The 50,830-nt window shown below is 31.3% G+C and overlaps 4 protein-coding genes and 1 long non-coding RNA gene across 16 annotated transcripts; 3 read left to right on the top strand and 2 right to left on the bottom strand.

Annotated features, from left to right (window-relative positions):
- Positions 1-2,832: 2,832 nt before the first annotated feature.
- On the bottom strand, positions 2,833-4,551 carry LOC108480382 (pathogen-related protein-like). Of its 3 annotated transcripts, XM_053030987.1 has the most exons (5): positions 4,340-4,551; positions 4,068-4,200; positions 3,667-3,965; positions 3,399-3,448; positions 2,833-3,099 (listed from the first exon to the last, which is right to left on the bottom strand). In XM_053030987.1, exons 1-5 carry the CDS (start codon positions 4,472-4,474, stop codon positions 3,084-3,086), a joined length of 633 nt encoding a protein of 210 aa, XP_052886947.1. In that variant the 5' UTR covers positions 4,475-4,551; the 3' UTR covers positions 2,833-3,083. The 3 variants fall into 3 exon arrangements, with proteins under 3 accessions (XP_052886947.1, XP_017638854.1, XP_052886945.1); XM_017783365.2 differs by lacking the exon at positions 3,399-3,448; XM_053030985.1 differs by lacking the exon at positions 3,399-3,448 and having other exon boundaries at positions 4,068-4,216; positions 4,340-4,457.
- Positions 4,552-9,230: 4,679 nt separating this feature from the next.
- LOC108480381 (uncharacterized) lies at positions 9,231-12,005 on the bottom strand. 3 transcript variants are annotated; one of them, XM_017783363.2, is made up of 9 exons: positions 11,888-12,005; positions 11,713-11,811; positions 11,283-11,399; positions 10,785-10,978; positions 10,598-10,703; positions 10,348-10,495; positions 10,059-10,198; positions 9,788-9,954; positions 9,231-9,708 (listed from the first exon to the last, which is right to left on the bottom strand). In XM_017783363.2, the coding sequence occupies exons 2-9, from the start codon at positions 11,789-11,791 to the stop codon at positions 9,415-9,417; spliced, it is 1,245 nt and encodes a 414-aa protein (XP_017638852.1). In that variant the 5' UTR covers positions 11,792-11,811; positions 11,888-12,005; the 3' UTR covers positions 9,231-9,414. The 3 variants fall into 3 exon arrangements, with proteins under 3 accessions (XP_017638852.1, XP_017638851.1, XP_017638850.1); XM_017783362.2 differs by having other exon boundaries at positions 11,713-11,820; positions 11,888-12,002; XM_017783361.2 differs by having other exon boundaries at positions 11,713-12,005.
- Positions 12,006-12,181: 176 nt separating this feature from the next.
- Positions 12,182-14,676, top strand: LOC108482105 (uncharacterized). 5 transcript variants are annotated; one of them, XR_001870827.2, is made up of 4 exons: positions 12,310-12,534; positions 12,609-12,742; positions 14,077-14,186; positions 14,275-14,676. It is a non-coding gene; the product is annotated as an uncharacterized LOC108482105 (long non-coding RNA). The 5 variants fall into 5 exon arrangements; XR_001870829.2 differs by lacking the exon at positions 14,077-14,186 and having other exon boundaries at positions 12,312-12,534; positions 14,363-14,676; XR_001870828.2 differs by lacking the exon at positions 14,077-14,186 and having other exon boundaries at positions 12,312-12,534.
- Positions 14,677-32,965: 18,289 nt separating this feature from the next.
- On the top strand, positions 32,966-37,317 carry LOC108482267 (axial regulator YABBY 5-like). 4 transcript variants are annotated; one of them, XM_017785389.2, is made up of 8 exons: positions 32,966-33,056; positions 33,477-33,600; positions 34,663-34,782; positions 35,998-36,121; positions 36,207-36,255; positions 36,347-36,422; positions 36,542-36,610; positions 37,037-37,303. In XM_017785389.2, the coding sequence occupies exons 2-8, from the start codon at positions 33,526-33,528 to the stop codon at positions 37,070-37,072; spliced, it is 549 nt and encodes a 182-aa protein (XP_017640878.1). In that variant the 5' UTR covers positions 32,966-33,056; positions 33,477-33,525; the 3' UTR covers positions 37,073-37,303. The 4 variants fall into 4 exon arrangements, with proteins under 4 accessions (XP_017640878.1, XP_017640879.1, XP_017640877.1 ...); XM_017785390.2 differs by having other exon boundaries at positions 32,972-33,056; positions 33,513-33,600; positions 37,037-37,305; XM_017785388.2 differs by lacking the exon at positions 32,966-33,056 and adding an exon at positions 33,085-33,407 and having other exon boundaries at positions 33,513-33,600; positions 36,502-36,610; positions 37,037-37,317.
- Positions 37,318-38,047: 730 nt separating this feature from the next.
- On the top strand, positions 38,048-41,908 carry LOC108483698 (tubby-like F-box protein 7). Its single transcript, XM_017787242.2, has 4 exons — positions 38,048-38,686; positions 39,465-39,552; positions 40,734-40,863; positions 41,138-41,908. Exons 1-4 carry the CDS (start codon positions 38,309-38,311, stop codon positions 41,709-41,711), a joined length of 1,170 nt encoding a protein of 389 aa, XP_017642731.1. The 5' UTR covers positions 38,048-38,308; the 3' UTR covers positions 41,712-41,908.
- The last annotated feature ends 8,922 nt before the right edge of the window (positions 41,909-50,830 follow it).

Here is a 50,830-nt window from a genome sequence, read left to right as displayed (position 1 = left end):
TTCAAGTCTCTGGAAAAGAATTGTCTTTACTGGAACTACTTGAGTCCAGATTACTTTAGCTGTGTAACAATCTCTGATAACGTGTAGAGCGTCATCAATGTTATGACTACAAATCCCACATGCACTGTTATCTCCTAGACCTCTTTTCATGCTTTCTTCATTGGTGAGTAGACGATCTTTAAGAGTCATCCAGATAAAGAATTCCACTCTTTGTGGTCCTTGAAACTTCCAAGGAATTTGCCATACCCCATCCTTTGAATTCCATGTCGTCTCATAAAGCTTCCAGTGGGCACTTTTGAGAGTGAAAGATCTTGTGGAAAAATTGGCCCATACGACTTTATCAACCCTTGCTACTGGATTTGGAGGAGGGACCCCACGATCCTCTTAACAATGTCATCAACTAACCAAAGCCGAAATAAATTCAGATTCCAACTACCATCTTTCGTAACCATATCTCTAACAAATAAATATAAAATATAAAATTTGATACATACAAGTTACAACTTAATCTATGCATTATAAACTATAAAAAAAAAACTAATATATATATATGAGAAGAGATCCATTTACACCCTTCTATAATTTTTATGTGATTAATATTTTAATAATTTGACCGTCATATTTTATGCTTTATTAATGTAGATCATGCATATCAAGTTTGACATAAATTAAAAATTTATAACTATCCGTTTTACATAGAAAACTTTCAACTGTTAAATATATATTAATATACATATATAATATTTTAGATCATCGATATGGTAAAGATAGTGAATCGATTAAAATTTTACATGCATGAACATACAGATATTTTGATAAATTTAACCATTAAATTGTTAAAATAGTAATCATATAAAAATTATGGAAAAAAATAAAATCACTTAAATTTTATACTGATTTAAGTGGTTACAGTTACTGGGTTCAAACTTCAAACCTTCTAAATACTGCCTTTTAAAGTTAATTACTCGAATCAATTAAATAATCTTCAGACTTAAACAACAATTAGTTAAATTACCTTCACATGAATCATACACTAAACACTAACTTTTTCATAATAATATCAAGGTTACAGTGACAGTTATATATTGACTCATAGGGCTTCTATGGATCCTCGTTTATCATCGGTGAAACGCGATTTTTATTGTTTTTTTGCAATGATAGAAGAAACATTTAACCTATAGTAATTAATTTCATGGCTGTTTTTGTTTTCAATCTCATTGAAATTAATCTGAGAGCTTTAGTTTCATATTCAATTTGTCAGTACTTCAAATATACATTTGAAAATTGGTTTGGTTACCAAAGATATCAAAATTTTCGTATAAAACAAGAAGCTGTCTTAAAGACAGACAGTGAGGTAAAACCGGTGGTGTTGATGTAATAATTGGAACTGTGTTGTTCAAATATACATTTGAAAATTGGTTTGGTTACTAAAGATTAAAAGATTTTCATATAAAACAAGAAGCTGTAGGTGGTGTTGATGTAATAATTGGAACTGTGTTGGTTTGTTTTATTGAAATTGATCTACATGGTCTTAGAAGGCCTGCAAACTCTATTGGATTCATGCTAAATTCCAACCTCTTCTTCTCTCGTTGATTCATCAACCTGAAAAGGACTATAATGTTGGATCAACAAATCCTCATGGTTTTCTTCGTTAATTTTGATTCGATCCATGTAGGGTCATATCTCATACTCTTCAGAAAAGAAATTAATAATCCGATTAACATAACGAAAACAAATTCAATTAGATTTAGTTGTATCGGCTGAGCATCTTAAGTGTATATGTGTATATAGTATCTTAAGTGTGCCTGCAGAATTATGCTGCAAAAGATCATCGTCTATGTCGATTCCCGACTTTTAGTCCCGCTTAGTTCTAACAACATCGAGAAGAAACTGATTGAAACGCTGGCCAAATATCGTCGTAGGATTGATTCATTGACATACTGTCTAGCCTGTTCCCCCTTTCTCTTTGCCATCTCTGGGTCTTGAATGAGTTTAGCCATAGCCAAAGCAAAGTCCTTTGGAGTTGGATCACAAGTGCAACAAAGATGCAGCGAAGGTATGCACATAGAGCATGAAGGTGATAGAAATTATGTCGTGGCTGGCTTTATGGCTGAAACCGGATGACCCATTTTACACTGAAATATTAAATGTGGCTCTTGCTAACGAACGTCGACATGGCATTGATCCCAAAATTGATTTCCACTGAAAAAAGGTTTCAAAGTTTCATATAATTGTTTTTCCTGTAATATTGTTTGTATATTTAAATGTAATATTTATACACCATTGATGCTATATCCATACTGATAAAAGCATGTTTTCTTATACAATGACAGTAAAAAGAACCTGAAAACCGTCTTAAAATACAATTCTAAAAAGCCTCTTTGAAGGGGACTCCATTTTGTGGGGTTTTCGGCTTCTTCTTCTTTGCTCCTTGACCAGATTTCTCCTAATTGAGCTTTGTTGATATCGTGTATCAACAATGTTAATTTTTGTTTTGTTTCTTACTTGCATCTAGAATTATGCAATAGTTATTTTCTACTTGAATAAGCACTTTGAATTCGTATAAAGTTGTTTTTTTACTATATATTATAAAGTTATATTAATTCTGTGTTTTTGTGAATGGTAATCGATCTCTTAGTCATACCACAAAATAAATAAATAAAAAGAAAAGTTCTATGCAATTTATTTGCTTTAATTGTTATAGAAAATATAGATGGGATGAAGGTGACAATTGAGGACATCCATTAAAGAGAAAATGGCCATTAGATGGAGCAAAAGTATATATTTAAGGGGTAGTGATAGTGGGAGGTAAATTATATTTGGAAAAAGAGATAATCACAAATTTTGAAGGATTATATAAAAGATTCATTCATCGTACAAATAAAATAAAATAAAATAAATACAATAAAAAACAAGATTTAAGGTACTGAAATGCAAATAGAGATAGATAAATTAAGAAGGGGAATGGAAAGGGCAGGCAGAAGCATGATGAGTTGGTGAAGAAGAAATGGAGATGGGGGCACCTTTCAATAGGCCACCAAATAGCTGAGCTGGGTCATAGTATACCTCCACTTCTTCTACCTTCAATCCTTCATCAACCTGTTCATTTTATACCTAAAATCATCACCACCACACCTTACCATAACATAATTTACCTTATATATATATACAATAAAAACCATGTTTTTATACCCATATTGCTTTTTTATTTTTTTTATTTTTTGTGATAAGGAAAGGTAACCAAAGCAACAAATTCTATAATCCTTCCAAGCTAGAATAATTTCATATGTGACAACAGAACCCACTTATTTTAAATCATAACCTCTACAATGAATATTTAATGGGGCAATTTTTCAATTTATATGTATATAAAAAAAAATGGGGCACTATATGTGTACCTCAATTCATGTGCTTTTTTCATCATACCTTGTTCACAATCCAATGCCTTCTAAAATTGAAAAAAAAAAAATCTCTAATTTTCACCTCGCTTTTCCATTAATTTCCATTTAAAAATAAGTTAAAAAAACTATCATATTTATTCTAAAGAATCAAACTTCCCCATTGATGTTCATTTCAAATTAACACCAAATATCTTTGAAAATGTTCAATTATGGACCAATTTTTTTTTTTTGTTTGGACCTACTCAAATAAAGACTTGAAACATACCTTAACGGTTGCTATCCCATAAAATTCAACCTTTTCACCAGTAGGGGCATGTCCTTTAAACGGACCCTCAAAAATACCCCAATGCCTGAACTTGAAAGAAATCAAAGGAGGTCCAGAATAAACATGGATGACTTCCCATGCAAATCCACGTGGAAAAGCTGAACGAAATGCTTCATGTGACGATTCAAAGCTCTCTTCATCTGCTTTGTAATATTGAAACTCTTTTGGAAGTGAATTCTTCAATAATGCATTGTAACTCCCCATCTTTAGTGCTTCTTCTCCTTTTAATCCTTCTCTTCCTTCAATCAGCAATGTTTCCCAAGCTTTAGTTCACTTTCACTATCACTAATCATATCAGTAATTATCAAAGATATTATGCAGTGTGTATATAGGTTAGATACCATTAACGATGAGGTTGAATTTTTCATGGTTGATGGACTTGAAATCTTGTAATCGAACCTTGTGGGAGAGTTCCATCTCCCATGTCTTTATAGCATTTTGCACTATTTCTTCAAGTGATCCTTTTTCCCATTCCTGCAAACTTTCTCTTCTAATTATCATACGAACATTTGATTCAATGATTGGTGCGTATTTTCTTTCTCGGATTCTTGAACATTTTTTCAAGAATCAAGAAATAGGAATCGAAGTATGTAAGAGATGAAAATAATAAAACCTTGGTACGGCCTTGTTCGAAGAGCTGATTGACCACATCGTATGTAGGAGGGCCACCATGTCGCCATTGAACATTATCTGATTCATCATCTAGGAATGACCTGTACTTATCTCTTCCTGCTGGAACTGTCGCCATTTTCTACACTCTTTCAGAGCTTTACAAGTTTTGATAATTTGCATTTAAAACTGCTCCAACTGGTCCTTTTTATAGAAAAAAATAAGGCAATAATTACTTCCAAATAAAGGCGAGATACATGTGCGTCTTATAAATTTTTTGAGTTACTTAGTTCAAACGGCTAGCTATTTTTTTATTTTAATATTTTTTTATATTACAAAATTATAATTATAAAAAGAGTTTAAGTACATAAATGAATAAGTTTAATTGAGCTCGTAACTCGATTATGAATTGAGTTTAAACTTAAAGTTTCATAGTTGATTAAATTCAAATCAAATATTGAACTTTAAATTTTAAATCGAGTTCAAACTTACTATTAATTAAATTTAACTCAACTCAATTACACTCCTACTCTCAAAATCGAACCTTAAAAATTATTATAAAATATCAAAGAAAATATATAATTAGAGTAACTATATTTATAAGTATAATTCATTATGTGGATATACTAAAATTTGTAAGATTTAGAAATTACAATAATCCAAAGGGATATAAACAAGTAATTAATAAGAGTTAGACGGTGGAATTCATTGTAAGCCATACGGTTGGTCGTTTGCATTAATATCCTTTATGATTTGCTTGCGTACCTATGACATACATCACTGCTCATCCATGCAGAAAAATCTTATACTCGTTTGCATATATATATCAATCAAAATAAATCAAATATTAAATTTAAAAATTATTTCAATAAAAATAAATAATGAATCAAATTAAATAATAAAGATTCCACAATAAATGAAATTTGTCATTCATCTCACCCACCATACAGAATTAAAATTTAGAGCGTATTTTATCATATTAGCCGCCTTGGTATGTCAGAGAGATATTCCGAAATAAGAATTAATCATAAAAAGGCCTTAGATTATAATGCAGCCACGTGACATATTCTAGGACGGATGTGTACAAATGTTTAAGGTTACAGCGCATATAATGCAAATTAATTAAATATCTCAATTAATGCGGTTGGCTGTATTTGGAATCAATAAAAAGGGTTTTTTCCTAAATTAGGACAAAAAAATAAAAAATTTCAAAATAATACAAATGAAAAACTATGTACCAAAATGGTACATTTGGGGTGGTGCCGCCTATGACAGAGGCATGACCACCCCATGTCCAATCAAAAATTACTGTTGCTGTCTGTTAAATTGCGGCACAGGACTGAAATGTAATAATATAATGTATTTAGGGACTTGTTATGCAATTATTCTATTTAGAATGACAGCTGAAAGAAAGGGATTAGGGTGCCGCCTGACAGTGTGGCGGCACCAAACTTAAAATATGGCTAATTTCTTTGTTAGCCCTCATTATTTATTATTTTCTTTTTATTCCCCTTCAATTCAATATATTATTTTTAAACAAGTCCTTAACCTATTTTTATAGTTAAATAACCCCTTAACTTATAGTTTTTACTCATAAAGCCCTTCATTTTAATATTAAAGTAAATATATTTTACTCAAAGTAAAGTTATTTAAAAATATAAACTAATTCACATTTTATGTTGATGTGAATAGTTTATTAAATAAAAATAAAATTTTAAAATTTCTTGAGAGTGCTTATATACATGATATTCTTAACCTTTGTTTGAAAATTTTGATTACTTTTTTAGATTTTATATTGATGTTAAAGTGTATATAATTTTATTGCATCAATAAAAATTAAGATAAAAGCTTGAAATTTAAAATATATTTACTTTAATATTAAAATAAAGGACTTTTATGAGTAAAATTATAATTTAAGGGTTATTTAACTACAAAAATAGGTTAAGCTTGTCGAATGATGAATGGAACTTTCACCACTCATCAATTATTTGGAGTACTGGACCCACTCTTTAATAGTATTCAAACCCTTTTTCAAGACAAACTTTGAAAATTTTGGTATTTACGTGTTGGAATACTATTGGGTTCTATATATACAGAAATTATTAATAAAATAAGTTTAATAATAAATTTAGTTACTAACGTTTACATATATTATCAAAATGGTCTTAATTGTATTTTTAACTTTTTTTACTATCAGCCTTTGTTTTTTTCAAATTGTTTTTTAATAGATTTGATGAAATCTTGTTAAAAAAGTTAACAGGATGATGTGGAATTTCATATGCGGAATATTTTAATGAGATATAATTTATTACTTAGATAACCCAATAAAATAATTACACGTGGAAAAAATAAAATAAATAATTCATGAAGTTAAAAAATAAATGTAATTATCTAAAAAGGTTTCAAAACGAATGCACTCATTCAAGATTTTCGATTTGATTTATTAATTATTTTTTGAAACCTATCGGTAAACAAATGTATGCATTCATTTTGAAATATTTTTAGATAGTTACGTTTATTTTCTTTAATTAAGAGTTTATTTTAATTTCATGTATGATTTATTTATTTTATTATTTTTCACATGTAATTATCTTATTGGGTTACTTAAGTAATAAATCACATTTTATTAAAATATTCAACATCATCCCCATTAATTTTTTAACAATATTTTCATCAAATCTATTAGAAAAAGAGTTTGCAAAAAAATAAAAAATCAAAAGTTGACGATAAAAAAAAAAGACTACAAAATACAATTAGGACCATTTTGACAAAATATATAAATATTAGTGGCCAAATTTATCATTAAGCCATAAAAATAATACTATATCTTTTAAGCGGAAAAAGTTAATTAAAAAAATTAATTCAGCTAATAACGCCTTGGTTCAATTGATAAAGATAGAGGCTTTAGATTCTGAGTACCCAAGTTCAAGACTTATCATGTGTAATCATATATGTAGGTTTCAGAGTCTCATCATATATAGGTGTTTTAGTTCAATTAGTCACAGTTTGTTGACTTTAGTTTGGTCTACTTGGTGGTTTCTCATACTTGTATTTATAATTGTACAAAAGTTGAAAATTATTAATAAGAAGGCTTAATATATCATTTGGTACCCAAGTTTGCCACTTTTTTTTAATGCGGTATTTGTTTTTTTTTTTTAAGGGGGACCAATTTGATACCTATATTAGACAAAAATTATATATTTTGATGTCTATAGATAACAATGTTAACTTTTAGTGTTTAATTCAAGTTTTAAGGTTGATTTGATAAAAGTTATTTGCTAATTTTATTAGGTATGAATTTTTCGTAATTTTTTAATAGAATAAATTTAGTGTTAATTATAATTTTTAATGTTGCGTTTAATTTGTCAAATACAACCTTATGAATGTGATTTAATTTTGGTCTTAGGGTTTATTTGATGAAAATTGATTGCTAAATTATTAGTTAATTTTGATATTGTATTTTAACTTTAGAAATTTATAATTTCTTTAACTTTTCAAATTTCAAAAACATGTCCAACTATTAACAATGCTAAAGTTATTTTCTTAAATTTAGACTCATTATAACGTTATTTTTAAGTTACATTGCTACCAAGTGAGTATTCTTTTAATTTCATAATGTCAAACTAAAAATTTAACAAAAAATTAACAATGTTAACAACTAGATCCGATTTTTGAAATTTGAAAACTAAATGGATTAAATTTTGAAAATAAAAATATATGGACTAAATACTAAATTTATGAAGAGTAAAGGGACCTATGATAGATTTTAACCTTTTTACAGGGAGATTTAAGGCTACAATCAATGAACCATCGAATTGCTCAAATTTTATTGTGTTTTAATTGGGTTTTCATGGTTGGCAACAGAATCTTTTATTAGGGTAAACTTTTAAAATCCAGTTGAATATGAACTTACACATTGAATTTGGATGTTTATGCATATGATGTCTCTGCAAAGTCATCTTCAAACCTATTCCAAATTCTAAGACGGCTAAGGCTTTTTAATCACATTAACAAAAGCTAAGATCCAATTTTCATGGGGAAAATAAGTCGTTGAATGTATATGACTTGTAGTTGAGCTTGTAATTTTATGATGATAAAAATATAATTTTATCATTTGAATAGTTTATATCTTTATAATTTTTTAAAAATTAAATTAAAATTTTATCATTTTTTATGAAGATTAAAGTGTAATTTTATTTTTTTAATTTAAATTTTTTAAAAGGATTAAATGGTTTTCATTTTAAGAGGCTGAGGCTTCCTCCTAACTACATCCAAGTTTGAGAGACAAGGTTGGAGATATTAATTAAAGGATATTAAAGTGGTAAAAGTATCATGGAGACATTGAGATAAAATTGTATTTTACTTCTTTTATTTAAAAAAAAGTGTAAATTAGTCTTTTTATATTAAATTAAAGAGCAAACTCGTCATTTTTTATTAAAAATTTCATCCATTATTACTGTTGAAAACTGGCATTGCGGACTGAATAACTAAACAGTTACACATGACGTCCATGTCTGCCTCATTCTAACTTTCATGGACCAAATTTTAATATTAAAAATAGATGAAAATTTTAATAGAAAGACTAATTTATTCTTTGATTTAATGTACAAAAACTAATTTACCCATTTTTCAAGTAGATGGAGCAAAATACAATCCAACTCTTAATATAAAAGCTTATACATAGATATCCTACATCCCAAGTTTTATTTACATTTGAAAAATGGTTTGGTTACAAAAAATGTGAAAATTTTCGTACAAAACAGAAGCTGTTTTATAGATATTGAGGTAAGGCCAGTGGTGTTGATGTAATAAACAGAAGCTGTTACATGGTCTCAGAAGGCCTGCAACAACTCTATTGGATCATAGTATATTCCAACCAGAAAAGGACTATTAAGTTAGATCAACAAATCCCCATAGTTTTCTTCATTAATTTTGATTCGATTCGTGATACTCTTCGGAAAAAAATAAATAATCCGAGTAACATAACGAGCATCTTAAGTGTATGTGTGTATATAGTATCTTAAGTGTGTCTGCATAAGCATGCTGCAAAAGATCATTGTCAATGTCGATTCCCTACTTCTAGTCCTGCTTAGTTCTAGCAACATTGAGAAGAAACTGATTCAAACGCTGGCCGAATGTCGTTGTTGAGAATGATTCATTGACATGCTGCCTAGCCTGTTCTCCCATTCTCTTTGCCATCTCTGGGTCTTGCATGAATTTAGTCATAGCCAAAGCAAAGTCCTTCGGAGATGGATCACAAAGAAATCCGGTTTCCCCATTCTTAATTGTTTCCACTGGACCACCGCTGTTGCATGCTATGACAGGTTTGTGTGCTGCCATCGCCTCTAATGGAACGATGCCGAAGTGTTCATCCTGCATCAAATTGAAAATTTTCGTAAGTTATTCTTTCATCGATGTTAACGATTCTTGAAAATGGTAGAAGGCAACATACTGTTGGCGTATAAAGGACACAGAGGCATTCAGAGAGCAGAGAATTCCTTTCAGCTGTCGAGCACGATGTCACAAAATTAACCTGACCCGCCACTCCATTCCTCTCCGCTAAGCTTTTGAGCTCATCCAAGTACTCAACATTTTCCCGTAGGCGTTTATCAAATCCACCTAAAAGAATAACACGATGAAGAAATTCCATCCGCATAAAAAATCCTTATCAGTGTCAGCATAAAATAATGGTAATACTTGTGTTAAAACGGGAAGGAACTTGCCGGCAATTGTCAAGTCTGCATCAGCAAAGTTCGAACCTCGATCAACATTTCCGTCAAGGGTGCGAAGCATTGCAAAAGCAGAAACTGCTAATTCTATGTTCTTTTTCCTTTCAAACCGATTGATGGAGAGAAAATTCAACCTAATCAAAGGAACAAAAATATATCATTCAGAAACGCGCTTATGGCAGGAAGTTTCACCTAATCAAAGAAACGTTAGATAATGGTTTAAACAATTTCCCGGGACAAAAAAAAAAAAGGAGACCAATGGGTGTACAAGCATGTTGGTTACTTAAAAAAATGGGGCTTGTCGAACTGGTTCACATTAACTGCAGGGTGAAGAACGGCTGGCCTAATTCCTCGTGCATGGAGATGCTTAAATGTTTTTGCAAAGGTAGATGCAGTAAATCGGCTATTAACAAGTATCATATCTGCCATTCCTGAATTCCAATTTCCAAAACATAGCAGAAAACCGAATCACGATGAACATTATATTCCATATCCTTATCTGTACAAAGAAACAACCAGTATACAGAACCAACCTGTTGTGAGTTCTTCTATAATATCGATAGGTTTTCGATATATCCTCCGCAACAAAGTTGTATGTTGAGCAAGTAAAAGATCCGGAAAATGACAATAGAATACAACCTGAAAAGAAAACGAACATCGTGTGAGAGAGAACACAACAGATATTCTAGAAAACAATCGACTAAAGTTGATATTATATACCTTGGTTGATCGTTTAAGCTTCAACAACGGGACGACAACGGAGACCTGGTCTGCTAGTATAACATCGAATGAAGGCCACATGAACAGCACACAAAGTGCAACAAAAAGGCAGCGAAGATATGCACATACAGCATGAAGGCGATAGAAAATATGTCGAGGCAGGAAGTTGCCGTACACAGTAACTGGAAAGATACCTGGATTTTCGAGAGGCGGTTTAAATTGATTTCAGTTAGATCAATGAATTACTAAGAACAAACAAATTTCAAACATTTTCCCAGTTTGCAGCATATCATCACATGAGACAAAAACCGAGTAGAATTCAACATTCCGGCTCTGCTATAATCGAGCAGTATACTCACTTTCATTAGTTTTACTAAGCTATATGCACTAAAATTTCCACATTAACTTCAAAAAGTCCTTTTTCTATCTGATTATTCTTAAATTCACCAAATAAGTAGCTAAAATTAATGAAAATAACATATGGAAAATGAAATTTACCGGCACGGGTTTCCTCAAAGCATCGATTTTTATCATGATGAGCTGTGAAAATATGAACATTGTGCCCATGGGATGCCAATTCAACAGCCGCATCAACAATCAATCTCTCAGCTCCACCTTTTAGGTAATAACAGATAAACAGCAAAAAAAAAAAATCCATTTTTTAATTTGTAAATAAATAAATAGATAGAACTTGCTATGTAACCTAATAATCTCAATCCACAAATTCAAATAACAAAGATCAAGCCTTTTCCAGTCAAAAGTTAGAACTTGAAAACCTAATCATCCTCCAAAACAAAACTAAAGAATTATATTTTCTTTTGATATCTAGATTCAAAGTTTTATTTTTTCATAAACACGAAAATCAATAAATAAACTAAAACAAACAACCGAAAATTAAAAAAGAAATAGTAATAGAAAAAGGGATTACCTATGCCAAGATCTGGGTGTATGATGGCTATGTTCAACTTAGAGTTGGAGTTGTAATCGATGGGTTTCTTCCCCTCCATTTCAATTTGCTTTACCCTTCCTTCAATTACTTAAGAAATACCGTTTTAATAAAAATTTAAAAATTGAAAAAGGGGCTGAGAGAGGGGGGTTCATACCTCAAGGGTCAATTTGTATATAACGCCTTCAAACTGTGTTTTTAGCAGAGGCTTAACTACAAATTGGCCCCAAACTATGTCTTTTTTTTTCATTTAATTACCTAAATGTTTTTTTTGGGGGTCAAAAGAAGTATTTACACTATCAATTTTGTCTCATTGTATCAAAAAAGTGTATGATGTCCTATAAGATCATACCATGTGTCATGTTCTTATTGATTGATATAATTTTGAGGGTAAAATGAGATCAAATTAATAGTTTAACTACTACTTTTGACCAAAAAAAAACAAAGTATCTAAGTGAGAAAAATACCAGTTTAAAATAATGAATTTAAAGTAGAAGGATTAAATCTGTTAAAGACGTATAGTACAAGGACTTTGTACAGAATTTGACCAATCGCAATGATTATATGTAATTCCCGCTATGCCCTTGCCTCTCTTCACTATTTGCTCATAAACCCATCAATTTTTTCTCTCAATCAGATATCGAAGTTCTCTGCTAAGCTGACCAGTGACCACTGAATCAGTTACCAAAGCAGCTGAAATCTCAGCGCCTCGGCAAAGGAAAGAGAGTGAAATGACGGGAGAAGAAGCGGCGGGTCCGCCCGGACCTAAGGTCCTGCGCCTCCTCATTTTCGTCGGCGCCGGATGTAAATAACTTCATTCAATCTCTTTTTAATTTTTTACCTAAATTTACTATATAATTTATTTGCTTTTGCAACAGTTCTTTTTACCATCGGAATTAACAAATGGCGAGAGATAGAGCAAAAACAGGCTCAACAACAACAACGAATTCATCAGCAACCGAAAATTTTAAGCTCCGCCGATGCGGCTAATAAACCCATCGAATAATCTCAGGTTTTTTTTATTTTGATATAAAAAAAAAAGTAAATTCTGTAGCAAATGGTGATGATAATGTTATCCACTTCATTACATTAATACTGGATTTTTTCCCCTTATTCTAATTATAATATGGAGAAATAAGGGGCAAATTTTGTACTCATGATAATAGGTGCTTTTGGGTAATAAGAATTTTTGGTTTGGCATATACTAAGGATAATTTGACTATGGTTTGCCCTAAATATTGTATTTTTTAAAATTTAAACTGTATATACTTGCAATATTCGATCCCTTATGCATAGGAATAGTGTTAAGAGCCAAAAATTGGTGAAATTTTGAGTCTTGGAACGGATTTGTGACCAAAGGTAAGGGAATTTTCTCTTGTAATTTGTAAATATCCATATAGGTGGATATTGGCTTAGGATTAAGAGCCGATCCGCAACAGAAATGCTAATTGAAGTTATATTAAGGGATGAGGAATGCTCATAGAGGATATTGGTACCTGTTGATTGCGGATGTCGATGAAGACAACGAATCATTTTGGGTGAGAACCAGGAGATTTAGTGACTTATAGTACTATATATAGAGCCTAGCAAAGAGATGGAATGGCAGATATCTTTAGGAAGTATAATTTATAGATCCATTTTTGGATACTAATTCTCTATTTTCATCTGTCTCAGTTCCATACATTATTGTGACATAGATTGTTAACTGAATCTAACGACTCTGATTGGATGGCAACCTTTGTTGAAAGTTGAAATAGATTAGACTTTGAACAAGCTGCATAGAAGTAAATAAAAGAACAACATAAAAATATCCAGTACCATTACTTTCTCTGATATTTGGCCTCTTTTAAACACTAAATTTACAATTACAAGTGACATATGTGATTAATGTTTTTTCTAATACTGCACCTTAGAGGTAGATGCATGGCTATTTCTCTTTCATGGCTCCTCTCCAAGTGAACATATCCTCGTTTGCACCATTTCCCTACCCTTTGCAATGGCTGGCGTTTGAGATTCATTATAGACACTTTTATTGTTTTCTCTAACCTGTGGGCTTATCTGGAAGTCCCTCTTAATTTTTCCCTTTCTCCAATTTTTCATGTAGAAGGTTCATGTTCAGCCTAATATGCTTGCAGTTATCTCCAGTTTCCCTTCTAGCTTTTGGCTCATTCTTTTATCTGTTGCAAACCTGCCTTTGTCTTAGGCTCATTCTTTGTCTACTTATTATTTTCTTAGGCTCCAATAACCTCCAGAGATGCATGCCAGGAAGCTTTTACGGTTTAACGACTATTTTGCTTAGTTCAATTGGAAAATTGCACTTATATTAGGTGATCACTGACAAAACAGGTTCTTTCAAATGTCTACATCTGAAAGCAACGCATGAAAAATGGTATAGACTTTAGATAGCTTGCATTTTGTGGAAACTGTGAATTAGCAGCAGCAAGTTTCAACTAGAGGTGATAATTATGCTCGTTTGGGTTCAAGTTGAATTTAGGCTATTTCAGAGTTCTTTATTTTTCTGGATTGGATTTATTTTGTATTCAGGTTCTTTCGGGGCCGGGTCCTTTCGGGTTCTGTTTCCGAGCGGCAAGTTCTAAGCATCAGAATTAACTAATTACTACATTTGTTGTAGATGGTCAATTCTTCGGATTTGGTTGCAAACTGCCACTGAGATAATGAGCAGTCCATCAAATAACGGGCCTGTTCAGTGAGATGTTGGGTTTGGGTTAGACCTATAACTGGACCAAGTAGCCACCCTAGTCACCAAACCTGGATCATTTCAAACTAGGCTTTGTTAATGATTTCCAAGTCTTGCCTGGCCCAAAAATATATTTTAATTATTTCAATTTATTTGTGTCAAATTTTTATAGATTTAGTTTTTGTCCTTTATGAATTTTGAAATTTTAGTCTTTATCAAGTGGTAATCTTTAAATTCCTTGCGTTAAATTTTGCTATTTCTAGAATTTCATTTGATAAACATATTATTGCACGCAATATTATGTCAACTTACTATTTATCAAAATACACATAAAAATATGTCAATTTAGTTAATAGATTTAATGGCTATCATTTTATCTATTAATGAAATCTTAAATTTTGAAAAATATAGGAGTAAAAAATGATTAAATTGGAACATATAAAAATTTTGATTTAATGAATTGAACTATTACAGATTAGATCAAAGTAAAAAATTAAAATTGATTAAATTAAAGCATGAGGATTAAATCAATAATTTATGGATAGTAAAATTTGATCATATAAATATTATAATTTATTAAATTATATATATATATATATATATATATATGAACTTTTTGGTATTTATCATCTAAATTCATTTTAGATAGTAAATCTGCTACTCAAATTCGCATACTTCAATAAATTGAGATATTTAATAGATATAGATATTGGTCTTTGAATGAAATTCGGTATAATATTCACTTGTTTGGGTAACAAGTGAAAAATAAACTAAAGTTAAAAATCTTTATTATTATTATTATTATTGTTTGTTTGTTTTTCAGTCTATAGTCAAGTTCGTCATTATTTTTCTTAATAATGTTGTTTTTAATGTTTGAAATTTGGTTCTCTCTTTAAGAATGTAACTTATATTATTATTACATTTAATATTTATTGATGAAAATCTCTATCATTCTATTCGTAATTATCTCTAACTTAATTAAAATTTGAACAAATTACAAATATTATTGCTAACGCTACTATTTTCTTTTAAAAAAGTAATACAACGATATAAAGAATAATATATTAATGCTAATATTTCTTTTAAAAAAAGTGGAAATAAAAATTTTCATTAATAAATTAATATTTTGAGTTAGACTTTAGTTTGAAATTTGTATTCGTTAAGCCTAATTCATGAGTATAAATATAGATATGAAGTGTCCTTTTCACTTATATTTCACGTAAATCTCTTTGACAACGTATATAAAACATTTCTTCTTATATATAAAGCAAGAAATGTTGTACGCTTTAATTCAATTGATTAAATGTATTCAATCATTACGAAATAAAAAAATATTAATAATTATAAATAAATAACAATATAAAATAAACCTTTATTTTATAAATTATAACAAAAAATTAAATTTGATTCAAATAATCTTTTATCCAATTCAATTAAATTTTTAAATTTTACTTTGATTCAATCCTTTTTAAGTTTTATTGTACCGATTAACTATCAATCTTCGATTCAATTTCGAAAGTGAATTAAGCAATTAATTAAAGCAGGGTGAAATTGGGTTAATAATTGACCATCAATAATTGAAGCTGAAAATTACATGTAAAAGGAAGAGGAGTGGCACTCACCATTTATAGCGACAAAAGTGAATGTCGTTTTATTACAATTGAGTGTGTTTGTTAGACTTTAGTGAAACATTGCCTCAATCATTGTCATATCCTTTAATGATCTTAACCATCTCCATCTCGATGCTCTTTTCCATTACCTCCCTATTGGGTTTCTCCATTTAGTTTTCCCACTTACAGATTTGTAATCTTTTCAAACAAATTTATATTTACATTCCTATTTTGTTTCACCTTCCATGAATAGAATCGTTTTTATGGTTAGTGTCAACACTTATTGCACCATTGTTTTGTTACAACAATACTAACAACTAACTGTCAACATGTAGAGTTTGTTTTTTTACAGTTTCTGTAACTAGAAAAATATAAGAGTACATCATAAAAAGTCGAAAGTATGATGAAGTGTTGATCAGAATAGATAGTCATGAAGCTTTTCAACTTATTCAAGCATCATTTTCCAAAACATCTTCTTCAGCATTTATCCGGCACATTCAACAAAACTTGTTAGACATTGGTCAATGGAAGCTCGAGTATATTCCTTGTGAAATGAATTTTGAAGCCAATTATATTACTAAGATGACTTTGACAGGAATGAAGGTCTTCATTTAACTGAAGATATTCTTTTAGATTGGATTATAAGTGTGTAATCATTTTGTTTATTTTTTCATATACAAGAGTTCAAGCTTTTTTTTTTCAATGTGCTATATGTATTTTTGGGGGGTCCAATGTTGTTTATTTATTTGGTAAAAATTATACGTTTTGATATTTATGAGTAGCGACATTAATTTTTTAGTGTTTAATTTGGATTTTAAGTGAATTTGATAGAAGTGAATTACTAATTTAATACTTATATTTGGCTTTAATGTCCAATTTGGTATTTAAGTTTGACTTCAATGTATTCTTTGGTACATTTTTTTTTTCAATTTGACACTTGTTTTTTTTTGTCTTAATTTGATACGTGAATTTAGTTTCAATATTCAATTTTGTACCTATATTTTTCTACTAGAGTATATATGTCAAACATTTATTGAGCCACATGATGTTGTTTTGATCTGGATACCAAATTAAACATTGAAAATAAACTCAATTACCAAATGTTACATTAACCTTAATTTTATCTATGTTCTTATTCTAATGACATTTATAATAACCATGTAACGAAATGCACTCTCATTTATAAACAAATAAACAAAAGTTTTGAACTCTGTGTGTTGACATGATGATCAAGATGTTCACCACCCTAATTGTGATCTAGGTTTGAAATTACTATTAGAACTTTACCTTCTTTTCTGTATTTCACCATAAATAAAAAGGAAAATAACTTTTTTCTAACATTGCTTTGGATTTAATGAGAAAAGCTTTCTTGAGAGGAAATCAATCTTTACTTAAAAGGACAGTTCTTTTTTCATTTTGCTTCTCCTGAAATATCTTATCTTCATTAGAAGAGAAGACATTTAATTAAAAGAATATCATGTTTTTTCCTTTAATGAAAAACATTTTCTTGCAAAAGCTAATTTCAATGGGATAACGGAGCCCTCGACAAAACCTGACCAAACTCTTTTATAACTTTTAGCAATGACAGCCACTAGACCCTGTGCTTCTTTGGGGTTTTACTGCTGGATATTAGCTTCCATTCAAATACCAGAAATCTCCACTGTTCTATCACTATCATTACTCCCACATTTTGCTTTTTTTCGACTATCAATTATACCTTCAATCTTGTAATAATTTGTTTGCTATTTTTCTCCAGCTAACACTCAACTATTGTGGTTCATATTCATTTATCCAAAGTGTAATATTTCAATTTTATAATAATTTGTTTGATTTTTGTCCAGACTGTAATATTTCCTCCATTTCATTTGTTTATTTATGCCTCCTGACATTAAAATTGTGTTTTTCATTTGTCAATTTTGTAAAATTATCATGCAGTTCTTATATTAGGAGTTAGATTGTATTTTATCCCCTCTGTTAAAAAAAACCCACTATTAAAAAAAGATAATTTAGTTCATGTCCGTTAAATCAAAGTACAAATTGATCATTTTTGTTGAAAATTTCATTAATTTATACTTATTAAAAAATAACGTGGCTGACGGAATAACTAGAAAATAACACGTGGGATGCTAAATATACATTTTAACAATAAAACTGGATGAAATTTTGTATAAAAAGACCTATTTGCTTTTGAATCTAATTACAATGACTAATTTGTTCATTTTTTAGTAGATGGGATAAAATGTAATCTAACTTTTAATACAGGGAGCCTTCATGATACTTTTACCCTACTAGACTCAAAAACAAAGTTAAAACCAAAGCTAATAAACAATCAATCGGACGGAATAACCGAAACAATCAATCAAATCAAATCGATTCTCATTAAAAACTATGTTTTGATAACAACAATACAGAAAAAAGATGATAGAAACATAGAGATTGTCATAATAATGAGTGGTTAATTAGTTTCGAGTATGAAATTACTTCATCTTTTTGGCCAATAATAGTAATAAGAAAGCTCCCCATGATAAACTTGGTCGTACATGTAATAGGTACAGAAACCAAACAAGATTTGCAATATCAAGTCAAACAAGAAGTACCCAAATATATTTATATATATATATATTTATATATAAGTATATGTATGCATGTATATGTATGTATGTATGTAGGGATTCCATTGGTTTTTGTCTTGTTTTCTCAAAACTGAAGACAACAAATCGATGCATCAACGACATGATCAAATTATGAACCGTGAGGAAGAGAGATGGGAGTTACATAATTGTTGGAGGGGTGTATGAAACATCACTTTTCATCGGTTTATCACTTAAGATCTTATGGTTTGTTGGTTAGGTATCCTTGGGGACCCTTAACTGAAGGAAAGCTATGGCTACCTAAACTTATTTATGTATATTTAGGATATTAAATGTTACAAATTGGACTCAATTAGTTAGTATTGGAGTTTAAGTTCAACACATATTTATATAGTGTAACACCACGATATTTTGAGGTCGGAATTCGGGTTGTGTTAATGATTGAGTAAATACAAAATCAAGTACAAATATTATTTAGTATGGATTATTATTAATTAAATGTGATATCAGACAAAAGTATTTAAATCGAATTTAAAGATCTATAAATAATTTATAAATTATTTTCTAATTTTAAAAAAAATGTTTAAAAGTTTCTTTCTTAATTTAATTGTTGATGAACAATGTTCGAGCTGTTCTAGTAATGTGTTGTCACATCTTGCACTCAGATCCAACGATAGTCGGGTGTGGAGTGTTATATTTAATGGTATTATTGCTAGAGTTTAGTCGATTCTTGGACTAAACCAAACCTTGTATTAAGTTCAGAGGTACATGCCATAAAAGTGTTGTTGGATACTGAGTCTGTTTGTAATTGTTCATATAGATTGAAATACTAGTATAAAAATTACGATGATTGGTCCCTCGAGGACAAGATATGATTGATGATAGGCTTTATGAATATCATTTCTTAGTGCTTTTAGTAAAGATGATAGTAGAGATCCTTAAAGATAATGTAATCTCAGGAAGGGATGTTGTTACCAAATTCTCAACTATATGGTGTCAAAATTTTCATGAATTGCCTTATGAGCAAAGGAAATTATGAGAGTGTGTTTTGTGATGAACTGAACCTCTGAGAATGTTTCTGTCATTACCACACAGTTATGGAATTGGTGATACGTGTACTTGAGGTAATTACTACACAAGAACAACGTGAAAGTATAGATAAATTGATGAGAGAAGTCCAAGATTATAGGATAAGATTGAGTGATTTTGGAACAACCCATTTTTAGTGGCACTAAAAATGGTGGTTTCGAAACCCCTTTTATCGGTGATGGAGTCAATAAATTTTAATATTTAATATCTATGAGCCAATTATAGTGTTATATGAAATTATGGTCTGTTAATTTGAGTAATTGGATAATTTATTTAGTATAGTGACGAAATCGTAATGGTGGCAAAAGTTAACCATTATGGGTTCCTTTTACTAGTGGTAATGTGATAATCGATTAGGGACCAAATTGATAATTCAACCATTTTCATAGTTAATCATTGGACAGGTGTTGATTTAACTTTACCTGTATTGATGCTAATCTTAATTAATAATTAGATTAGACACACGCACACACATATATATATATATACCGTAGCATTGTGGATGGAAAGAGACAGTTCATCATTCTCTTTATCATCCTCTCCATCACCGTTTTTATTCCTTGTTAAGCTAGGAAAACTTGATCAAGCTTTTTGTTCTTGCATCGTAAACTAATTCAAGTCTGTTTTGCTTGAATTTGATGCTTTTGAATTTGTCGTGCTTCAATCTAACTAATGATGTTGTTTATTTCCAAAACTATTAAAGATTTCTTAAGATTACAATTGTTGAATACTTGTAATTTGTGGTATTAAATGTTTAGACTAGATGAAAAGCTATGATAAATGATTACTTGGTATAATTAGAAAATGTTAGTTCCAAATAACAACTAAAATAGAGACATTGCGAAATCAACTTAAAATTTCTATAAAACGTTGTTATAAAGGGCCTGATTGTTTAGGTGGTAGGTTTAAAGGGAAGTTGGAGTGATGGAAATGAATTGACTTATGTGTTTCATAAGCTAATGAATGATGTTGGTTAATAAAAATTGAATTAAAATTATGTTATAAATCGAGATTTGAATATACCAAAAGAAGATCGCAGGAAAGGAAAAGTTGTTGAGTAGACTTTATTGTGGCGAGTGATCATTCTACTAGGTAAGTTCATACAATACGAAAACTATTTAACTTTCTTTCCCTTTTTCTTCTTAAATTGTATAATTGAAAATTTGGTAAGTAGTTTGGTTGCATATATATATATATATATATATATATGGAAAAAAAATATTGAATTGTATTTGAGAGAATGTGAATGAAATTATAGAATGTCAGCATCCCGATAAATTTAGTAAAAGACTCATACACACAGTTACATGTTATTTTCTAATGATTTCAAGATCCAGCATTTGTTGCAGATTTGAAGCTACATGTGGCACAGATTTAGCCTGGACTTGTAATCTGATGTTGTTTTAAATGTTTGACCTAGACTAGTAACCTTATATGTATATATATAGCCCTGGATACACTTTCGTTGTGTCAATAAATGTTTAGCTCAGACGGGTAACCTGACACCTCTGCATGTGATTAGCTCGAATGAGCCTCTGATATGAAGCATTCAATGTGTTTTGAGTTCTTTTACAATGTTTATTGAGTAATATAAATCATGTGAAATATGAAATTTGCAAATTAAGAAATGAGGGAATATGAAAGAATTAATTTCTACAATAGAAGTCTAGGTTTGAGATTGAATTTGGATAAGAAGAAAGTCATTGTATCGTATTGCTTATTTAGTATACTATGTATAATGAAATACATGTTCTCACCTCGTTGGCGAATTATGTTGGCGAATAGGAAAGTTGTATTTGTGTATTAAATTATCATAATATTATTATGCCAGGTAAGTAACCATCGAATTTGTATGAGCTTATTAAGTATTCTAAATACTTACACCCAAATTGCTTTTGTCTTGTAGATTTTGGAACGCTTAGAGCTTATTGATTTGATCTCTTGATTTATTTGAGTCGGTCCAAGTGAAAAGATTTAGTTATTTGGTTAATTGTAAATAATCTTGTTAAACTTTGAAGGTGATTATTTTAAGTTCCGTGATGTATGACAATAAATTTAAGTTCAGTTACGTTACATTTCGCGTTTTAAGTTTTGTGGAACCCATTACTATATGAGGTGTTTGCGGAATAGTCTGTCATTTTTTAGTATCTACAGGAAATGTCCCAAATTAGATGTTTGTTTATTTTTTAAATAATTGTGTCCGCGAAATAATCCACAACTTCTTCATTAGAATTTTTATGCATAGTTGTATGATTCGTCAGAGCGATCCGCCACTTATTAGTCCACAGCATAATCTGCCACGTATGTTTAAAGTATGTAAACGTTTTGAGTTCGCGCGGTAACCTCCTATAGGTCAAGTCTGATGACCAAACCGGGCAAGAGGTATTAAAAATTTCATCATCCAACATCTTATTATAGTGAATAATATGATGCAAAAAGTTATTTGGAAGGGACACAAGCTGATTTGAAAAGATGAAATGTAGTATCTCACCCTAAAAGGTACTTTTGAGGATGCTGAACAACAATTACTATTAGACAAGCTTTGGAAGAAGTTGGCACCATATACATACCGAAATTTAGTTAAATGATTCGTTGCAATTATGTCTTTCTATGGAACGACGAAAGTTGTTACTTCAAGTATAGGGTTACAAAGACTTGGTAAGAAGCATAAAGTTCTTCGAACACCACAGTTAAGCAAATATCATACTAGAAAGCTACCTAGAAGTTTAATAAACTCCATACCTATTTTAAAGGAAGAAGACGACCTAGAAGAGGATCTTAATTGGAACTTGAAAGAGGATTCAGGAGATGAACCGAAACTTTAAATAGGAGGAAATCTTGAGGATTACCTGGACTTATAGCAAATGAGAAGTGGGATTAGAGACTTTACATTATATATATATATATATATATATATATATATATATTCTAAATAGGTAATGTGTAGATAGAATGTATCTAAGGATATGACCCTTTTTTCCAACAAAACTCGAGTAAGTAATAGGAGACATTCTCGCAAGACCTTATTTAATGTTTGAACTGAGAAGTTCAATGATAGGATTACCAAGTACTATGGGTATGTATGTACATATATTGAACTATTCCCTATGTTTTGGAAATCTAGAATGAATGAAAGAATGATAACTCTTTAAGTATGCATTTACAATATCATTGAACTTAATATTGGAAAGGTTATTAATTAGTTTTGTAAATATGTATCTTTGGTGTAACTTGACATTAGATTCTGAGATTAAAAAGCTTGATAGGATGTTGTACATGAATGATTGGTGAATACTTGAGAGTTTCGATTGGATGGAAACTACGGATTTGTAGTGCGTATGTGGTAAAGTTTATGAATGTTAAATGTAGAAAGAAGAGCAAGGTAATAACTCATCGTGAGGTTGACCTAACATTAGGATTGTGGATGTTTAAAGGAAGATGAACTTAGATCGTTAGCGGTTACCTTAGGTTCCACAGGCACTGTAAAGTTAGTCAGACCTCAAAGGAAGGACTAGGAGACATCACTTCAGTCCAAATCGAATAGGGATCTAGGAATTCTTTTGAAATATCCTTTGAACCTAACATTTTCAAGAATTCAACCTTACCCTTGAAAGAGATCGTTGGGACAATGGTACAAAAATGTGTAGGTGACCAAGTTAGTAATTGTGATAAATTTTGAGAACAGTTTCAATCCAAATAGGGAAAAAGGAAATACAATTGAGAAATTGACAATTATTAAGAACCAAATAATGTGAATAAGTTGTGGTAAAAACAATTGATCTAATGATGGGAATATTGTAGATTCTATGTCGCATTTGATCTAATATATTGTATTATTCCCCATGACCTTGGAAATGTGGTACACACATTTAAATTTATATAATTGTGAGTCTGACTTGGATAATTAGGTTCAGATTATGAGATTTTGAAGAGTTATAAAAAGTGAAAAGAACTTGAAGATTGAATTGATAATTAGCTAGAAGGAATATGACGCAGGGATACAAAGTAACTTCAAATGAGTACAAATGAACTTAGAAGAGAATTGAATGACCTTGATAACTTGACCCACTAACTACAGAAGTGACGAGAATAAATCGGTATGTGACTCAAATGGAAATTTAGCAATTTATTAGTGGCACCGAATAGACGGGAATTGTGTATTGATTTGAAAAGAAGGAAAATTGAGAACAAATTAATGAGAGAAATATTATTGGAAATGATCTCTTGAAAAATATATACATAAAGGTTGAACCTAAAGTTCATAATTGCTTTACGTTTAAAGTTTCAATGCTGCAGGAATATCTTTTTGTTCCAATGTATGCAACTAATAATTAGTTATATTATGTGGTTGGTTATAATGTAATAAGACAACTTATATTAGTAGGCAATCTAAAAGGTCAATAGTTTGATGAATCAAAATTAAGCAAATTGATTAAAGGATTACTATGTCGCCTATCAAATACAATTGAGTAGATATCTTATCTTGCATATTGGAGTAGTGGACTCCCAAAAGATAGAGACGTAGATATGATTTCTTGGATTGGCAATACATCATATAGGATCCTAAGTTGAATTAATTATATATTTGGTTATTTATTAATTTACTTGTGACATTCATAATGTTACTTACCTCAATCCTAAGTGAGTGACTTGTATACTTTGGATGTATTGAGAGCTTGAGTTTAAATAACTAAAAATCAAAAGCTGGTACGTTGGATATACAACTTCTACATTACATAACTTTATTGACAATATTGCAATTCATAGTCCAATAAAAGGTTAATGGTATCCTCTCATTAACATTACATTATAGATGGAAAAGTAATGCGACCACGAGTCATTTGTCTAAGACAAAAGATTTAATAACTACTTGTTAGTAATTGATTTTTGTTATAAAGAAAGATATAATAGTTATCATGAGATAAAATATGATCATATTGGGTAAATGAATTTAACATTAAGTAAACATTTACAATTCACCATTTGTTAATAGGTAAGATAAAATCACTCTTCCCTTAAAGTTTTCTTCCTAAAAGCTTAAGTAAACTCTCTCAAATAAAGAAATAAGAATAGAAATGAATAAATACCTCTAGAAGGTAGATATATAAATAAACAACTCTATCAAATATAACTCAACAATTGAAACAACAAATACGCAATTGAAACAACAAATACTGAATTGAACCAACAAATATTTACAATTAAAAATGAGAATAACAAGGTGAATATTTTATGATGGCTTTTTTAACATTTAAGCTATTTTTATATAAAAATTGACGAGCATATATAATATTCATTAATTGATGATTTTAATTTCTTAACTTTTAATTAAAATAGTTTAAATATCATTTTAAAAATATTATTTAAATGTTATTTCAGTCTTGATTTATATGTCAATACTTGTTTAACTTGAATTCAAATCATATTCCTTTGATCTAAAGAAAAACAAGAAGAAAATTTTAAACTTTCATAAAGAGATCAGATGTTTAGTAAAAACTTACTCCTAACTTTTTCCCATCATCCTTTTTCATAATAAAGAAGATAAATAAGAAAGACAGCCTACACTAACACCCTTCTAGGTAGAGTGAAGGCCGTGCTATGTTTATGCAGAATCTGTAGTATGTGGCCTGGGGGACTGTTGAAGGAATGGACACCCATGTTCTGAGACAATGCTAAGCTTCCCATTGCATCCCCAGCTCGATTACCCTCACCATACATGTGAAGTGTAAACCACTCATACCACTTAATTATAACATCCTTTTAAATTTGGGTAAAATTCGCTTAATATTGTTTTTCTTTTATCCAAAATTATTTTAATCTAAATTTTATATAAGGACTTGACCTGGACGACAGAGGCAAGATTTTGAATCCTTATAAATGTAACTTTTTATTTATTGTGATAAATTAATATTTAGTTCATGAACTTAGTAATTTTTTTCATTTTGATCCTTAAATTTTTTGTGTATAATATTTCTAAAACTTGATAATTTTCGCAATATGGTCTTTGATCTTGGATTTTATTAAAGTATGATTATGTGGTACGTTAAAATTGTGCCACTTCATATTTATAGTTTTAATTATTTTTTGTTTTTTTAAGTGATAATGTGGAATAATCTCATAGTTTCACATCATCACTTCTGAATGGAATCCAAATTTAAGAACCAAATCGAGAAAATTGACGAAGTTTTAAGGCTAATATGGAAAAAAAAATCCGAGACTAAGGGTGTATTTGATAAATTAAAAAATTAAGAACTAAAATTTTAATACTAAATTTTATAAGTGCTGAATTTATAGTTAAAAATTGTTTGATAAATTAATAAATATAGTACTGAATATAATTCTATTGTTTAATAAAAGTAAGATTATTTATTTTAAAATTTTAATCTTATTAATCTAATATTTTATATTATTTTAGGTAGAAGATAAATATAATAATTTGAATATTGCAATACATTAGTTTTATTTCAATTTTAATAAAATAAAATTTGTTTTAATTTTTCTACATTAAATGATAAGCAACTATATACTTACCTATCTTATTAAACACTAATTTATTAAAATTTTATATTAATTAAAAATTAAAATAATTATCAAACATATTCAAAATTTTAAATGTTTCGCACGTTAAAAATTTGAAAACTTCAAATATTAAATCTTGCTTTATTCCTTTCTTATTTGGCCCACTCCACTAGAATCGAAGTAAATTCCAATTTATGCATTGTAATATGCCATAATTATATTTTACTAAAATAATATATATTAATATATCATATTATATAGGTTTAAATATGTCATAAGTTTCTATATTTTTATAAATTTAGAATTTAATATTTATATTTATATTTTGTAATTTACTCCATCTACTTTTTCATATTTTAAAATTTAAGTCTTAATAATTAACAGTTAAAACTGAACTTTTAAATTTTGAAAAATAAAGATAAGAAAATATTAAAATAAAAATAAATGAATTAAATTTGAAATTTACAAAAGGTAGAAATATTTATCAGATATGCAGAAGTTTAGAAAATGTGGAGCAATAAAATAGTGGGTTTCTAATTGTGTAGGTGAGTTAAGCATGCGGCAAGTTTAAGAATATGGCAGTCAAGGAAATTGCATGAAAGACATCTGAAGTGAAGGGGGCTATTAGCTTATCATAGCATTAATTCTAGCCCTTAGCCTCTGTAATCGAAAGCTTTCAGGGACTTTATGAGCTTGTCTTCTTTAAAACCATTTTTTAGTGAAAACAACTGTTCATAATAATATTGCATTTAACCATTTCTTTCAAGTCTTAGGCTGTCTTTTCTTCCTATATGACCATTTGTCAGAATTATTCTTTTTGAAAAATATGGCCTCTTTTTTTTTTTTTTTTTCCTTCATTCTGGGTTTTGACCTAACTAATTAATAAGGGTTTTGAAAGTGATTTATTACATTTATTTTGGTGAGCCGCCATTAGAATATTTTGTAGTTATTATTTTTTCTATGTTGATTAGACTTATTAGGTTTTGAAGTGATTTCTTTTCATGGGGTCTGAACTAATTCTTAAATCACATTGATAGATAGATAACACAAACTATTCATTCCTCCACACAATATTTTCTTGCTTTTACTTGTTTAGTTTGATGTTTCTTAGGTTTAAACATCATATCTTATTACTATTTGACTTGGTAGTTAAACAAAAAAAAAAAAAATTGGGGTGATAGTAGTTTCTTAATAAAAAAATTAGCTAATTTTAATTTTGAAATTAAGTAAATTTATTATCCTTAAAAGTTTAATTTCTGTTAATTTTATGCATACTTTTGATTCATATAATAATAATTTTAAAAGTCTTTTTCAAATAATAATTGACTCCTTAAAATGATAAATTTTAATTAACCCTTTAAAAATTATAAAGATTTAAGTTAATACAATGATGAAATTACATCTTAGCTCTCATAAAAGCATGTAGATAATCAATTTTGACCACTAACATTTTATCTCTTGATTTCTTGAGATAAATAATATTATATTTTAAGAAATTGTGTTATCAAGCATGGAACGAGTAGCATTTCTATTTCACTTAATATCTCTTCCGGAGCAACAACTCTTGTTTAGAATAGTTGTTGTTCAAAACAACAATTGTTTGAGAATAGTTATGTCTAAAATATCTATATTCAGAACAAAGTTTTAGTTGGGACAATTGTTATCCAATGTAGTTGTTATTTGAGAATAATTCCTGTTGAGAATAGCTAAAGTTCAAAATAATTATGTTTAAAACAATCACTATTTGGAACAACTTGCATTTAGAACAATTTTGATTTTCTGGAATAATCATTGAAAAGCATCATCACAAAACAACTCTTGTTCAAAACAATCTCTACATTGAGAACAACTATGTTGATAACAACTCATTTTGCAACAAGTCAAAATAACCATGGTTTAGGAACAATTCTCATCAAAGAACAATCATTGTTTTACATTTCAAGATATGTTGCGAAAGATTTTTCATATGTACCATTTCACCAAAGTAGGAGTGGAAGTAATCCAGAATATGACAAGGTTCATGGGTTATCTTCAGTCTTGGAATGTTCCGGAGAGCTTGACTTAGTGGATCAGATATGAAGGTAGTTAAGATGTCTTCCTCTTAACATTTTCCTATAATATTGAGTGTTTCTCCCTTTTTTTTAAAAACATAGTGAGTTCTTATTTATTTATTCAGTATCACCTACAAAATCATTTCTTAATAAAAAGAACCATTAATGCCTTTGTAACTTCAAAATATTTATTGGTACTCTCATTAATTATTAGTTTTGTAACTTTTATTCTTGAAACACTACAAACATGAGCTTTGCACAACCATGAAGAGACTTTTGACACTTCGATATTCTAATTCTTAAAGCTCTTTCTCTAACATTCTTTGAACTTGTTTTTTTTTTGTTTAGGGGAAATTTATGTATATATGGTGGAAAAAAATATTTGAGAAACTAGGTTGATTTTCTAAAAATTTATCAATCTATGTTGTTTTTAGATAGAGAAAAGAAAATGTGCTCGGTACGATGGGTTTTCAGTTTGGTAAAAAAATTTCTTTTTTTTTCCTGCGGTTGGAAATTAAAAGTTTGTAATTTTTTTTTTCGTGTTTAAGATAAACATGCTTATTGTTTTAAGAAATGTTTGAATTTACGGTGGTGTTGTGGAGCTGGGTGACCTACAAATTTCATCTGCCATGTGAGTATGGAGCCATCACCTGGGAAGCCAGATCGTGTTACAAATTAAGGTCCCCGTTGGCAGTGATTATACGGTTTAGGGTTGAAGTGTAACTAGGGTTTCAAGTTTATAAATGTTATGTTGTCAAGGGATGGAGCATAAATGGGGTCGTAGTTGACAGTGGTTATGCGGACATGACAACCAATTTTTTCTCGTCAGAGTAAGATGCTTTATAAAACCCAAACAAACGTACTAAGAAGAAAAACGCAGTGGCCTTTTAGTATAATCAAGTATTTCATTTTATCCATGTTCACCAAATGAAGTGACCTTGTTATTATAGCCTGTGACATAATTGGGGTGTAACATGTTTTATTAACAAGGCCACTGTGTTTGGTAGACATGGACAACACGAATTACTTGATTATATTGGAAGGCCACTGTGTTTTTCTTCTTCGTACGTCCATGTGGGTTTTATAAAGTATGCTCCTCTGACGAGAAAAAACTGATTGTCGTGCCCGCATAACTACCGTCAACTATGGTCCAGTTATGCTTTATCCTTTGACAACATAATCTTTGTAAACTTGAAGCCCTAGTTACACTTCAACTCGAGACAGTATAATCACTGTCAACTTGGACCTCGAGTTGCAATGTGATTTGGCTTCCTAAGTGATGGCTCCATAGTCACGCAACAGATGAAATTTGTAGGTCACCCAGCTCCATGATACCACCGCAAATTCAAACATTCGTTAAAACTATAATCATGTCTATCTCAAACACGGACAAAAATAAATCTACAAACTTTCAATTTCCAACTGTAAGGAAAAAAAAAAGAAAAAATATTTTTTACCAAAGTGAAAACGCGTCCTGTTTCTATCTCCAAGAACAGAGTAGATCAGTAAATTTTAAAAAAATCAGTCTAGTTTCTCAAATGTTTTTTTTTTAGCATATATACATAAATTTTCCCTTTGTTTATCCTTATCATCAATCATATTTCTCTTTCTCCACTTTATAGATGATCACTTGCCGCTATGCTCAATGTTACCGAATTTGCTTCAATCTTCCTCTCTGCCTTCTCTTGATACATGTCGTTCACTTATTTGTAATTTTTCCTCTCTTTCTTAAAAAAAAAAAAAACCATCTACAAAGTGCATAACTTAATTCCACCTCACCTCCAAGGATTTATTTTTCTAACTTCACCTGTTATACTATCAATACAATATATTAGCTCAACACAGCTTATGCAAGGTAGTCAAGATAATTAAGCCTTTTCTTTTTGTAATTTAAAATACAAATACAATATAATTATAAATACATATCTAAACAATTATAAAATAATACAAAACAAAGATATTAAAAAATCGAAATATAACTAAACTAAACAAAACCTACATAATCAATTAGCCATGATGAAAGTAAAAGTTGAATATATATATATATATATATATGTATACAAACAACCCAACACCCCAACTTTTCTCCACAAATGTAATTAAGCTTTGAAGCATGTTTGCAGAGTACATTTTTGTCAAAATAAAATTAATGATGTTGGTATCAGCGTCGGGCACCCCCAAAGTGCGTACAACTATATATTTATATACATACGTTTGCCTTTCGTCTCTCTCATGATTCCCCAGTCTGAGACATTAAAACCCTCTTTCGTTTACAGTTCACAGTGAATCGCTGACTGTATAAACATTGGGATCGGAAATGACCCACGCCCTTCAAACCAACAAATCCCACATTATTTTATTGATTAATTAATTTCTCTCTCCCTTATTTAAAATAAATTAAAGAATTTACCCTATCCAACATTTCTGAAATTTGGTTTTACAAAAGTTGTTTGGCTCATTTACATTTGCAGTTCAATGATTCTTGGAGTCTTTTGGTCAAATTCTGATCCATAGTTATCAGAAATAATATATATTTTTAAAAAGTTAATTCATTTTGGATTTGCAGTAATTAAGTAGTCAGGAAAATTTCGATATGATTCCAACTATTTAGGGTAAAAATATTGTATAGAAACCCACACTTGCATTTTGATTCTTGTTTTTCTTTTTAAAAAGAAAAGAATCTTTGTAGGTAAAAACAAATAAATTGATCATTTTCTTTTGTAACAATCCAAAATATTAATTTAAGGATTAACGTACTACTTATATCTAAGTTTGATATATGAGATTTTTATATTTGATATTTGAGTTTCTCTTTTATCTTGTAAAAGTATCTGAGTTTAGTTTTAATGTTCAATTTGATATTTGAGTTTTAATTTTTTTGCCTAATTAAGTATTTGTATTTTTTATTAGAGGACACATTTTAAATTTCATTGAATTGTTTGGTTTAGATATCAAATTGAACATTAAAATAAAATTTAAATGCCAAATTGAGAAAAAAAAACTTAGGTGAATGCTTTTATACATATATATATATATATATATATATATATATATATATATATAAATTTAACAATATGTCGATAAACATGTTGTGTCATTTTTAAATTAATACCATGTCATTTAGTTAAAATTCATCAAGTCATAAAATTAATAATCCTTCTCAATTAATTTAAAATTTTATCATTTTGCTCGTTTTTTAAAGATATAGAACTTTTAAATACTAATAGGTGTTAGGTGCAATGGTAAAATCCAAGTATAGATCTCAAACTCAAACTTGGATTTTTTACCTAAAAAAATAAAAAATAAATAATTATTGAAATGGGATAATAGAGACATTATTTTCAAAATTAGGCAAATTAAATAGTAAAAAACGGTGCCGCCTGACCAATCGGTAGCACCAACCTCACCTGCCACCAATCATTACACTCACGATTAGTTTTGTAAATAAATTTTGGTGCTGCTTGAGTAATCGATGGCACTGGTATGTATCATGTAAAAAATACGCACTTGAAAAGTACGAATATGGCATCAGAATAAATGAATGTATAATTTCTTTTTTAAAAGATCATTAAAATGGCTGGAAATCAGATTTAAAGCTGAACCCATGACTAACTGGTCACGTCGGTGGCAGGCCATCAGGTAGGTGCTGCCACGACACTGACGTGACCGATCAGTCACAGATCCTGGTTGATTTTTTTTTTACGTTTCATGCTTTTTTAATCTTTTAAAAAATAAAAAGAAGAAGAAGAAATTATATATTAATTTATTTCGGTACCGCTTGATATGTTGACGGCATCATTAAAAAAATATTTTTTTCAGCTTATATTCATACTTTTCAAGGACATATTGTTTACATGATGCATATTGGTGCTGCCGATTGCTTTGGCGGCACCAAAAAAAATTATTATTTTTTCAAAACTAATCATCAATGTAATGATTGGTGGCAGGTGAGGTTGGTACAGCCGATTAGTCAGGCGACACCATTTTTTATTGTTTAATTTACCTAATTTTGTAAATAATGCCCCTATTATCTCATTTCATTAATTATTTATTTTTTATATTAATTAGATAAAAAAAACCTTCAAACCCTGAAAATAACATTCATAGCAGGGCTAACCATGAACCTTGGAATGATACGTACCTATACAATACTTATTTTAAAAATGCAGGGATCAAAATGCATTCAATACTATAAAATAGGGACCTAAACAGTACTTTTACCAACAATCTACAATAACGAGATATATATTGATAAGATTCGAGCTCACAAATCCTTTAGGTGAAGACGAATAAATATGGAACTAGCTGTTTCCATGGTGACTGATGTTTGGAGTTGGCAAAGTTACACTAAGAAGATATAGTTTCTTTGATTCCCAGAAAAAAAGAAAAGAAAAAAAAAACAAATAAAAGATCTAAAACCCATGGTGCAGGCTTAGTGTTTATTTCATAGCCAACTATAAACAGGGTCCATCTGGTATTCTATCAATACCTTGTATAGGACACTTTGAAACACTTTTATATTCTCGAATAAAGTAACCATGTCCCCTAAATATTACAACATTTGCATGTGTTTGTGAATATGTCTTTGAATTCAACCCCCCCAAAAGAAACCCCATAATTTTTAATCCAAGAAATTTATATCCTTTCATTCATTATATATAATATGTTATATTTCCATTGTAGTTTCAGAAGAAGAAGAAGAAGAAGAAAAGTGAAGGGTTTATTGTTTGTTTTTAGTTTAAAAAAAACCAGGGAACAGCTTTGAATTGTAAGTTGATTCTACCCTTTCCTTATTTTCTAACCCTAACCCCAACCTCAACCCCATATTGTTTTGTCTGCTTTCTCGCCCATGGCCCCATTCTCCATTTCTTTTTCTTCAGAGTGAGTGTTTGTGAGTGAGTGACTGTGATGTGTTTGAAAATATTAGTGAAAGAGAGAGAGAGTGTACTCTTTTTTTGTGCTGCCTGTCATGGCACTACAAATCCCACGTTTTCCTCAGTCTGCCTTTACCTTCTTTGTTCATCATAGTTTCTTCAATTAATTTCCCTTTTTTTTCTTCTTTTCTTGTTCAATATAATTGTTTGTGTTGTTTGATAATATAATTATACATGTACTTCGGGTAATTCTTACTCAAGTTTTTTTTTTTTTGTTCTTTTTCTTTGTCTTCGTCTTAAACTTAATTCAAAAGGAAAAAGAAAAAAAGTAAAAACCTGTTTGGTATCAGGGAAAATAAAAAAATGTCAAGCTCCCACAATTCTGCACCAGAACAACTCTGCTACATCCCTTGCAACCTTTGCAACATCATTCTTGCGGTATTTAATTCTGATCCTGCACTTGTTTTTTTTTTTTCCTTCTTATTTAATGTTTATATATATATATATTAATCTGACTTCATATCATCATCATGATGTCAGTTTCTTTTACTGCAAGCATAATGGCTTTGTATAGTTGCAGGTGAATGCTTAGGTCTTCAATTGTTCAATATCTAAATGAAAAAGCAATGTCCTAGTTTCTAGTTTTTATTTTACATTAAAGACCCTAACTTTCAAAACTGTCTTTTTTTCCTTTTATCTTCTTCTTCTCTATGTTAATAAGCTTAATAGGAGAATCTTATTTGATGAGTTTTCTTATATGTAATTATTTTAGGGTTTTCATGCAATGAAGTCAAGTCACTATCCTAAGACTTCTTTTCTCATTCTTTTGCAGAAAAAGTGATAAATTCTCCATTTTTTTTTCTTTTCTTTTGCAGATCTTACCCTGTGATCTGAGAGAAGTTATTTAAAAAAAATATGGATCTTAAAATCATTTTTTTTAAAAGAAAGATGTAGTGAAAACAAGCATGTGATGATAGATTTGCTGATATATAGAATGAAGATGACATTTCCTTCATATTTTTTTCCTCTGAGATTATCTTAACCTTTTCCTTATAAGAATACACTACACTACCTGCCTTGGGGTGTTTTTTTTTTTTTCTTTTGTAATGACCAAAAGCTTCTCCTTTTTTTTGTTTTTATTTAACTGATCATGGAAAATGAAAGGGACCATCTCAGTTGTCTTCCTCAAAACCCCCATTTTCATGTAGGAAAGAGGTTTTTTGAACAATGAGAAAGTCCAGGGGGCAGGCAGTGTTGAGTATTGACTACCCTAAAAAAATGAAAAAATATAAATAAAACAAAGCCCTAGATATTGTACTAGTTCGAAGTTAAAGGAAAGCTCTATATACTTCCAAAAACATTTTTTTTTTCTTTTTGCTTTGGAAGATCTTAGAACTTTATATGAGGTCTTGTTCTTCAAACACCCACAAGTTTTAATAAGCAAATGATTTGTATGTGAAAGGGTTTTATAAGCTAAAATTTTTTACATGATTTTTGCAGGTCAATGTTCCATGCAACAGCTTGTTTGAAACAGTAACAGTCAGATGTGGGCAGTGCACCAATCTCTGTTCAGTAAACCTGGCAGCTTCCTTTCAATCAAGGGCTGGAAAAGATGTACAGGTTATGATCATCATCTTTTTCTTCATTATTTTTTCTTGTAGATCCAGTTAGGGTTTCTGGGATTTTATCTCTTTCCAAGGAAAATCTCTGTAATTTCCCATGGGGCCTTGAAATCTAGGGTTGCAAAGCCCCAAAGAATAGTTTATTTACAAAGCATATTTTCTCAGATCACTCAAAAAAACCCTAGGAGCTGCTCTAAGGACCCATGATTAAAACCAATTCCTAAATTTTCTTTTTCATAGGTCAGGATATAGTTAGCTAATTAGGGCAAATCAAAGTTTCAGGATTTCCCATTCTTTCATTGAGCCTCAATTTCAAAAAATTTCACTTCGATTTTGATTGGCAAGAATTTTAGGGTTTGTAGGCTTTGGTCACTACACAAAATTTTCCTTTTTCTTTGGTTTTGTCTTCTATTGTACCAAATAGAAACACCTCAGTTTTTAGATCCCAAGGATGCTATTATATATATATATATATATATATAATGTCATATATCTGTATATATAAATATTCTGTTTAACATGAATCTTGGTTGCTTCTGGGATGCGGGTGAAAGTTATTTAATTCAGCACAATGAAACTATTTTTTATTGATTTAGTCACTTCAGTGTTGTTTTTTCCTTTGTTCTTTCTTTCTTTTTAGCTCATTTTATGGGGAAACTAAAATCTAAAAAAGGTTTCTGAAGAATATGTATTTGAGAAAAAGCAAATGGATAATGCTAAGTTTTTGCAGACAGAAAACTTTACAAAACCATTGATCATGCTTATCCAATCAAAGAGATAGATCCCAATCTAATGCTTTAAGTGGAACCTAATAAAAACTTTGAAATGTGATTAAGGTCATTCAAAGCTGTTAATCAACATTATAATAATATACTTTTTGCATTGATTAATAGAGAAAATTGCTTCATTAGTGCCATAGGATACTCCATACATTGATTTAGTTCGGGTCGCATAAATTTTAAAAGAATTAATCTTCCTTTATCATAAAACAAATATAAAAGGCATCTTAATATGATTAACTATAGTGATTATATACTTTGTATGTTATGATATTATTTTATCATTTTTAATTTTTCCATCCATACTTTTGATTAATGTTGATAGCGTTCGTTATTTAATAACCGCATTTAGACGAGATAATCGAAAATGCGTTGTGACTGCAATTTAAATCCAGAACATAGTTAATTGATGTTAGTTTATTAATGGTTTTTAGGTGCCTAATTACACATCATCGGAGTACAGAATTGACTTAGGGTCTTCCTCCAGGTGCAAGAACAAGTTACCAAAGCGAGCAACAACTATAAACACTACCACTCAAGAAAGGGTTGTTAATCGACGTGAGTATCCTTGCATTATTATTTTGTGTTTAATTTGTGTTTCATTTTAATTTTAAAATGTACATTTCATGGACTTTTTTCCCAGCTCCTGACAAGAGGCATAGGGCTCCTTCATTGTACAATCAGTTCATCAAGTAATAGTGACCGTAATTTGATCATTAGTTATGTTGATTTTATTTTTTTGCTCTATACTAATAACCTGTGAAAATGGGGGTATGTTTATAGAGAGGAGATACAAAGGATCAAGCTGAACAATCCTGATATCACTCACAGGGAGGCATTTAGCACTGCTGCTAAGAATGTAAGCTCAACATTAGCTTTCATCATAAAAAAAATAAAAAAGCATAATCTAATTTGAACAATCCTGATATCACTGACAGAGAGTTTTGTGTTTGTGTGATTTGGGGTTGTCAACTACAGTGGGCTCGCTTCCCTCACATTCATTTTGGACTGATGCTGGAGACTGACAATCAACCTAAGCTGAATGATGTAAGTACTAACTTCCATTTAGAAGCAATGCAAACTATATAATTATCTTTTCTTTTGTTTCACTTATTGGGGAAAATTATGGGAAGGAGAAATTAATGGACACCAATATAAATCTTTTCTTAAAAACATTATCTCCAACTCATCATGTTGAAACGAGTTTTTTTTAAATGTATCTCACGATTTGATTCATTAGTTATATCCGTTTTTCGACTCCGTAACTACTATTAATTTGCATAACTTAAATATAAGGATGGTGGAGGGACCAAAACCATAATTCTACATGCACATTTATTTGGAATTCAATTAGATCCATTAAATAAGCCATAGCTAAAACCAACATCATTAAATTTTGTTGAACATGCATGGGCTACTGCAATTTTTGTGTTGATTCACTATTTTTTTTTTCCTTTGAATTTTATAATGCAGGACTCAACTGAGCCATTCCATCAGCTGCTTAAGTGAATAAATGGCTATTGATAATTACTAAAATGTTATAATATATATATATATATATATATATATATATATTATACCTATAAATATGTATGTTGTTGAAATAAAAGGCTTTCGTTATGAGAGCTGTATCAACTTATAATTTGTTTGTTTAAATGCACTTTGCTTTATTAATCTATGTCATGATTGATGTTATTATATGTATAAGAGTTTTGATGCATACATTTCATTTTCTCTCATAAAAATTATAGGTAATCTAAATTCTAGGTTTATATCATATCCTTTCTTTAATTTTTAAATAGGAGATAATATACTTTAACGCACTTAAATCTATGTTTTCCTGTATTGACAATAGTGTTCATCCACATCGAGTAAAGACTCAATTCAGGGGTGCAACTAGGGTGGTTTGCAAAGCTCTGGCTCTCTTAAAATGGAAAAATTTTTATTTAGATACTTTAAAATTTTTAAAATTTTAAATTAGTAAAAATAAAATTACACTTTGATCCCTTACAAATGATAAAATTTAATTTAATCTTTTAAAAATTATAAATATATAAATTATTAAAATGATGAAATTACTTTTTATTACCGTAAAATTTACAATTTAATTTCGGTCCTCCTAATAAAATTTCTGACTTTTAAATTTTAAAAATTTGCATATTATTTTAATAAAAAAAGCTATAGAAGTTGACATTTAAATTCTAAAGTGAAATTGGGAGAATCAGATTAAATCTACAATTGAAACAAATGTACCACTGTTTTAACAAAAATATTGTTTTTTTCTTTTTTGAAAATAAAATTTATTAACAAATTGATTAATACAGTAAATTTTTAAATTTTAAATTTTGAAAAGAAATTTTATTTATGGATGAAATTAAAAAATCAAACCAAAAAACAAATGACAACTCAACATACTCAAAATTCAAAACACTGACAGGGCATAAAACAAACCTTTTAGGATTATCGATTCAAAGGGACCGAGTCAAAAATTAAAACAAATCCCAAATCTCACCAACCTAATCACCGCCAATCATATTTTGACACGTCACATTGTCCCCCTATCTTATTTGTCCCTCTTCGGTTTCGCTCACCGCTGTTATTCCTGCAACCGTCATCTTTTTTTTCCTCCATTTATTTTTTTCGTTTTTTGTACCCTTTTTTTTTTCACATAAAATCCCCCTTTCTGAGTCTCTTCTCTCAAAAGTGTAAAAAGAAAAATATACAAACAACAGAGTCTTTGAAACGATGTCGTGTTCGTCTCCGATGAGGAAAACCTCGTGCCTTTCACGTAGGTTCTCGAGATCATTGAGACTGTCTGCCAGAACGGCGGCGTTAACAACAGTCTCAACCAGGGAGAATCAGCTGGAGTCTTCTTCTACGCCATCACCGTCTTGGCCGCCGCCGTCGGCGGAGGATGGAGGGGATTCATGGTCGACGTTGCTGCCGGAATTGTTAGTTGAGATCATGGAGCGTGTGGAAGCGAGTGAAGAAATGTGGCCTGACAGGAAAAACGTGGTTTCGAGCGCTTGCGTATGTAAGAAGTGGAGAGAAGTTACGAGAGAGATCGTTAAGGCTTCTTCTCAAAATAGCGGCAAAATCACTTTTCCTTCTTGTCTTAAGCAGGTAATTTATTTATTTTTATTTTTATTGAAATTGAAATTGAGATATAATTTCGTAATCTGATAGTGTATGTAAGTATCATTAAGGTTTCAAATATTTGTAATTTAGGGTACTTTAACTTTTTTAGACTTTAAATGTCTGCGAATTGGAATGATTTGTGAGGAATTGATGTAGAATTAGTCTTTATTTTTGTTCATTTGTTTGGGTTCTAGTTATGGTAATGTCCTTTACTGATTATTGTTATTGTTCGATGCATTTTGATCTTGGTATGTAATTTAGGAAATTATTTTGTGCTTCTTATCTGTATATTGGGTTGTTTGGGGGGGAAATGTGCTGGGTATAGAGTTTCAAAAGTTGAATCAAATGACATTTTTTGAACATTTATTGGTGATTGGAAGTTAAACTTCATGCATGGTCAATTTTTAGCATAGCATGGTTTACTTCTAATAGAAATGACACTTTTTTTTTTCTTGTGATATATAAGGAAATTATCATTTGAGGGTTAGAATTGTTTTCTGGGCACTTGCAATAATCAGAAAATAGCTTATTCAAAAGTCTCGCAAATTGGAGAAAAAAAGAAATGAGTGTTGAATTTTTGTCTTTTGCGATATTTAAATGTATTAGCTTATTGCTATTGGTTTGAAGTGGAGTTTTCAGAATTTGAGCTGCTTTATGGTTACTGGTTATGAATATGAAATGCATTTAGGATTTACAGTTGTCAATTGATGAACAAGTTCGTAAGTTTTGGGGCTGATGGTTTTGTTCCCTTTCGCTAATGCAGCCTGGTCCACGGGAGTTTCCTAACCAGTGTATTATAAAGCGAAACAAAAAAAACTCAACATTCTTCCTTTATCTTGCTCTTTCACCATGTAAGTACTTTTTTCTCTTTTCACAAGCAAAACATGATAAGACGTGTAAATTAGTCTGATATGCTGTAATACATGCTGAAAAATGGGTTAAAAGGGACATAATTCACTTTGTCAAAGCTCCTTAATTAACTTTTGACTTTTATCTAGGTAGGTTCACAAATGTGAACTTTTGACCTAATACCTTTGCCTAAGTCAGTTTGACTTGGTCTTAACCTTTCAGATAATGATTGCCAATTTGCTTAATGGTCTTAGACACCCATTGACTTTAAAAGGGCAATGAGATTTCATCATCTGGACCTGTCTATTCTATACATGGCACATTGTCATCTTAGATTTGGGCTTTTAATGTGATGACATCGATCTGCCCACTATTTTCTTTGGAAAACAATGTATGGTGGCAGTTGTTAATTTATTTTACTAGAACTTGTCCACTCTTTCTTGTATTCAGTAGTCGAAGGGTGTCTGGAGAGGTCTCCTGTGCTGGGTTCTTGAATTATATCTTCAGTTCTATTGACTAATAGCTTCTATTAAACTGAGAATTCATTGCTACATGCAGTCGGGATTTCTTTTTTTTCCTTTTTTTTTTTTAAATTTTAATAGTGTTGTTTTCCAGAATAGCCTTGTAATAAGCATAGCAAAATAATCATTCCTTTGGCTTCTGAGAGAAAGGATACGGGTTGGTAAACAATTTGATATTTATTAAGTTTCTGGTCTCGGTAGTCTTCTTTAGGTGTGGTGGTATTATCTTCAACTTGATGACAGGTTTATCTCTGTGCTGCGCATTTTGTTCTGACGAGGTATATGAAGCTATTGCTCGAGTCATAAGGATCTGATATTGTAACCTCTTTACCCCCAACTCTCTCTCTCTCGGGATACAAACTAGTGATATTTTCTTTCTGGAAGCAGCAACTTTGGGCAATGGAAACATGCAAGGATAGCAATCATTTGTCTCTTTTTAGTTTTATATGTAACAGTTCACTGACTACCGAGTATAATATCTTGTTACCTTTTGTTTATATACTAAGACCTCTTTGTTATTCAATTTTAGTAATTGAGAGCATGCCCATGTTAGCTAATCTTATTAGTAGTTCTCCCTTTTTGTAGTCAACGTGCAACTGGATGATGCTAGTTGTTAGTGGTTGAAATCTACCTTATTTTAATCTTTTCCTGATGTTTGTCAGCATTCACCGAGAAGGGGAAGTTTCTATTGGCAGCACGAAGATATCGACATGGTGCTCATATTGAGTATATTATATCCCTTGATCCAAATGAACTATCTCAAGGCAGTAATGCCTATGTCGGGAAGTTAAGGTACGGCACTCATGATTCCTTTTTTTTTTTTTTTTTTGGCCAAATGGCATTCATGAAGTTTAGTAGAGGTATTTTGTGATGTCTCTTTCTAGAACTTTGATTACAGGATCTCCTCTTTGAATATATTGCATACGGTTAGTGGCAGTGAAAATTTTTCAAGGATTTGTGGAACAATATTTATGATGCTATTACTTGTCTTGATGCAACAAAAATAGAATGCTTTATGGTTCAGATTAAAAAGTTAAGCTGACGCACAAATTTAAAATCTTTGCAGTTCGGATTTTCTAGGTACCAACTTTAAAATCTATGATAGTCAGCCACCGCACAGTGGTGCTAAGCCCTCGAGCAGCAGAGCAAGTCGCAGATTTGCAAGTAAGCAAATCTGCCCCCAAGTTCCTGCTGGCAATTTTGAGGTTGGACAAGTGTCTTACAAGTTCAATCTGTTGAAATCGAGAGGTCCTAGGAGGATGGTTTGCTCAATACAGTGCCGTATGCAGGAAGATATGGCTGATGAGAAGTATTTAGATGACATCAAGATGAAAATGCCCGAGCATGCCTCATCCGGTCATACAATTTTGAGGAACAAAGCTCCAAGATGGCACGAACATTTACAGTGCTGGTGCTTAAATTTCCACGGTCGGGTAACTGTAGCATCTGTGAAAAACTTTCAGCTGGCTGCAACTGTTGAAGAGAGCCAACTGGGAGGGAAAGAAGAGGAGGAAACCGTTCTCCAGTTTGGTAAAGTAGGGGATGATACATTCACCATGGATTATAGGCAGCCCTTATCGGCTTTTCTTGCTTTTGCCATCTGCCTTACAAGCTTTGGTACAAAATTGGCTTGTGAATGATTTTACTATGTTTATGTACTATCATATACATATATATAGTAACAAGTTGTGCTACATGTTTTAATATAATATTTTTTTTCTACTTAAATGTCACTTGAAAAACGTTTGGAGAGCCTTGGCTTGGTGAGACAAAATCAAAATCATGTACATGTTTTCTCTTTGTATCTAATAACATTTGCTGAAATTATTGGTTAAAACATGTCTTTGGATTTTTAGTTGCATCAACATGCGAGTACCTTGTGTAGTTTCTCATGCCTTCAAATTTGAGGGCAGGGTTTGGGAATTGAATAGGAAAAAAGCATTTCTTTGGGAATGGTGTTCATAGGGAAAGTATCGACAAAAGCATGTGATTAGTACTTCTTGTTTGGTATTGTTAACTCTTCCTTTTGGTATTTTATTTACACTCGAATGGTTGGAACATTGCATTCGGGCCGCCATGTTTGTTGACAAGTTAGAAGCTTTAGGTTTCCAAAATTGATGGGTTTCTGTTGAAATCTTCTGAGGAAACGGCTGGATATGAGAACCGAATTTCTTTTAAAAGAAGAAATTTAGTGACAGAAATATATCATAGTACTTCAAAATTATTATTAATTACAACTAACTAGTTCTTGATTCTCAAATATTCTCAAATTTTAAAGCATTCTATATATGTTTTAAAGTATCAATATCATATCAATCAGGTTATTTGGTTAATTTATTAGTCTAGCCATTTAAACATTTGTACCTAAATTGCTTGGACAACTTGAATCTAAACATTTATACTTAAATTGCTTGGACAACTTGAATCTATCATGTTAGGAAAATAAAAAAATAACCCTATTAAATTTTAATGACATGGTCTCTATTCTTAACCAAAAAAATTATTCTTGTAATCCATATGAATGTGTTTAAAATTTGATTTATAGTGAGGTTTCATATGATAGACGAGGTGGCTTATAGCTCAGAGGATTAGAGCACGTGAGACGTGGGACGGGTGAGGGAAGGAAGAAAGATCTTTGATCCAATGGATGCTTGAAAGTGAGGTAAGCCAATCCCATGAGAAGGGTTCGAGCTGAGCTACTTTAACTAGTAGAAAGCTGTTAGCACCTATCGTAAAGGGCATTAGGTTCTGAAAGAAGACCTGAAGATCGGGTTGTGAAAATGAAAATTTTTCCTATTGATTTGAGTGCGGATGTTATCATTTTGTAAAATATACGTTGGTTTGTGAAGTTTTATTTACTTTACTTGAACTTTTAACTTTCTCTTAAAATTATTTTTCCATAAACATAGTAAATTGGAAAGTTAAAAAAATATTAAGACAAAAGTAACCCTATTTTATATTGATTTAGAGTTTAATAATCGTAAAAAAAAAAAAAACTATTACATTCTTTCTCTTTATTTTTTTATTACTTCAACGAATTTTTCACAAGTTTTATATTCTTATGGGTTAGCTTTTATTAAAACAATAATGATGTCAAGTATTTTTTTAATTCATTTCAAAACAAGTTTTATATATGCATTATTATTGTTTAGAAAATATATGCAAGACAAATTTTAAATAATTTTGTTTTTAATTAAAATTATAAATTTAAAATTAATTTATAGATTATTAATTTAAATTTTATTATTAAATATTTAATTCAAATATTTAAGATTAAAATTTATTATAAATTAAATTTATGAATATTATCTTTATTTAATAAGGATAAATTCATTAATTATTATTATATTTCTAGGAAAACAATTGGTGAACTAAATGTGAGAATACAACTTCCATGAAATTTTAATCAATGCCTTCGAAGAATAATTATCACATTTCAAAGCTGTAATCGGTCGGAAACAAGTTAAAAAAGGGCCAAATTGAAAGACAATCATTAAATTGTGGCCAAATCAAAAAGATGGAGAATGTAACGCCCAGTACCCGAGACCGTCACCGGAGTCGAGCACAAGGCACTACTAAACTTATTTGAGCACTTAACCAAATTCAGATAATTTATATCATACTTTTCAGACAAGCTGTCCAACTGCGTCATAGTTGCTAAAAAAATCATATCTCGAGTTATAAAACTCGAAATCAAAATCCGTAAATTTTCCCCGAATTTAGACTCATATATCTACTTACCAATTTTTTTATATCATTTTTGGTTGGTCCAATTAGTACAGTTTATTAGTTAAATTCTCCCCTGTTTCAGGGTTTGGCTACTTTGACCCCTGTGCACTACAAACCAAATTTCTCCCTGTACAGAATTCAAATAATCATACCGTTTGTTTCTCTTAAAAATAGACCCAATGAGGAATCCATACATATACAGTATGACTCATAATTATTTTTTTGCAATTTTTAATGATATTTACAAATTAGAACAAGGGAGCTCAAAGTCATTCAGACTCTGTCTCACAACAATTTAAATATCTCATAACATAAAATCCAATTGCATGCATCGTTTCCTCTATATGAACCTAGACTCATTAGGCTTTAATCTAATTTTTTTCTCAGCCCTTAACTCAATTTCCACAATTTATGGTGAATTTTAAAAATCAAACTACTGCTACTTACCAAAAACTGTTTTAGTACAAATATTGTTAACTAGTTTGTAACATCTTTACTTCAATTCATTCAAACTCTATACATGCCATATAAATCTTTAAACATAAAACAAAAACTACCGGAATTGATCTAAATAGTGTGCCTTGTTGTGTTGATCCGATCTACCAACTTCTCTTTAATTCAATCTACAAAAGAAATTATCAAACACACACAAGTAAGCTTATTGAAGCTTATTAAGCTCATAGGCATAAAAACACAAATCTTATCAAATATTGTACACAATCATATATCTATTAGTTTAACTATTTCATCCTCCAAATCACAATTTCATTAATAACTCATTTGAATAATTTCCATAAGGCTACTCACAATTTAACTCCCTTAGGCCCATTTCTCATTTACTTCATTGTCAAATTAGGGAACGATAAGGGAATTGAGTGATTCATTATCACATTGCCATAGTAAACTATGGACTTTCACATTGTTACGCATCACACACCGAAGCCATAGCCTTGCCATGGTCTTACACGGTTCACATATCATACCGAAGCCATATCCCAGACATGGTCTTATACGGAATTACATTATCACATTATACCGATGCCATAGCCCAGCTATGGTCTTATACGGAGTCACATTATCACATTGCACCGATGCCATAGCCCAGCTATGGTCTTAAACGGGCGCACTTATCACATAGTTTTCGTCAATTCATCAGGGTCACAGAATAGAAACACTCAAATCCATTGTTCCTACTAATTTGTACTTTTAGTGTAACGGCCTAATTTTCAGTGGTGTCGGAAATGGTGATTTGAGATCACTAAATTCGACAAATAAGATTGAACAAGATAGTAATTTAATATTTATGAGTCAAGTAAGAATTTAGAAGAATTTGTGAAATGGTGAAATTAGTGAATTAAAAGAATTTATTAGGTCAAACGGGTCAAAAATGAGGTATCGAGACCTCAAAGTTGAAAATCGAGCTATAAATATTTTTATAAATATTTATGGAGTGTCATTGAGTTAATATTAAAGTTTCGTTAGAAAATTTTAACGTTTGGATGGCTAATTAATTGAAAAGTATTAAATTGAAAATAGCACAAAATTTGTTAAATTGTGAGTAAATAGCTTAAGTATTTAAAAGATGGATTTAAAGAGCAATTAGACCCAAAGGTTAATGGCTGGACGGTTTGGGTATGAAATAAGCAAGAAAACAATGTGAACAAGGGCAAAATTGGAAATAGATAAAAGTTAATAGTTAAATAATGATGTAATTGAAAAATCTAGACATTTTCTTCATAATTTCTCAGCCAAAACGCCATAGAAGGTCTGGAGAAAGCTGGTTTTCATATTTTTACATCATGTGAGTCTAATTCTTGCTTTTTCTTGATAATTTTATGTTTTTATGACTTTTACAATTAGGTCCACTTGTAGAATTCATTAGTTTTTATTTTATGGGTGAAATTGGAAGTTACCCTGGATGGATAAGGGAATTTTATGATGAATTATTATGAAATTTAAGTTCTAATTTCATATTAAGGTGGTTTTATTAAGTGATTTTGATAGGAAATGATATTTAGGACCTAATTGTGAAAAAGTTGTGAATTGAAGGTTTCTGTTGAAATTCAGAATATAAAAGGTTTTGAAATAGTTTATAATGATAAAATAAAGTGTTAATTGAGAAAATTTAGTTCAATTGATGGGTGAATTGAGTAGGGACTAAATTGTGAAAACTGTAAATTTTGGGGTAAAAGTGCAATTTCGAAATTTGAACAGCATAAATTGTGAAGTGAAATAGAAATCAAATAAATGCTAATGAGTAGAAATATTTTATATTATAGATCAAGAATCCAAAGAAGAACGAGGAAAAGAAAAAGTTGCGAATAGTCCCAAAATTTCAATATCTTCTACAAATTAGCGGGTAAGTTCATATGGTTGAAATTAGATGTTTATTTGTGAATGATTGAAGTATATAATGTGTTATTATATCTGAATTTGTTGTGGGATTGTGTAGATTTTGTTAATGAAAGAATAAATGTGGAAATGCAAATTAGGAAAACGCAGGATTGAGTAATGCGTTAGTATCGTGACGTGTGATGAATTGATTGGATAAGACCATGGTTGTTCCATGGCAAAGTGTGAAATGTAGGTATGGTATCATCCATACTGAGTTGTGAAATGTAGGTATGGTATTATCCATACTTGAACATGAACTGTAGGTATGGTATTATCAAATCCATACTGAGTTAAGAAATGTAGGTATGGCATTTCCCATACCGAGTTAAAATGTGACAGCCCAAAATAGACCCTAGCCGGAATGTGGTTTCGGGACCACAAAACCGAGGCATAACAATAATTTAAAATTTATTTCGATGCCTATAATATGTGAGTATTCATGTATGACATTTTTTGATGATTGATTTAGTGTTATAAAGGTGAATTCCACTAGAAAGGACTTAGTAGTGAACTTTGAAAATACGATAGGGAAAGGGGTGATGACTAATTAAAGCATGCATGCAAAATAATGGACTTGCATGTCAAATTCCCCCTTTTTACAAGTGATGGCCGCCATGACAAAGAGATATGGGTTAAACATGTCATGAAACATGTTTTGTTGGGCATTAGGGAGAAATAGTAAACAAATAGGCATGGGTAAGAAAAGAATGAAAAAAAAATGTGTGTGAGAGAGTAGCATACCCCATTGCCGTGCAACCAAGAAGAAAAAAAAAAAACAAAAAAATTTTGTTCATGCTTGCTCTCTCCTTTTGGCCAAAAATACTAAGAGGAAGAAGGATTTTGCTTCATTTCCTTTGTTTAGAAGAGATCTAGAAGGTGATTTGGCTAAATTTGCATCAAGAGTAAGCTCAAGAGCTAAGAGGGCCACAATTGGACAAGGGGAAGGAAAAGGTGATCGAATAGCCGAAAAAGCCGTTCGACAACATCCGAGGTAAGTCCTCAAGAAGTGACCCTACTTGAATTGTGTGAAATAAAGTATGGATGTGTATTGATTATTGATTATGTATGCATGAGTATTTGAATTCTACCGGGCTAAGTCCCGGCGAATATGCTTGTGACTATAATTGCGTTGAGCCTTAGTAACGAAAATGAATTATGTATGTCCAATGATAATTGATGTATGTGTTCATGGGAAATTGAATGATATCTGGGCTAAATCAAGACAATTAAGCTGGAAATTATATCCGGTTAAGACCAAGGCAATTGTGCTAGTGGCTACATCCGGCTAAGACCAAGGCATTCGTGCGAGATATTCTATCGAGGCTAAGACCGAAGGCATTTGTGCACGTGATTATATCCGGTTATATTCGAAGAATCTTGGGCTGGAGGTGAGTGTTGGTTGCTGTAATGAATTCAATTAGTACACTCGAAAAGCCCAAAGGATAAGGTACGTTATATGTGCATTGAAAGTCGACATGTTTGAGCAACATTCGCTCAATCGACTAATGAATTTCAGTTATTGAATTGATTGATATTTTGTGAAACTATATAATGATGAAGTGTGAAGTAAGAATGTGTATTAATGAAATGATGCATTTGGCTATGTGAATGTATTGCTGTAATTAGAGTTGATTATATTCCTTGAGACTTACTAAGCATAAAAAATGCTTACCCGTTGCTTTGGCTCTCGTTTTCTAGATTTCGCTCAAGCAATCGGATTTGGGATCGTTGAAGTCGAAGTCATCCACACTATCAAGCCTCCATTTTGGTATAAATTTTGGTTGAACTTGAGATGGCATGTATAGGACTACCCTTGTTTGTTAAATATGTTGTGATGTAAGTATGTACGGCCATGCGAAAATGGCTCGAAAAGGAAACATGAACTTAGAATAATTGTGGTTGTATGTTTATATTTGGTGTCATGATGCGGCTATGGCTTGAAATGGGAATGTTGGTCATATGATCAGCCATTGGCATGGTTAAAATGATCATATATGAACCTATGTATGGCAAGACTAGTTGGTTCATGGAGACTACCAAATAGGTAAGACCTACCTTAAAACAGATGCTGCCAGCTGCAGTGACGTGAATGTGAAAATCACCAAAATTCGTAAGAATGGAATTAAATAGTGAATAAGCTATGTAAATGAACCTTGATGAGTCTATTTTCATATGGAAGAAACGAAATGGTCATAGGAGTTACATGTTAAGAGATATTAAAGCTATTGTGAGACAGGGCCAGAATGGTTTCTGGGTTCCCTGTCGCAACTTTAAAAATTCACTATAAATTATACAAAAATAATTAGGAGACATACCTTATATGTACAGATTCCATTTTGAGTTTAGTTTCATTAGAAACAAACGGCACCAGCATTAAAGCCCTGTACAGAGAGATATTCAAGTTATACCACGCGAAGGTCAGAGCAGTCGATCCCTGTAACATGGGTGACTTTAACTAATAAACTGTACCAATTGGCCCAACCAAAAAATTCTAGAAATAAATCCATGGATGGATATATGAGTCTAAATTCAGGGAAAATTTACAAAACCAGTTTTTGAGTTTTGAAACTCGAGATATGATTTTTAAGGCGACGGTGACGCAGTTTTCCAGCCTGACTGAAAATGTCAAATGGATGGGCAAAACAAGTGAACTTGGCTTGTTAACCCCTCGTGTCCGACACTGGCGATGGTCTCGGGTTCGGGGTGTTACAATTTTATTGGTATCAGAGCCACGGTTTATTCGATTCTAGGACTACCGTGATGTGTTTGGGGTCTAGCTATACATGCCATTAAATGATGAATCGATAGTGTGATGATTTCTGACAATTTGACTTTGTGTTTGTTTATAGCAATGGATCCCGATCCCAACCGAAGCGATAGCTGATGATGTGGAGAGTGTGGCGCCTGCCGCGCGCAAGGGACAGCGCCGCGGACTCTCAACCTATGGCCAGCAATCCTAATGACGAGGCTAGGCAAGCCTTTTATAGTGTGATGAACGAATGGTTTAATCAATACATTCGAACCAACACGGCTGTTCCACAACCTCCATTCCCTACAAATGCAACCTCCGCACCTACAATACCTCCGGTGACTGACCAAATAAGGTCAAGTAAGCCCCCGGTCGATAGGATTCGAAAACATGGGGCCACTGAATTTAAGGCTACGGATGATGATGATGCCGAGCGAGCTGAATTTTGGTTAGATAACACTATCTGGGTGCTTGATGAGCTATCCTGTACACCCGATGAGTGCTTAAAGTGTACCATCTCCTTGCTACGCGAGTCCGCCTACTATTGGTGGAGTACTCTGACTTCTGTGGTGCCTAGAGAGCAAGTGACTTGGGAATTCTTTCAAACCGAGTTCCGAAAAAAGTATATCAGTCAGAGATTCATCGACCAAAAGCGGAGGGAATTTCTTGATCTTAAGCAAGGTTCTATATCCGTTACCGACTACGAACGAAAGTTTGTGAGGCTTAGCCGGTACGCACGAGAATGCATTTCGTCCAAGCTATTATGTGTAAACGCTTCGAGGATGGGCTGAATGATGATATAAGGATGTTTGTTGGCATTCTCGAGATACGAGAGTTCGTAGTACTTGTTGAGCGAGCTTGTAAAGTCAAGAGCTTAGAAAGGAGAAACAAAAAGTGATGTGGGAACCGGAGAATTCGAAGAGGTCCTCGGAAAGTCTCTTCAACAAGCATCGAAGAGATTTCGAGATGATGCGAGCCGATCTAGAGGCGTTCGGGCTTTTCTAGACGAGGACGCGATCGACCCCGTGACCACACGAGTCACTTCGATCGCCGATGGTGGAAATGATCGCCGAGAGAGGGCGGAGTGTCCACATTGTGGCAAATGGCATTCGGGAGCTGTTGGTTTCGTGATCGCTCCTGCTATAAGTGTGGATCGGCCGACCACTTTATGAAGGATTGCCCGAGGATGCATGAGCAGAATGTAAGTCGAGTGCAAACCCGGGTGCTACCATCGCCGAGGTAGGCCACCTAGAAATATGGGCAATGTCGTTGGCGGTCGAGAGGATCTAGAGATGCTACCATCGATCCGAGGCTCGTGCTCTGCTAGGACTTATGCCATACGCTGCACGCCGAGGATCTTGCCTCTCCAGATGTTATTACCGGTACTTTCACTCTTTTCAATACAAATGTGATTGCTTTGATTGACCCTGGTTCTACTCATTCATATATATGTGAAACCTTAGCATCCAGTAAGACTTTGCCCATTGAGTCTACTGAGTTTGTAATTCGGGTGTCAAACCCCTTGGGTCATTACGTGCTTGTCAACAAAGTGTGCAAGAAAAGTCCCCTAGTGTTCCGAGGTTCTTGTTTTCCGCGGACTTGATGCTTTTGCCGTTCGATGAGTTCGACGTTATTCTTGGTTTGGATTGGTTGACCATGCACGATGCGGTTGTAAATTGCAAGAGCAAGACTATCGATTTGAGGTGCGCGAATAATGAAATAATTCGGGTTGAGTCTACGGACTTAAAGGGGTTGCCAGCCGTAATATCGCCGATGTTGGCCCGAAATATGTAAGAAAAGGGTGCGGCGTACCTTGCGACGTGCTTTCGATGACAAGGAATCGAAAAGAAACCCGAATCGTGCGTGGTTTGTGAATACCGGATGTTT

Source organism: Gossypium arboreum, chromosome 1, assembly GCF_025698485.1.
Source record: "Gossypium arboreum isolate Shixiya-1 chromosome 1, ASM2569848v2, whole genome shotgun sequence".
Classification (NCBI taxonomy): Eukaryota; Viridiplantae; Streptophyta; class Magnoliopsida; order Malvales; family Malvaceae; genus Gossypium; species Gossypium arboreum.
The sequence above is the reverse complement of the archived record's forward strand: the minus strand, read 5'-3'. Positions and strand labels throughout refer to the sequence as shown.

Bases quoted from the DNA above. Each gene is read 5' to 3' on its own strand.
- LOC108480382 (XM_017783365.2), bottom strand. From the start codon at position 4,474: ATGGCGACAGTTCCAGCAGGAAGAGATAAGTACAGGTCATTCCTAGAT. The intron at 3,966-4,067 runs GTATCTAACCTA...TGCTGATTGAAG, and splicing joins ATTCAACCTCATCGTTAATG to GAAGAGAAGGATTAAAAGGA. The intron at 3,100-3,666 runs GTATGTTTCAAG...TAAAATGAACAG, and splicing joins ATGGGATAGCAACCGTTAAG to GTTGATGAAGGATTGAAGGT.
- LOC108483698 (XM_017787242.2), top strand. From the start codon at position 38,309: ATGTCGTGTTCGTCTCCGATGAGGAAAACCTCGTGCCTTTCACGTAGG. The intron at 39,553-40,733 runs GTAAGTACTTTT...GATGTTTGTCAG, and splicing joins TTATCTTGCTCTTTCACCAT to CATTCACCGAGAAGGGGAAG. The intron at 40,864-41,137 runs GTACGGCACTCA...AAATCTTTGCAG, and splicing joins GCCTATGTCGGGAAGTTAAG to TTCGGATTTTCTAGGTACCA.
- LOC108480381 (XM_017783361.2), bottom strand. From the start codon at position 11,791: ATGGAGGGGAAGAAACCCATCGATTACAACTCCAACTCTAAGTTGAAC. The intron at 10,979-11,282 runs GTAAATTTCATT...TCGAAAATCCAG, and splicing joins CTTTGAGGAAACCCGTGCCG to GTATCTTTCCAGTTACTGTG. The intron at 9,955-10,058 runs GCAAGTTCCTTC...TTATTCTTTTAG, and splicing joins TGCAGACTTGACAATTGCCG to GTGGATTTGATAAACGCCTA.
- LOC108482267 (XM_017785387.2), top strand. The intron at 34,783-35,997 runs GTTATGATCATC...AATGGTTTTTAG, and splicing joins GGGCTGGAAAAGATGTACAG to GTGCCTAATTACACATCATC. The intron at 36,256-36,346 runs GTAATAGTGACC...GTATGTTTATAG, and splicing joins TTGTACAATCAGTTCATCAA to AGAGGAGATACAAAGGATCA.